Source organism: Schistocerca piceifrons, chromosome X (genome assembly GCF_021461385.2).
Source record: "Schistocerca piceifrons isolate TAMUIC-IGC-003096 chromosome X, iqSchPice1.1, whole genome shotgun sequence".
Lineage (NCBI taxonomy): Eukaryota > Metazoa > Arthropoda > Insecta > Orthoptera > Acrididae > Schistocerca > Schistocerca piceifrons.
In genome coordinates, this window is record NC_060149.1 from 971,261,478 (window position 1) to 971,333,566 (window position 72,089).

Here is a 72,089-nt window from a genome sequence, read left to right on the forward strand (position 1 = left end):
ACAGTAAACCTACACTGGTCCATCGGAATGTAATACTGGTCACCCAGGAGCCGATAAAACCACAAACAGTTAGAAGATTCACTCTTCTTGTATTTAAGTCGGCATTGTCCCTTTTGCATTCGACCCCGATGTAGTTTTTGGTTTAATGGTCAATGTGAAGGTCAAAGGCATACAGTAGACCTGCACTGGTGCATCGGAATCCAATACTTGTCTCCCAGGAGCTGCTCAAAGCACAGACTCTTAGACGATTCACTCTTCTTGTACTTAAGTCAGCAATGTCCCTTTTGTATTCAATCCCGTTGCGATTTTTGTGTTTCATAGTCAATGTGAAAGTCCAAGGGATACTGTAAACCTGCACTGGTCCATCGGAGTCTAATACTGGTTTTCCAGGAGCCGCTCAAAGCACAAACTCTTAGAAGAATCACTCTTCTTGTACTTATGTCGGCATTTTCACTTTTGTATTCCATCCCGATGCAATTTCTGTGTTTCAGGGTCAATGTGAAGGTCCAAGGGATACAGTAAACATGCACCGGAGAATCAGAATCTAATACTGTTCTCCCAGGAGCCGCTCAGACCACAAACTCTTAGAAGATTCGCTCTTTCTGTACTTAAGTCGTCGCTGTCCCTTTTGTATTCAATCCCCATGTAATTGCTGTGTTTTATGGTCAATGTGAAGGTCCAAGGGATACAGTAAACCTGCACTGGTGCATCGGAATCTAATACTAGTGTCCCAGGAGCCGCGTAAAGCAGATAATCTTAGAAGATTCACTCTTCTTGTACTTAAGTAGGCATTGTGCGTCTTGTACTCAAGCCTGATACGATTTCTGTGTTTCATAATCAATGTGAAAGTGCTAGGGATACAGTAAACATGCCCTGGTGCATCGGAATCTAGTACTGGTCTCCCAGGAGACGATCAAATCACAAACTCGTAGAAGATTCAATCTTCTTGTACTTAAATCGGCAGTGTCCCTTTTATATTCAATCCCGAAGCAATATCTCTAATTAATGGCCAATGTGAACGTCCAAGGGATACAGTAAACCTTCACTGGTGCATCGGAATCTAATACTGGTCTCCTAGGAGCCGCCCTAACCATTAACTCTTAGATGATACACTCTTCTTGTACTTATGTCGGATTTGTACCTTTTGTATTCAATCCCGATGCAATTTCTGTGTTTCATGGTCAATGTGAACGTGCAAGGGATACAGTGAACCTGCACTGGTGCATTTGAATCTAATACTAGTCTCCCAGGAGACGCTCAAAGCACAATCTCTTAGAAGATTCACTCTTCTCGTACTTAAGTCGGCATTGTTCCTCTTGTATTCAATCCCGATGCTATTTCTGTGTTTCATGGCCAATGCGAAGGTCCTAGGGTTACAGTAAACCTGCACTGGTGCACCGAAATCTAATACTAATCACCCAGGAGCCGATAAAAACACAAACTCTTAGAAGCTTCACTCTTCTTGTACTTAAGTCGGCAATGTACCTTTTGTATTCAATCCCGAAGCAATTTATATGTTTCATGGCCAATGTGATGGTCCAAGGGATACAGTAAATCTGCACTGGTGCATCGGTATCTAATACTGGTCTCCCAGGAGCCGCTCAAACCACAAACTCTTAGAAGATTCTATCTTCTAGTACTTATGTCGACATTGTGACTCTTGTCTTCAATTCCGATGCGATTTCTGTGTTTCATGGCCAATGCGAAGGTCCTAGGATTACAGTAAACCTGCACTGGTGCACCGGAATCTACTACTGGTCTCCCAGGAGCCGATTTAAGCAGATAATCTTTGAAGATTCACTTTCGTTGTACGTAAGTCGGCATTGTGCCTCTTGTATTCAATCCCAATGCGATTTCTGTGTTTCATGGTCAATGTGAAGGTCCTAGGGGTACAGTAAACCTGCCCTGGTGCATCGGAATCTAGTATTGGTCTGCCAGGAGACGATCAAAGCACAAACTCTTAGAAGATACACTCTTCTTGTACTTAACTCGGCATTGTGCATTTTGTTTTCTATCCCGCGTCGATTTGTGTGTTTCATGGTCAATGTGAAGGTCCAAGGGATACAGTAAACCCGCACTGGTGCATCGGAGTCTAATACTGGTGTCCCAGGGTGCGCTATAACCGCAAAATCTTAGAAGATACACTCTTCTTGTACTTAAGTCGGCATTGTCCATTTTGCATTCAATTCCGATGCAATTTTTGTGTTTCATGGTCAATGTGAAAGTCCAAGGGATACAGTAAACTTGCACTGGTGCATCGGAATCAAACACTAGTCTCCCAGGAGCCGATCAAAGAACAAACTCTTAGAAGATTCACTCCTCTTGTACGCAAGTTGGCATTGACGCTTTTGTATTCAATCCCGCAGCAATTTCTGTGTTTCATGGTCAATGCGAAATTCCAAGGGATACAGTAAATCTGCACTGGTGCATCGGAATCAAATACTGGTCTCCCAGGAGCCGCTCAAAACACAAACTCTTAGAAGATTCCCTCTTCTTGTACTTAAGTCGGCAATGTCCCTTTTGTATTCAATCCCAAAGCAATTTCTGTGTTTCATGGTCAATGTGAAGGTCCAAGGGATACAGTGAACCTGCACTGGTGCATCGCAATCTCATAATGGTCTCCCAGGAGCCGCTCAAACCACAAACTCTTAGAAGATTCACTCCTCTTGTACCTAAGTCGGCATTGTCCCTTTTGTATTCAACACCGAAGTAGTTTTTTGTTTAAAAGTCAATGTGAAGGTCAAAGGGATATAGTACACCTGCACTGGTGCATCGGAATCCAATACTGGTCTCCCAGGATCCGCTCAAAGCGCAAAAAATTAGACGATTCACTCTTCTTGTACTTAAGTCGGCATTGTCCCTTTTGTATTCAACCCAGATGCAAATTCTATGTTTCTTGATCAATGTGAAGGTCCAAGGGATACACTAAACCTGCACTGGTGCATCGGAATCATATACTGATATCCCAGGGGCCGCTCTAAGCACAAATTCTTAGAAAATTCACGCTTCTTGTACTTAAGTGGGCATTGTGCCTTTTGTAATCTATGCCGCTGCATTTTCTGTGTTTCATGGTCAATGTGAAGGTCCAAGAGGTACAGTAAAAAAGAACTGGTGCATCGGAATCTAATTCAGGTCTCCCAGTACCCGCTCAAAGCACAAACTCCTAGAGGATTCACTCTTCTTGCACTTAAGTCGGCATTGTCCCTTTTGTATTCAATGCCGATGCAATTTCTGTGTTTCATGGTCAATGTGAAGGACCAAGGGATACAGTTAATCTGCACTGGTGCATCGGAATCTAATTCAGGTCTCCCAGGAGCCGCTCAAAGCACTAACTCTTAGAAGATTCACTCTTCTTGTACTTAAGTCGGCATTGTCCCATTTGTATTCAATCCCGATGCAATTTCTGTGTTTCATGGTGAATGTGAAGGTCCAAGGGATACAGTGAACCTGCACTGGTGCATCGCAACCTAATAATGGTCTCCCAGGAGCCGCTCAAACCACAAACCCTTAGAAGATTCACTCCTCTTGTACCTAAGTCGGCATTGTCCCTTTTGTATTTAACCCCGAAGTAGTTTTTCGCTTAAAGGTCTATGTGAAGGTTTAAGGGCTATAGTACACCTGCACTGGTGCATCGGTATCCAATAATGGACTCCCAGGATCCGCTCAAAGCGCTAACCATTAGACGATTCACTCTTCTTGTACTTAAGTCGGCATTTTCCCTTTTGTATTCAACCCAGATGCATATTCTATGTTTCATGGTCAATGTGAAGGTCCAAGGGATACAGTAAACCTGCACTGGTGCATCGGAATCAAATACTGATATCCCAGGGGCCGCTGTAAGCACAAACTCTTAGAAAATTCACGCTTCTTGTACTTAAGTTGGCATTGTGTCTTTCGTATTCAATGCCAATGCAATTTCTGTCTTTCATGGTCTATGTGATGGTCCAAAGGATTCAGTAAACCTACACTGGTGCATCGGTGTCTAATACTGGTCACCCAGGAGCCGATAAAACCACAAACTCTTAGAAGCTTCACTGTTCTTGTACTTAAGTCGGCAATGTCCCTTTTGTATTCAATCCTGAAGCAATTTATGCGTTTCGTGGCCAATGTGATGGTCCAAGGGATACAGTAAACCTGCACTGGTGCATCGCAATCTATTAATGGTGTCCCAGGAGCCGATCAAACCACAAACTCTTTGAGGATTCACTCTTCTTGTACCTAAGTCGGCATTGACCCTTTTGTATTCAACCCCGATGTACTTTTTGGTTTAATGGTGAATGTGAAGGTCCTAGGGATACAGTATACCTGCACTGGTCCATCAGAATCAAATACTGGTCTCCCATGAGCCGCTCAAACCACAAACTCTTAGAAGATTCACTCTTCTTTTACATAAAACGGCAGTGTGCCTTTTGTATTCAATCCCGAAGCAATTTCTGTGTTTCATGGTCAGTGGGAAGGTCCAAGGGATACAGTATACCGGCACTGGTGCAACGGAATCCAATACAGCTCTCCCAGGAGCCGCTCATATCACAAACTCTTAGAAGATTCATTCTGCTTGTACTTAGGTTGGGATTGTTCCTTTTGTATTCGATCCCCATACAAATTCTGTGTTTCATGGTAAATGTGAAGGTCCAAGGTATTCTGTAAACCTGCAACTGTGCATCGGAATCGAATTTTGCTCTCTCAGAAGCCGCTCAAAGCACGATCTCTTAGAAGATTTACTCTTCTTCTACTTAAGTCGGCATTGTCCCTTTTGTATTCAATCCCGAAGCAATTTCTGTGTTTCGTGGTCAATGTGAAGGTCCAAGGTATACAGTAAACCTGCACTGGTGAATCGGAATCTAATACTGGTCTCCCAGGAGCCGCTCAGAATACATACTCTTAAAAGATTCTATCTTCTTGTACTTAAGTCGGCATTGTTCCTTTTGTATTCAATCCCAATGCGATTTCTGTGTTTCATGGTCAATGTGAAGGTCCAAGGGATACAGTAAACCTGCACTGGTGCATTTGTATCTAATACTGGATTCCCAGGAGACGCTCAAAACACAATCTCTTAGAAGATTCACTCTTCTTGTACTTAAGTCGGCATTGTACCTTTTGTATTCAATCACGATCCAATTTCTGTGTTTCATGGTCAATGTTAAGGTCCAAGGGATACAGTAAACCTCTACTGGTGCAACGGAATCTAATACTGGTCTCCCAGGAGCCGATTAAAGCACAAACTCTTAGAAGATTCACTCCTCTGCTATTTAAGTTGGAATTGACCATTTTGTATTCACTCCCGACGCAATTATCGTGTTTCATGGTCAAGTTGAAATTCCAAGGGATACCGTAAACCTGCACTGGTTCAACAGAATTTAATACTAGTCTCCCAGGAGCCGCTCAAACAGAAAATCTTAAAAGATTCTATCTTCTTGTACTTAAGTCGACTTTGTGCCTCTTCTATTCAATCCCGATGCGATTTCTGTATTTCATGGTCAATGTGAAGGTCCTAGGGACACAGTAAACCTGCACCGGTGCATCGGAATCTAATTCTGGTCTCCCCGGAGCCCCTCAAAGCAAGAACTCTTAGAAAATTCACTCTTCTTGTACTTAAGTCGGCATTGTCCCTTTTGTATTTAACCCTGATGTAATTTTTGTGTTTAATGGTCAATGTGAAGGTACAAGGGATACAGTAAACCCGCACTGGTGCATCGGAGTCTAATACTAGTGTCCCAGGGTCCGCTATAACCGCAAAATCTTAGAAGATACACTGTTCTTGTACTTAAGTCGGCATTGTCCATTTTGTATTCAATTCCGATGCAATTTCTGTGTTTCATGGTCAATTTGAAAGTCCAAGGGATACAGTAAACTTGCACTGGTGCATCGGAATCAAACACTAGTCTCCCAGGAGCAGATCAAAGAACAAACTCTTAGAAGATTCACTCCTCTTGTATTTAAGTTGGCAATGTCCCTTTTGTATTCAATCCCAAAGCAATTTCTGTGTTTCATGGGCAATGTGAAGGTCCAAGGGATACAGTGAACCTGCACTGGTGCATCGCAATCTCATAATGGTCTCCCAGGAGCCGCTCAAACCACAAACTCTTAGAAGATTCACTCCTCTTGAACGTAAGTCGGCATTGTCCCTTTTGTATTCAACACCGAAGTAGTTTTTTGTTTAAAGGTCAATGTGAAGGTCCAAGGGATATAGTACACCTGCACTGGTGCATCGGAATCCAATACTGGTCTCCTGGGATCCGCTCAACGCGCAAACAATTAGACGATTCACTCTTCTTGTACTTAAGTCGGCATTGTCCCTTTTGTATTCAACCCAGATGCAAATTTTATGTTTCTTGGTCAATGTGAAGGTCCAAGGGATACAGTAAACCTGCACTGGTGCATCGGAATCAATTACTGATATCCCAGGGGCCGCTCTAAGCACAAACTCTTAGAAAATTCACGCTTCTTGTACTTATGTAGGCATTGTGCCTTTTGTATTCAATGCCGCTGCATTTTCTGTGTTTCATGGTCTATGTGAAGGTCCAAGAGGTACAGTAAAGCACAAATTCCTAGAAGATTCACTCTTTTTGTACTTAAGTCGGCATTGTCCCTTTTGTATTCAATGCCGATGCAATTTCTGTGTTTCATGGTCAATGTGAAGGACCAAGGGATACAGTTAATCTGCACTGGTGCATCGGAATCTAATTCAGGTCTCCCAGGAGCCGCTCAAAGCACTAACTCTTGGAAGATTCACTCTTCTTGTACTTAAGTCGGCATTGTCCCTTTTGTTTTCAACCCCGATGCAATTTCTGTGTTTCATGGTGAATGTGAAGGTCCAAGGGATACTGTGAACCTGCACTGGTGCATCGCAATCTAATAATGGTCTCCCAGGAGCCGATCAAACCACAAACTCTTAGAAGATTCACTCCTCTTGTACCTAAGTCGGCATTGTCCGTTTTGCATTCAACCCCGATATAGTTTTTGGTTTAATGGTCAATGTGAAGGTCCACAGGATACAGTACACCTGCTCTGGTGCATCGGAATCCAATACTGGCCTCCCAGGAGCCGCTCTAAGCACAAACTCTTAGAAGATTCACGCTTCTTGTACTTAAGTCGGCATTGTACCTTTTGTATTCAATCCCGATGCAATTTCTGTGTTTCATGGTCAGTGTAAAGGTCCAAGGGATACTGTAAACCTGCACTGGTGCATCGCAATTTAATAATGGTCTCCCAGGACCCGCTCAAACCACAAACTGTTAGAAGATTCACGCTTCTTGTACTTCAGTCGGCATTTTCCCTCTTGTATTCAATGCCGATGCAATTTCTGTGTTTCATGGTCAATGTGAAGGTCCAAGGGATACAGTAAACTTGCACTGGTGCATCGGTATCTAATACTGGTCTCCCAGAAGCCGCTTAAACCACAAACTCTTAGAAGATTGACTCTTCTTGTACTTAAGTCAGCATTGTACTTTTTGTATTCAATGCCGACGCAATATCTGTGTTTCATGGTCAATGTGAAGTTCCAAGGGATACAGTAAACCTGCACTGGTGCATTGGTATTTATACTGGTTTCCCAGGAGCAGCTCAAACCACTAACTCTTAGAAGATTCCCTCCTCTTGTATTTAAGTCGGCATTGTCCCTTTTGTATTCAATGCCGATGCATTTTCTGTGTTTCATGGTCAATGTGAAGGTCCAAGGGACACAGTAAACCTGCACTGGTGCATCGGAATCTATTTCAGGTCTCCCAGGAGTTTCTCAAATCACAAACTCTTAGAAGATTCACTCTTCTTGTACTTCAGTCGGCATTTTCCCTCTTGTATTCAATGCCGATGCAATTTCTGTGTTTCATGGTCAATGTGAAGGTCCAAGGGATACAGTAAACCTGCACTGGAGCATCGATATCTAATACTGGTCACCCAGAAGCCGCTAAAACCACAAACTCTTAGAAGATTCACCCTTCTTGTAATTAAGTCGGCGTTGTACATTTTGTATTCAATGCCGATGCTTTTTTGTGTCTCATGGTCAATGTGAAGGTCCAAGGGATACAGTAAACCTGCACTGGTGCATCGGATTCAAATACTGGTACCCCTGGAGACGCTCAAAGCACGAACTCTTAGAAGATTCACTCTTCTTGTACTTCAGTCGGGATTGTCCCTTTTGTAATCAATCCCGATTCAAATTCTGTGTTTCACGGTCAATCTGGAGGTCCAAGGGATACAGTTAACCTGCACTCGTGCATCGGAATCTAATACTGGTCTCCCAGGAGCCGCTCAAAACACAAACTCTTAGAAGATTCTCTCTTCTTGTCCTTAAGTCGGCATCGTGCCTCTTGTATTCAATCTCGATGCGATTTCTGTGTTTCACAGTCAATGCGAAAGTCCTAGGGTTACAGTTAACCTGCACTGTTCCATCGGAATGTAATACTGGTCACCCAGGAGCCGATAAAACCACAAACAGTTAGACGATTCACTCTTCTTGTATTTAAGTCGGCATTGTCCCTTTTGCATTCGACCCCGATGTAGTTTTTGGTTTAATGGTCAAGGTGAAGGTCAAAGGGATACAGTAGACCTGCACTGGTGCATCGGAATCCAATACTTGTCTCCCAGGAGCTGCTCAAAGCACAGACTCATAGACGATTCACTCTTCTTGTACTTAAGTCGGCAATGTCCCTTTTGTATTCAATCCCGTTGCGATTTTTGTGTTTCATAGTCAATGTGAAAGTCCAAGGGATACTGTAAACTTGCACTGGTCCATCGGAGTCTAATACTAGTGTCCCAGGAGCCGCGTAAAGCAGATAATCTTAGAAGATTCATTCTTCTTGTACTTAAGTAGGCATTGTGCGTCTTGTATTCAAGCCTGATACGATTTCTGTGTTTCATGGTGAAGGTGCTAGGGATACAGTAAACCTGCCCTGGTGCATCGGAATCCAGTACTGGTCTCCCACGAGACGATCAAACCACAAACTCTTAGAAGATTCACTCTTCTTGTACTTAAATCGGCAGTGTCCCTTTTATATTCAATCCCGAAGCAATATCTCTAATTAATGGCCAATGTGAACGTCCAAGGGATACAGCAAACCTGCACTGGTGCATCGGAATCTAATACTGGTCTCCTAGGAGCCGCCCTAAGCATTAACTCTTAGATGATACACTCTTCTTGTACTTATGTCGGAATTGTACATTTTGTATTCAATCCCGATGCAATTTCTGTGTTTCATGGTCAATGTGAAGGTGCAAGGGATACAGTGAACCTGCACTGGAACATTTGAATCTAATACTAGTCTCCCAGGAGACGCTCAAAGCACCATCTCTTAGAAGATTCACTCTTCTTGTACTTAAGTCGGCATTGTGCCTCTTATATTCAATCCCGATGCTATTTCTGTGTTTCATGGCCAATGCGAAGGTCATAGGGTTACAGTAAACCTGCACTGGTGCATCGAAATCTAATACTGATCACCCAGGAGCCGATAAAACCACAAACTCTTAGAAGCTTCACTCTTCTTGTACTTAAGTCGGCAATGTCCCTTTTGTATTCAATCCCGTTGCGATTTTTGTGTTTCATAGTCAATGTGAAAGTCCAAGGGATACTGTAAACCTGCACTGGTCCATCGGAGTCTAGTACTAGTGTCCCAGGAGCCGCGTAAAGCAGATAATCTTAGAAGATTCATTCTTCTTGTACTTAAGTAGGCATTGTGCGTCTTGTATTCAAGCCTGATACGATTTCTGTGTTTCATGGTCAATGTGAAGGTGCTAGGGATACAGTAAACCTGCCCTGGTGCATCGGAATCCAGTACTGGTCTCCCAGGAGACGATCAAACCACAAACTCTTAGAAGATTCACTCTTCTTGTACTTAAATCGGCAGTGTCCCTTTTATATTCAATCCCGAAGCAATATCTCTAATTAATGGCCAATGTGAACGTCCAAGGGATACAGTAAACCTGCACTGGTGCATCGGAATCTAATACTGGTCTCCTAGGAGCCGCCCTAAGCATTAACTCTTAGATGATACACTCTTCGTGTACTTATGTCGGAATTGTACCTTTTGTATTCAATCCCGATGCAATTTCTGTGTTTCATGGTCAATGTGAAGGTGCAAGGGATACAGTGAACCTGCACTGGAACATTTGAATCTAATACTAGTCTCCCAGGAGACGCTCAAAGCACCATCTCTTAGAAGATTCACTCTTCTTGTACTTAAGTCGGCATTGTGCCTCTTATATTCAATCCCGATGCTATTTCTGTGTTTCATGGCCAATGCGAAGGTCATAGGGTTACAGTAAACCTGCACTGGTGCATCGAAATCTAATAGTGATCACCCAGGAGCCGATAAAACCACAAACTCTTAGAAGCTTCACTCTTCTTGTACTTAAGTCGGCAATGTCCCTTTTGTATTCAATCCCGAAGCAATTTATGTGTTTCGTGGCCAATGTGATGGTCCAAGGGATACAGTAAACCTGCACTGGTGCATCGCAATCTAATAATGGTGTCCCAGAAGTCGCTCAAACCACAAACTCTTTGAAGATTCACTCTTCTTGTACCTAAGTCGGCATTGTCCCTTTTGTATTCAACCCCGATGTACTTTTTGGTTTAATGGTGAATGTGAAGGTCCTAGGGATACAGTATACCTGCACTGGTCCATCAGAATCAAATACTGGTCTCCCATGAGCCGCTCAAACCACAAACTCTTAGAAGATTCACTCTTCTTTTACATAAATCGGCAGTGTGCCTTTGTATTCAATCCCGAAGCAATTTCCGTGTTTCATGGTCAATGGGAAGGTCCAAGGGATACAGTATACCGGCACTGGTGCAACGGAATCCAATACAGCTCTCCCAGGAGCCGCTCATATCACAAACTCTTAGAAGATTCACTCTTCTTGTACTTAGGTTGGGATTGTCCCTTTTGTATTCAATACCCATACAAATTCTGTGTTTCATGGTCAATCTGAAGGTCCAGGGGATACAGTAAACCTGCACTGGTGCTTCGGAATCTAATTCAGGTCTCCCAGGTGCCGCTCAAACGACAAACTCTTGGAAGATTCACTCTTCTTGTACTTATGCCGGCATAGTGCCTTCTGTAATCAATCCCGATGCGATTTCTGTGTTTCATGGTCAATGTGAAGGTCCAAGGTATTCTGTAAACCTGCAACTGTGCATCGGAATCGAATTTTGCTCTCTCAGAAGCCACTCAAAGCACGATCTCTTAGAAAATTCGCTCTTCTTGTACTTAAGTCGGCATTGTCCCTTTTGTATTCAATCCCGAAGCAATTTCTGTGTTTCATGGTCAATGTGAAGGTCCAAGGTATACAGTAAACCTGCACTGGTGAATCGGAATCTAATACTGGTCTCCCAGGAGCCGCTCAGAACACATACTCTTAAAAGATTCTATCTTCTTGTACTTAAGTCGGCATTGTCCCTTTTGTATTTAACCCTGATGTAATTTTTGTTTTTAATGGTCAATGTGAAGGTACAAGGGATACAGTACTCCTGCACTGATGCATTGGAATCTAATACTGGTCTCCCAAGAGCTGATCAAAGCACAAATTCTTAGAAGATTCACTCCTCTTGTACTTAAGTTGGAATTGACCCTTTTGTATTCAATCCCGATGCAATTTCTGTGTTTCATAGTCAATGTGAAGGTCCAAGGGATACAGTGAACCTGCACTGGTGCATCGGAATGTAATACTGGTCTCCCAGGAGCCGCTCAAACCACAAACTCTTAGAGGATTCACTCTTCTTGTACTTAAGTCGGCATTGTCCTTTTTGTATTCAGTCCCGATGCAATTTCTGTGTCTCATGGTGAATGTGAAGGTCCAACGGATACAGTAAACCTGCACTGGTGTATCGGAATCTAAAACTGGTCTCCCAGGAGTCGCTCAAAGCACAAATTCCTAGAAGATTCATTCTTGTTATATGTAAGTCGGGATTGTCCCTTTTGTATTCAATCCCGATGCAAATTCTGTGTTTCATGGTCATTGGTCATGGTCGTGGTCCAAGGGATACAGTGAACCTGCACTGGTGCATCGGAATCTAATACTGGTGTCCCAGGAGCCGCTCTAAGCACTAACTCTTAGAAGATACACACTTCTTGTACTTAAGTCGGCATTGTACCTTTTGTATTCAATCCCGAAGCAATTTCTGTGTTTCATGGTCAATGTGAAGGTCCGAGGGATACAGTAAACCAGCACTGGTGCATCGGAATCTAATACTGGTCGCCCTGGAGACGCTCTAAGTACAATCTCTTAGAAGATTCACTCTTGTTGGACTTAAGTCGGCATTGTCATGTTGTATTCAATCCCAATGCAATTGCCTTTTTGACTTAACAATCGGTGCCAAATCATTGTCCCTCAAACAATCCTGCAGGGGTTTGACAACGTGAGACCATGGCTTTATGGAGCATCACCTAGAATTAGCTGCCGTCTTCTCTGACATGATTTTAAATCAATGCTATCATCACTGTTTCTTTTGCTTAGGGTTTTGAGTCTAGGAATGATGCAAACAATCAGCAGTTTATTTCTTTCTTACGTGATCTTTATCTCCTCCCTAGCCCCCTTTCTTCTTTCATTTGGTAGCCTCGAGCAAATTGAATATTCCTGCTTTTGTTTGTATTTATTAATCTGTTTGTGCCCCTAATTCTTAAAAGACTTCATTATAACACTAATACTCTGAAGCAGCAAATTTGGGGAAAAAGAGCTGCATTCGTTTATGCTGTTGTAAAATGGAGGAATTGGTTGTAGTTGGAAAAAAAATCTGCCTTTTACAGCTGCTGATTTTTGTCATTTATTTTACGTAGCCCACCCATGATCTACAATCAGGTCTTCCTTTTTCTGTTGTATTTTTTATAAGAAAGTTGAAATATAGATGATTGTTATGCATCTTTGCAGCAGCTAAACTTGAATATTGTACATAAAAATGTTATTTGTTGTCTTTTTTAAATTAAATTGTTATGTTTAAGAAGGTAATTAAATAATTGTTACCTGTGACATAATTTTGTAGCAGCTAAAATTAAATGCTGGTCTTCAATACTTTAATTGTTATAGTTTGGGGTATGATTGTTGTAATTAGAAAATGAATGTGTGCCTTGTGCACTATGTTGTTACAGTAATTTGGAGTTTATTTTGTACATCATGTGGTGTAAATTATAAGAATTTAAGCAAAAACTTCTGTCTCTCAACACCTTTCTTAATAACACTATTCCAGTAACTGGATATGCATATTGAAATATCTGTGTTGCATATTAGATTCTATGACCTATACCGAGGCAATATTTTGCGATTGCAAATTTTCTTGACTATTATTAAGTGTGTGTGTGTGTGTGTGTGTGTGTGTGTGTGTTGCGGGTGTTGCTTATGCCCTACATACGAGTCCTCCAAGCTACTGATGATCTGACCAATGTACGACATGCCAAAATGCTACGGTGTGTGTGTGTGTGTGTGTGTGTGTGTGTGTGTGTGTGTGTGTGTGTGTTGCTTATGCCCTACATACGAGTCCTCCAAGCTACTGATGATCTGACCAATGTACGACATGCCCCCCCCCCCTCTCTCTCTCTCTCTCTCTCTCTCTCTCTCTCTCTCTCTCTCAAAGATCGGCAGGTTCAGGAATCTAACACAGAAAGAATTTAATCACAGTTTCTTTTTCATCTCTATCATACAATGTAGTCCAATTTTTTGCTAATACAGAAATAACATTTTGTGATTTATGTTGTGTACTCTTCAAAAGATCTAATGATGTCCTCATTCCTTTCTTATAAACAAAACAAGAAAAAACTGACAATAATTGTCATTAAAATAAAACACAGAACAGTGTCTCCATAGCATCAATGAGCACATCCTTTCAGCACCTCTGACCCAGGCAGTGAACACAGCAGCGATCAGTCTATGACTTGCAGTAGGTGAATCCCAGTCAGCTGCATTGCTCATGCACCCCACATAAATAATAATAAACAAAATCTAACAATACACATAACCAAGGCTTGATTTGTGACAGTATACCGCTGATGACGAAAAAAATTGGACCCAAAGATTTTGAGATGTGGTACAATAGAACTTTTGCTCTAGTTGAAGCGGTAAGATGCAAATGTTGTATTCACACTTTTAAAAAGCTCAGAAAAGTGTTATAACTTTTTCAGAAGTCTAAATCAAACTATGGAAACTCTCAGTAGGAACTTAGAAATATAGGAAATGATAGAGTGCTACTTACCATAAATACATGCTAAGAAGTCTATTTTTTTTTTCTTTTAACAAATCTAGCACTGCATATTACTGCCAAATTAGTCATTACCTATGATTGCTCCAATGGCAGAAGTATGTATAATAATGTCAAAACGTTTGTGCCACTACACACTAGGAGAAGCTCAAGTTTCAGATACACGTTGATTGCGTTCTTGATGATGCTATCTACATGTTCATCCACACTCTGCAAACCACTATGAAGAGTATGACAGAGGGTACATCTCACTGTACCAGATATTAAAGCTTGTTCATGTTTCAAGACCATTTAACTCTTTCTCTGCATGCTGTAATTAATCTAATATTGTCCTCACGGTTCCTATGGGAGCAATAGTTACAAGGTTGTAGCATATTCCTAGAGTCGTCTTTTGGTAAGCATACTTTCTTAGGATAGTGTACATCTTATCTTGAAGCGTCTGCCAATTCAGTTATTTCAGCATCTCTGTGACACTCTCCCTTGGGTCAAACAAACCTGTGACCATTTGATCTGCCCTTCTCTGCATACGTTCAAATCCCCCATTAATCCATTTTGATACAGGTCCCACACATTTGAGCAATATTCTAGGATGGATCATACAAACGATTTGTAGAATGACTGCATTTCTATGGTATTCTACCAAAAAAAAATCTAACTCTTTCGCCTGCCTTACCCCTGAGTGGGCCCATATGACTGTTCCATTTCATATCCCTACAAAGTGCTTCACCCGGGTAATTGTATGAATAGACTTAATCCAAGCAAGACACCCTGATACTGTAGTCATACCACACTGCGTTTTCTTCATTTTGCAAAATGCACGATTTCACATGTCTGAACATTTAAAAGAAAGTTTGAAATTATCAAGATCTGACGAATGTTTGTACAATTTCTTTCAGACTGTACTTTATTCTAGATAAATGCACTATCTGTGAAAAGAGTGCTTTACTATTAATATTGTCTGCAAAGTCATTAAATTACATGAACACGAACAGCAATGGTCACAACATACCTCTCTATGACACATCTGAGGTTACTTCTACATCAGATGATGACTCCCCAGCCAAGATAACATGTAAGTCATTCCTACCAAAGTATCCTCAATTCCAGTGACAAATTTCACTCGATACCCCTCACGGTAGCAATTTTGATAATAAGCATCGATCTGGCACTAAGTCAAAAGCTGTTCAGAAATCGAGAAATACTGCCTGCACCTGTCAAGTCAAGAAGACGAAAGTTTTAAGGTCAGGTTGACAAAACAGATTTTTAATACTCTTGGAAACAACCCTAAATTTTCTGACGTAGTTCAGGGGAATGACAAAGGGATCTTTGACAGGCTGGATTAAATCTAGGCGGCATCTCACACCAACCAGAGTTACAACTTTAAAGGCTTCTACGCTGAGCAAATACAACAGAGGAAGAATGCAAAGGCAGCTTCTAGTAATGTGCAATTGCTATTCTGCGTGGTCTTTAATGGCCATTATCAAATTTTAAAAAATTAAGAATAACAATAACACAGTACACAACAGGAAGGGTACAGCAGACTTTCCCTGATAGTTCCTTACATTACCTTTCCTTGATTTTTTTTTTTAAAAAAAATGATAATGTTTCTAAGTCTTTCCTGGTTTCCATCGAAAGGTTTGGATTGTTTCAAAGATTAATTTACACATTTTTTAATATTTTAATGTATTCTAGGACAGGAACTCAAAGAGCACAAGTATAAAAAAACTGCATGTAGGACATTCATGTAAAGCTTCCCATTTTTAACTGCAAGGTAATGCCAGTCTATTTTGTTACAAGAAAATGAATCGGGACTTAGTTCTCCAGAGCTGATACTATTATAAGGAGTTGTGATGGAAGAACATGAGTTCCAAACAATGGATGCCTTGGATCTGTTTGCTGCTGCTTCTTTTTAATCTCTGCTGCTAATCCCATGAGTGAAAGATCTCTACCAATGAAAAAGTAGATTTGAATGACATCAAGTTTCTTCTCTTGTCGATAGTTGTTTCTACTGAAGAGAAATGAGTCTGGTCATCTTTGTCCATTTGCAGTAATTCAAAGGTGTCGTGGCACCTGACATGTATGCTTGAAAATAACAAACGATCAATATTTTAATTAACAAAAGTACTGACAGCAGTAAGCTGTATTTATCACAATTCAAAAAGTTTGTAAAAGCTGTGGACTCTTGTTTTATCATGTCAATCCATTTGTGCCAATGGCTAACAGAGTACCATTCACGATCATGTCAAGTGGCAATAACAGTTTGCTTGCATCATAAATATTGAGTGTCAAAAGTTAATTCTAACAATATGAAATAGGACAGATTGCTACTCACCAGTTAGAGCAGGCAATGGGCAGCAGACAAGCATACTGAAAGAAAAAGAAACTGTCAGATACTATATACTCAAAAAAACACTTAGGTACTGAACGAATTATCCAAATACCAAATAGGGCTGAAATCAGTAAATGTGACATACATGTGAAGACAAAAAAATAATTACAGTTTCAGAAAAAACTGGACGATTTATTCAAGAGAAAGAGCATCACAAATTGGATGAGATGGTCCACCTCTGGCCCTTATACAAGCTTGGCTCTGGCTGATTGAGTTGTTGGATGTCCAACAGAGGGACATCATGCCAAATTCTATTCAAATGTCACGGTAGATAGTCAAAATCTCGAGGTGGTCTAACGGCCCTGCCCATAATGCTCCTTACATTCTCAATTGGGGAGAGATCCAGCAACTTTGCTGGCCAAGGTAGGGTTTGGCAAGCACAAGAACAAGCTGTGTGCGGACAGGCATTATCTTGCTGAAATGTAAGCAATGTATGGCTTGCCAAGAAGGGAAACAAAATAGGATCTACAGTATTGTCAACAGACAACTATGCTGTAGGGGTGACATCCATGTCACACCTACAGCATAGTCGTCTGTTGACCAAAAGGGATCTGTTACGAAAAGAAATCGCACCCCAGATCATCAGTCCTGGTAGTTGGACCGTATGGGATGTGACATTCACGGTGGTATCCCACCGTCTGGGGCGTCTTCAGACACATCTGTGCTGATCATTGGGGCTCAGTTCATACTGGGATTCATCACTGAAGCCAATTATATTCCAGTCAATGCAATTCCAGACCAGGGACGTGCCTGGGGACACACCAGATAGCAGTGCGATACCAACCCGGGTGCTGGCTGCCATACAGCCAAACGAGGACTGATGGTCTACTGTGCCATTTCTTTTCATAACAGGACCCCTTTGGTTGTCATCTGTGTCACCATTACAACACAGATATCTGTTGACGATATTATATACCCCATTTTGTTTCTCTTCATGACAAGCCATCATTTGCTTACATTTCAGCAAGATAATGCCTGCCCACACACAATTCGTCTTCATACTTTGCCAGCAAGGTCACGGGATCTCTCCCCAACTGAGTATGTCTGGGGCATTATGGGCAGGGCCACCCTACCAGCTCATGATTTAGACGATACAATGCGCCACTTGGATAGAATTTGGCTTGATGTCCCTCAGGAGGACATCCAACAAATCTATCAATACCAAGCTTGTTCAAGAGTCAGAGGTGGACCAACTTGCTCAATTTGTGAAGCTCTTTCTCTTGAATAAATGATTCAATTTTTCTGACATTGTAAATTTTTTTTTTTTTTTTTTTTTTTTTTTTGTCTGTGCACGTACATCACATCTACATATTTCCATCCCACACAGATAATTCTTTCATGCTGCATAATGTTTATTTTTATCTTACGAGTGTAATCTAATGGACAGAGCCCACCTCAGCATAGGGAGTCTCTGCTGGTTGGGAGTGTGGAGGTGGACAGACAGAGAGAGGTGTACTAGGGGGACAGTAACAGTGTGTGAGGTTGGAATGGGAGCAGGGGAGGGCATTGAGGTGTGGGGCCACAGGAACGAAGCCTAGAAACTCTAGCTGCGACATATTCTTCACTCCTGTAAACCCCCGTTACCTAAACCTTTGCTAGTCTCTCTGTCTCACATATCTAGGCCTTTACCTGCTCCCACCCCAGCCTCACACCACCACACCTGCTTGATGAGGACTGTCCCATACTTTCTAATATCTAAAAATCTTCCTTCAATGCGCCAGTCTGCCACTCAGTGTCTCCTCTAGGTGGGGAGCTGAAAGCTATCCTATTTCATATTATTGTTATTCCATCCCAGATTTCCCAATGCTTAAAAATTAATTTTAGGCTTGCCATAAAGTATTACACAAACACTAAGTGGTTATTTTTTCTGATATTCAAATTATATTTTACTCTCATTTTTGTCCCTTTATCTAATCAACTTTGCAGTGTGACATTTCTGACGAAAGTACGAGTTATTCAGAAAGTAGGTAAAAAGTAGTGAATTCTTCCTTTGAATCACTCTCACTTTGTCTCAGGCGCGAGCAAATGTGTGTACCCGTATATGCGTTTAGCTGTATCAAATTATCTTCCCCAACACACAAAATGGGGGTCATTATTCAATTTATCTTGAAAGTATGTGTGAAACGCACTTTCCACAAAAATGCTCAGATGCATAACTCTCAATATATGTGTTTGAACAATAGGTCTGGAATTTTTAAAGACAAGGTGAAGAAACCATTGGATTGTATAATTTTTTTATTAATCACAAAGAAACAACATGATTCAAAGACATCAACAACAGCATTGGAAGTTCAAGTGAATTGTCTGCCTCCAATTCTGATCACAGAGAAACACTCCAATAGGAAAGAGGGCACAACATCCTGCTCCATTTTCAAAAGCTGCAAACCTGTAACAAAAAAAGGTCATGTGATAAATATTGTTTACATATCGATTACAGTAACAGAGGCATATATGGTCTAATAGGAAGGGGGAACAGAAGGGCAGGACATGGGGAACAATGAACAGATGAGATGTGAAACCACGGTAAGTTAATAGTGGCGATAATGCCAGTTAATGACGTGTGGGAAAAGCAACCACTCTTGCAACTCAGAGCTACTCTTGTTTCTGCAACTGATCTTCCGTTCTTTCATTGTTCCTATTTTTCTCATATTAATAATTCTAGTTATAGAAGGTTTTCTAACTAAAAGCTTATTAGCATTTTGTAATGAAACCGATAAACAATACAGTCTCATTCTCTAATGGAAGAACACAGTACATCGCATTCGTAAATAACTTGATCCAACAAAACTTTTCATATGAGTATCTGGACATTCATTACATGACATTTAATTTTAAGTATCAATACAAACACTTACATAAAACATTATTTACACTCAAAACCCATTATTCAAAACTGATGTCCATATGTGTAACTGTTTACAGTAGCAATTATTAATATAGTTACTATTGCTAGCTTTAACATGGATTGTTAAAAAGTTTAGAATGTTAACTTAAAAATGAACTGTAAGCAAAATCTTTTCTGTTAAAAAGTTAATGTTGGAACCACTGGAGAAACATTATAATGTATTATTGTAGTCATCATGTACACTGAAAAAAAAAAAAAAAATTTGCAACACCAAAAAGTAATTAACGTAGAGTAATGAAATTTCAGGAACATATATGTCTAAGTAACTTATTTAAGTGATTAACGTTGCAAGATCACAGGATAATATAAGTGCGAGATACACCATTGCAAATGTGATACACTAATACATTGAAATCCAGTGTAACTGCCCGAATGTAAGCATGGAAACGTACATGCATTGTGCTGAATATGAGTTTGTGGGATGAAGTTCCATGCCTGTTTCACATTGTCATCAAAACAGGGATGGTTAATGCTGTTTTTGGGAGACACTGGAGTTGTTCGATGATGTCCCGTGTGCGCCGAATTGGAGCCAGACCTGGTGATCAAACAGGTCAAGGCAACATGTTGACATACTGTAGAGTATACACCCATGCCTCCATCTTTGCTACCCTCCCTGTTTACCTCTACCCTGTTGCTTCATAACCTGGGTTGTGAGTAACTGAATCCACTTTCTCTTCTTCCCCTTCTTTCCCCTCTCTCCTCCCTGATGAAGGAACAAAGTTCCAAAAGCTAGGATACGTAAATTTTCTGTTATGTTTTGTGTATCTATTGGATGTACTGGCCAGCCCCTCTATCTCTTTGTTAGTATTTGTTTCACGTCTTTATATGATATTTTCCATCATCACAATAATGTTAGTTTATAATTTATGGACAGCCTAATCCATTATTTCCTGTCAAGGTTTGAAACTTTAGTAAATCATAATTTTTGTCTTGGTAAAATAAATGTGATTAGATGTTTCCCTCATGCACATGTAAGAGACTGTCAGTTCACATCTACGTTTATAATCTGCAATCCACCAGGAGGTGCATGGTACAGGGTAAGTCCCATTGTACCAGTTATCAGGGTTTCTTGCTGTTTCATTCATGTATGGAGCGTGGAAGAATGATTGTCTGAATTTGTCTGAATGCCTCTGTGTGAGCAGTAATCTTTCTAATCTTATCTTCACGACCTCTGTGAGAGCAATATGTGGGGGGTTGTAGTATATCCCTAGAGTAATCATTTAAAGACAGTTCTTGAAACCTGCCGCCCTACCTAAAACCTCTTTCCTCATTACCTTAGCCAGCTTCAACCTGACACAACTTCTTCACTTTTGAAGGCCAGACACACCAACAATTAAAGGGAACAGCCATGGGTACCAGGATGGCCCCCTTGTACGCTAACCTATTCATGGGTCGCTTAGAGGAAGCCTTCTTGGTTACCCAGGCCTGCCAACCCAAAGTTTGGTACAGATTTATTGATGACATCTTCATGATCTGGACTCACAGTGAAGAACTACAGAATTTCCTCTCCAACCTCAACTCCTTTGGTTTCATCAGATTCACCTGGTCCTACTCCAAATCCCATGCCACTTTCCTTGACATTGACCTCCATCTGTCCAATGGCCAGCTTCACACGTCCGTCCACATCAAACCCACCAACAAGCAACAGTACCTCCATTATGACAGCTGCCACCCATTCCACATCGAACGGTCCCTTCCCTACAGCCTAGGTCTTCGTGGCAAATGAATCTGCTCCAGTCCTGAATCCCTGAACCATTACACCAACAACCTGAAAACAGCTTTCGCATCCCGCAACTACCCTCCCGACCTGGTACAGAAGCAAATAACCAGAGCCACTTCCTCATCCCCTCAAACCCAGAACCTCCCACAGAAGAACCACAAAAGTGCCCCACTTGTAACAGGATACTTTCTGGGACTGGATCAGACTCTGAATGTGGCTCTCCAGCAGGGATACGACTTCCTCAAATCCCGCCCTGAAATGAGATCCATCCTTCATGAAATCCTCCCCACTCCACCAAGCGTGTCTTTCCGCCGTCCACCTAACCTTCGTAACCTCTTAGTTCATCCCTATGAAATCCCCAAACCACCTTCCCTACCCTCTGGCTCCTACCCTTGTAACCGCCCCCGGTGTAAAACCTGTCCCATGCACCCTCCCACAACCACAACCACCTCCTCCAGTCCTGTACCCCGGAAGGTGTACACGATCAAAGGCAGAGCCACGTGTGAAAGCACCCACGTGATTTACGAACGAAACTGTCCATTCGCATGAATGGACACAGGTTGGTTGGTTTAAGGATGAAAGGGACCAAACTGCAGAGGTCATCGGTCCCTTTTTCCAAAATACTAAAAATACCCACAGAGATTAAAAAATGTTCAACAGAATAGGAGACAGACGACACAGAACAAAAGAAACGTAGACAAGGACCAGACAAAACAAAATAAAATCACACAGAGTGCGACGGTGGTCAGCCGACCATAGGAACAAAAAAAAGGAAAAGTCAACCACCGAAAACACATTAAAAACTGAGTTTAAAACTGTAGGCCAAAGGCCAAAATCAACAAATAAAACACACGCATTTATATTAAGCGATGAAATCCCCCTGCCTGAATAAAACGCAAAACTAAGTCCGCTATGGCAGAGTCGTCAGTTAAAAGCGCAGGGAGCCTATCAGGCAGCGCAAAAGTCTGCCTGAGCACAGTTAAAAGGGTGCACTCCAACAGAATATGGACCACCGTCAAGGACGCCCCACAACGACAAAGAGGTGGATCCTCACGACACAGTAAATAACTGTGCGTCAGTTGGGTGTGGCCAATGCGGAGCCGACAAACGACGACTGAGTCCCTGTGGGTGGCTCGCAGGGATGACCGCCAAACAGTCGTCGTCTCCTTGATACGACGGAGTTTGTTTGGCACAGGCAGGTTGCGCCATTCAGTGTCCCAGAAATCGAAAACTTTGCGGCGTAATAGTGCCCGCAAATCAGTCGCCGGGAGGCCAATCTCCAGAGGTGGTTTACTGGTGGCCTCTTTCGCCAGGCGGTCACCATTCTCATTGCCGGGGATCCCAACATGGCCTGGGGTCCACACAAAGACCACAGAGCGGCCGCTACATGCAAGAGTATGCAGGGACTCATGGACAGCCATCACCAGACGAAAACGAGGGAAATACTGGTCGAGAGCTCGTAAACTGCTCAGGGAATTGCTACAGATAACGAAGGACTCACCTGAGCAGGAGCGGATATACTCTAGGGCACAAAAGATGGCGACCAGCTCGGCTGTGTAAACGCTGCAGCCATCCAGCAAGGAACGTTGTTCAGAATGGTCCCCTAGAGTAAGCGCATATCCGACACGACCAGCAACCATCGAACCATCAGTGTATACAACGCCAGAGCCCTGATACGTGGCCAAGATGGAATAAAAACGGCGGCGGAAGGCCTCTGGAGGGACGGAGTCCTTTGGGCCCTGTGCCAAGTCGAGCCGAAGGCAAGGGCGAGGAACACACCATGGGGGTGTCCGCAAAGTGGCCCGGAAAGGAGGTGGAACTGTAAAAACCCTAAGCCCGGAGAGAAGCTCTTTGACGCGGACCGCGATCGTACAACCTGACCGGGGCCGATGTTCAGGAAGATTGACAACCGATTGCGGGAACAGGAGACGATAGTTTGGATGCCCGGGCAAGCTAAAAACATGGGCAGCATAAGAGACCAGTAAATGTTGGCGCCTCAATCGCAGTGGAGGGACACCTGCCTCCGCAAGTATGCTGTCCACAGGGCTGGTGCGGAATGCTCCTGTCGCCTGTCGAACCCCACAGTGGTGAACGGGGTCCAGCAGTTGCAACGCTGAGGGCGACGTTGAGCCATACGCCACACTCCCATAATCAAGCCGGGACAGCACAAGGGCTTTGTAGAGCTGCAGCAGCGTATTACGATCGGCACCCCAAGTTGTGTTGCTGAGGCAGCGAAGGGCATTCAGATGCTGCCAGCACTGACGCTTGAGCTGACGAATATGTGGAAGCCAAGTAAGCCGGGCATCAAACAGCAATCCCAGAAAATGGTAAGTGTCAACAACCCTGAGCATGGCATCCTGAAGATAGAGCTCAGGGTGGGGATGGACAGTTCGACACCAACAAAAGTGCATAAAACAAGTCTTCGCAGGAGAAAATTGAAACCCATGAGCTAGGGCCCATGCCTGCGCCTTGTGTATGGCTCCCTGCAACCTACGTTCTGCAACACTAATGGTGGAGGAGCTGAACAAGATGCAGAAATCATCAGCATATAACGTGGGTGAGACAGACGACCCTACTGCTGCTGCAAGGCCATTAATGGCCACAAGGAAAAGGGGCACGCTCAATACTGAGCCCTGTGGAACGCCGTTCTCCTGGATATGAAGTGAACTATGGGATGTGCTAATTAAAACGCGGAATGTCCGAACAGATAATAAATTCTGAATAAAAATGGGGAGAGAGCCCCGGAGACCCCACCCGTGCAACGTGGCAAGTATATGGTGCCGCCACGTCGTGTCATATGTTCTGGAAACAAGGTGTTGGCGCCTGGAAATAGCAGTGCGGATTGCAGACTCAAGAAAGACCAAAGTATTGGCGGTGGAACGGCTCTGACGGAAGCCGCTCTGGCACTGAGCCAGAAGACCCGAGACTCGAGCAGCCAACACAGCCGTCGACTCACCATACGTTCCAGTAGCTTGCACAGAGTATTTGTCAAGCTGATGGGCCGATAGCTATCCACAGTAAGCGGGTCCTTACCAGGCTTCAGCACCGGAATGATGGTACTTTCTCGCCACTGCGACGGAAAGACACCATCGCTCCATATGCGGTTGAAGATGACAAGAACACATCGCTGACAGTCCGGGGACAGGTGTTTGAGCATCTGATTGTTGACGCCATCTGGCCCAGAGGCTGTATCGGGGCACTGTGCCAGGGCACTTTGGAGTTCCCACAAACTAAATGGGGCGTTATACGTCTCAGGGTGGCGAGAAGCAAAAGAAAGCCGTTTGCCTTCCTCCCGGCGTTTAAGCGCGCGAAACGCAGGCGGGTAATTCCCCGACGCAGAGGCCCGAACATAGTGCTGTGCGAAATGCTCGGCGATTGCATCAGCATCGGTGGATACCGCCCCGTTGATGGTAAGCCCTGGGGCACCTGTACAGTGCTGCACTCCAAAGGTGCACCGAATATTCATCCACACCTGGGAGGGTGAAGTACGGGAACCAATGGTGGAAACGTACCTCTCCCAGCACTCCTGTTTCCGCCTCTTGATGAGCCGCCGTGCCTGAGCACGGAGACGTTTGAAGAAAATGAGGTTCTCCAAAGACGGGTGCCGCTTATGTCGCTGAAGAGCCCGCCGACGTTCTTTAATGGCTTCAGCGACCTCCGGAGAACACCAAGGCACTGCCTTTCGCCGGGGGCACCCTAACAAACGAGGAATGGTACGCTCCGCAGCGGAAACAATCGCTGCAGTCAGTGTCTCAACCGCCACATCGATGGTACCGTGGGGGAGAGATGCAACAGTGGCAGCAGAGAATGTTTCCCAGTTTGCCTTGCTAAATGCCCATCTAGGCAGGCGTTCATGGGATCGACACTGGGGTAGTGAAAGGAAGATGGGAAAATGGTCACTACCACAAAAAAGTCGTCATGGACTCTCCAGTGGACCGATGGTACAAGCCCTGGGCTGCCCAACGACAGATCTATGGCCTAGAACGTGCCATGCGCCACACTGAAATGCGTGGCAGCACCAGTGTTTAAGAGGCAGAGGTCGAGTTGGGAGATGAGATTCTCGACATCTCTGCCTCGGCCAGTAATCTTCGATCCACCCCACAGGGGATTGTGGGCGTTAAAATCCCCAAGGAGAAGAAAAGGCATGGGAAGTTGGGCGACAAGTGCAGCCAGTTCGGTCAGGGAGACTGTACCACCTGGAGGGAGATAGACACTGCAGATGGTTATGTCCTGGGTAGTCCTTATGCGGACAGCCACAGCTTCCAAAGATGTTTGAAGGGGCACAGGAGCACTATATACAGAGGTAAGGACATACACGCAGGCTCCACCTGACACACTATTGTAAGTGCTACGGTTGCAGTAATAACCCCTGTATCCACAGAGGACAGGGGTCCGCATTGCCGGGAACCAGGTTTCCTGGAGAGCAATGCATAAAGCAGGTGTCATGCTTACAAGCTGACGTAGCTCAGGTAGATGGCTAAAATAACCACCACAATTCCACTGGAGGATTGTACAAAGTGTGTCCTGTAGAGGCATTCAGGCACCGAAAATGCAAATTACTGGGCAGGGTCACATGCTGCCACCGACTGAGTGACGGACGTCGCTACGGCCATCGTTTCTGAGAAGACGGCGAGACCCATGGTCATCAGGGGACGCAAAGAGCTCGACCTCATCCTCAGAGGCTAAGCTGACAGGAAGCGTTGGTGCGGGAACCACTGGGTCCTTATCCTTCTTGGAGAGCTTCCTCTTCTCTCTCTTGTCTTTGGGAGGAGGGTTGGCATGCTGGGAGGGCTTTCCTGACGCATTATCAGGAACAGAGGAAGAGCATGAAGCCCTTCGACCAGCAGCTGGTGGCTTCTTCAGCCACTGGCTAGTGTCTTGTGAGACACTGGGGAAGTCCATGGAAGGGACTCCCCCAAGGGATCCCTCCCGAACAAGTGAGGCCGGAGGAGGCTGTTGCGTCTCCGGCTGAGCAGCCAGAGAGAGCTGTCGCTTCCCCGGCTGAGGAGCCGGAGAGGGCTGTCGCCACTCCGGCTGAGAGGTGGGGACCGAAGTCCCCGGTTGCTTGGGGTGCACTGCTCCCAAACTGGGTGTTTTGGGAGCAGTGGAAGAGAGAGTGGCCCCCACCGGTGGTGGGGCAGGCGAAACGTGACTGTTCGGTGGGCCAACTGTGAAAGGAGTCTTTGCAGGAACTGGTGGCTGCAGTGTTACAGCAGCATAACTCTTCAACATAGGTGTGGGGTTGAGCCATTCTAATTTCTTCCTCGCCTCTTGGTAAGTTAAACGGTCCAGGGTCTTAATTTCTTGTATCTTCCGCTCTCGTTGGTAGGCTGCACAGTCTGGCGAGCAGGGAGAATGATGCTCCCCACAGTTAACGCAGGTGGGAGGTGGAGCACACGGAGCATTTGGATGCGAAGGTCGTCCACAATCACGACACGTGGGGCTGGCAGTGCATCTGGAGGACACGTGTCCGAATTTCCAGCACTGGAAGCATCGCATAGGGGGCGGGACATAGGGCTTGAAATCGCACTGGTAGATCATGACCTTGACCTTCTCAGGCAAGCAGTCGCCCTCGAAGGCCAGGATGAAAGCACCGGTAGCGATCCTATTATCCTTGGGTCCCCTAAAGACACGACGAACGAAGTGTGCACCTCGTCGTGCCAGGTTCTCCCGTAGCTCGTCATCAGACGGTAGCAGAAGATCTTTATGAAAGATAATCCCCTGGACCAAATTTAGTGACTTATGGGGAGTGACGTTAACAGGTATGTCACCAAGCTTCTCACAAGCGAGCAACGCCCTTGACTGTGCAGAGGAAGGTGCTTGTATCAAAATGGCCCCGCTCTGCATTTTGGAAAGAGAGGCCACTTCCCCGAACTTATCTTCAAGATGGGTCACAAAGAACAGAGGCTTAGTCCCCAAAAATGAATCCCCATCAGTTCTGCTGCACACAAGATATCGCGGTGAATATGGCTCCTGTCTGTCCACAGCCCTGCGTCCCTCCCAGGGCGTGGCTAGGGAAGGGAACGATTTGGGGTTATATGCCACAGCATTAAAGTCTATTTTACCGCGCTTAGAGACGTTGGTGGTCGTGCGACCACCGGATTGAGATTGTACCCGCTTCATTGCGGGGTATCCGCCCCGATGCCACCCACTCCGACCAGGGGCTCTCCCCACGGGTGCCATCCAGCCACAGCAAAGGCCACCTAGCAGGATGGTCGTTGCCGGGAGTCCTGATGCCCCGGAGAGACGGGCATCTACTCCTTGGCTTACGTGGGGAGGCGGCAGCGCAGGCATCGGCAGTAAGATCCCTGTGTTGTCAGGGGGCTACAACCTAGAGGGTACATGACGACCCCACCACAACGGGCTGGCTACCGTGCTGGATTTTGGGTGCCATGGGTAGTCCATAGTGATCGTGGGTGCAGATTATGATGCACTAAGGGCGTAACTTACACAATCCATCAGGTGTGTATGCCCAAAATGAGGGATGGAGGGTGCAGTTACGACACCCAGACGATAAAGAGTGCCAAGGTCTTAGGGCACAGAGGACTGATGGTGCACCATGTAAGGGGTCCTTCCCCAAAAGGCCTTACATCTGTTGAATTTGGAAAAATGGAGGTCAAACCCTAATGGGGACCATCACATTAAAGGCCGAAACAGTTGAGACTCCTTTTAGTCGCCTCTTACGACAGGCAGGAATACCGCGGGCCTATTCTAACCCCCGAACCCGCATGGGGGAAATGGACACAGGCAGACAGTGATTGTTGGTAATGAGGATCACCCTGTGGCTAAACATGCCTTGGTGCACGGCCAGCACATCTTGGCACAGTGTTACACCGTCCGGGTTATCTGGATACTTCCCACTAACACCAACCTGTCAGAACTCCGGAGATGGGAACTTGCCCTTCAGTATATCCTCTCTTCTCGTTATCCGCCAGGCCTCAACCTCCGCTAATTTCAAGTTGCCGCCACTCGTACCTCACCTGTCTTTCAACATCATTTTTGCCTCTGTACTTCTGCCTCGACTGACATCTCTGCCGAATCTCTTTGCCTTTACAAATGTGCTTGTGTCTGTGTATGTGTGGTTGGATATGGGTGTGTGTGCAAGTGTATACCTGTTCTCTTTTCCCCCTACAGTAAGTCTTTCCGCTCCCGGGATTGGAATGACTCCTTACCCTCTCCCTTAAAACCCACATCCTTTCGTCTTTCCCTCTCCTTCCCTCTTTCCTGATGAGGCAACAGTTTGTTGCGAAAGCTTGAATTTCGTGTGTATGTTTGTGTGTCTGTTGACCTGCCAGCACTTTCATATATATATATATATATATATATATACACACACACACACACACACACACACACACACACACACACACACACACACACACACACACTCTCTCTCTCTCTCTCTCTCTCTCTCTCTCTCTCTCTGTTCGAATTTTACGATTCCAACAGGATAAAAACATGCCGTGTGAACTTATATTTGAAGAAATTCTAGCAGAACTAGAGAACCATCAAGAGAGTGACGATGAAGATGATATATAGAATTGGCGATTATTCCACCCGATGCAGATGTAATAACAGATGAAGAAGACACTGACGAAAATGTACTGTTGTACAAGATGACGCCGGTACTTTAGAGCTCACAACCAGCTGAGATGAAGTTAATGCTACAGTTGTACATCCAGAAGCCAAAAGAAGGAAAGCATTGGGAGGTGGAGGAGAAAGTGGTATGTTATCTACAAAAAAAATATATATGTAAGTGGTATAAATGTCAACCAATGTACACAAACAATAGTGAACCAGGGAAGAGCAACAAACATTATGATGCGGAATGTCTAGCAAGTAACACAGTGCCCCAGGTGTTCGAGGATTTTTTTTTTTTTTTCTGAGAAACTAATGGATACTATTATTGAACAAAGCGAAATTTATGCTTGCCAACATAACAGAATAAATTTTCTGCTAACCGAAGAAGAACTAAAATTATTTATTGGCGTACTACTTCTGAGTGGTTATCATAAGCTTCCCCACAAGAATAAGTACTGGGAACAGGTTCCTGATGTCGGTGTTCCTTTAGTCTTCAACTCCGGGTCAAGAAATAGGTTTTGGGAAATAAAGAGATTCATTCATCTCAATGACAACTCCAAAATAGACAGAAACGACAAGATGTACAAACTGAGGTTATAATTTGAAATGCTGAAATAGGAATTTGGTAAATTTGGCGTATTTCATTCAGAACTCTCAACTGATGAAATAATGGTATATTATTATGGCAAACATTCAGCTAAAATGTTTCTGAGGGGAAAGCCTATGAAATTTGGATATAAAATTTGGTGTCTTACAAGTTCCAATGGCTTTCTTTATAATTTTTCACCATACTGTGGCAAGATTGACAACAAACAGGAGCCTTTAGGTGCAAGGGTAATAAATGAACTAACCAGCATGATTCCAGAATCAGAGTATCCGAATTATAAGCTTTTCTTTGACGACTTTTTCACCAGTGTTGACACACTGATCACACTCGGAAAGAGTAAAATGAAAGCTGCAGGAACAATAACAGAGATCCGAACTAATGCATGTCCTTTGATTGACTCAAAAAGAATGGCAAAAGGAAGGAACGAGGATTCTATGACTACATATTTGACAAAGAGAATGAAGTTCGGGTTGTGAAATGGAGTGACAACAAACCAGTATGTGTAGTGACAAATAACAGTACTATTATTCCTCGAGTTCTACTAAAAGATACTCACGGGCAAAGAAAAAGGAAATATCTGTGACACTGCCACATATCATTGAAGAATACAATGCCCATATGGGTGGCATATATCTACTGGACAAGCAGATATCACTTTATAGGACGAGGATAAGGTCAAAGAAATGGTGGTGGCCATTATTCACACAGATGATATATATCTGCGTAGTAAACACATGGCGTGCATACCAAATTGCTAACTCTAATGAGAAGCTCTTACTTCTGGATGTCCGACAGAGAATAGTGATGTTTTTTCTATCAAAGAAAAAAGGATCAGTACCAAAACAAAGAGGACCACAAGGAAGCAAATTGATGGAAATGGAAATGTCGTGTGGCTAGGGCCTCCCGTCGGGTAGACCGTTCGCCTAGTGCAGGTCTTTCGATTTGACGCCACTTCGGCGACCTGCGCGTCGATGGGGATGAAATGATGATGATTAGGACAACACAACACCCAGTCCCTGAGCAGAGAAAATTTCCGACCCAGCCGGGAATCGAACCCGGGCCCTTAGGATTGACAGTCTGTCACGCTGACCACTCAGCTACCAGGGCGGACAGCAAATTGATGGGAGGACGGGTGAGCACAGATGTACGACTAGATCCAGGAAATCATTTCTTTGTGCCAAGTAAAACACAGAAGAGATGTGCTTACTGCAAGGAAAAAACAACAAAAATTTGTGATAGGTGCAATGTTGGTGTACATGACAAGTGTTTTGCTTCATTTCATACTGAATATACATTCCATAATATTAAAATATTCTTTATTTAATGTTTGTGTTGCTTCTTAAAATATTATGCATGGAGAATAAGACTGTGAATTTGGATAGCGCATTTGGCCAACGTCCCAAAAATGGGACGTCTGTAGTTTTTGTTCTAATAAACTGAAACTTTTCAAAACAACTTTTTATTCAATTTATCACTCAATGTAACATATTTATGTATAAAAGTTTGCAAAAAAAAGATCCAATAGAGTTCTGGCCGGTAGAGCGTTAAGGGAAAACCAGATGTAACACAAAATGTCTGGCAGAAAATCTGCTACAGGAACTACATCACAAACCCCGACTGCTCACAGATTATGCAAAGGACAATGGTAACTTCCGAAAATTCTCAAAAATACACATTTATTTGCATTGATATACAATGAAATTCAGGGGTGATGTATATTTTGGCTGAGCTGTGAACCACAAAGCATTGATTTGCTACGTAAATTACGTATACAAAACACTGGTAGCACTAACTTACAAAGTATAGTTTTGCAGGCATCTCAAAATTCTGAAACTAAACTATTTCTCACATAATTGGACAACAAAATAAGAGACAGACTATTTTGAATGAGGATGATAGGCATACTGTTCTAAAAAATTTTGAAAGAGCACAATTTAGTTTAAGCCTACAATTGACGCTAATAGTACTAGTTTATCACGGGATTCCCAAATGTTTGAAATTTCACAACATATCAGAATTCAAACAAGTATCGATACAATCAATGAAAAATTACGCAGAAGTGACATGAACAGCAAAATATACTAATATAGAACTCCAAATAGACACATTATCTAGTACAAACGGTCCCCACATAAGGGAAAATTCCTAAGTCAGCTTTATTTAAATGGGTAAATAAAATAAATAACAAAACTGGAAATTGTCCCTCCTCTTGCAATGGATTGCTACTGGACAACTGCTTTTGTACATTAAATGGAGAGTACAGTACACATCTAATTAACACCAATGGATTTCTTTTCACAGAATAACAATCTTTGGATACTGTACTGCATAGTGTGGGAATTCTGAGACATTCTGGGTTGCTGCAGAGTGATTCATTTTCTAAAATAGACAGTGTAGTGGTGTACACTGTTAACACACTAGGCATATTACACGGGCCACTTGTTCACTCCTTTTGTACACACATCAGTTAGACTGAGGTAGCAATGGAGTTTAAAAGAAGACATTCATACATGGCACTGAATTTAAGATAGAAGTGAATTTAAAGCAGTATTTGGAATCTCTTCATGCAATAAACCAACAGTCTGCTGCTGATTTAATGATTTCTGAGACACACTCTTGAAGACTGAAGTCAATAATGACAGCCACTACTGAAGGAAACTAGCTTCACCTCTGGATAATGATGACTGAAGAGGACAGCTCCCCACTGTCTCTACAAACAAAATGAATGCAATCTTTGAATCAGATCAGAACTAGTTTGTTGAGTTCCTGCATGGCAATCTTCAGATCAGAAAAATAGTTGTTAGATACAACACCTTTTAACACTTGAGTAAAAAAACTTGCTGCTAAATCCTGATATTAAACAGTTGAAAAATTTGATTCTCAGTGGTCAAAAGCAGCATACAATAACTAATGACAGAAAACAACTGTACCAATCTTAGAAACAAACATGTGATAGACCTTCTCAGAACACACCCACATGGCAAAAGTGAAAAAGAGGACACAAAAATTATTAATGTCATTGGATGAAAACGATACTTTTCAACTTAAGATAATATAGTTACTAAAAATATTTTTAGTTAAGCAACTAGTTTCAGCTCGAAAAGCCATTTTTCGGTTTACACACATAGCGAGGTCTCACAGAAATAAAAAGGCAGCAAACTCACACTATGTGCTACTGTTCATCATGGCTTACAAATTACAGTAGAAATGCTACTGTTTGTTGTACTTTAAAAACATTTAAAATGGCTTTTTGGGCCAGAACTAACTGTACAGGGTGATTCAAAAAGAATACCACAACTTTAAAAAATGTGTATTTAATGAAAGAAACATAATATAACCTTCTGTTATACATCATTACAAAGAGTATTTAAAAAGGTTTTTTTTCACTCAAAAACGAGTTCAGAGATGTTCAATATGGCCCCCTCCAGACACTCGAGCAATATCAACCCGATACTCCAACTCGTTCCACACTCTCTGTAGCATATCAGGCGTAACAGTTTGGATAGCTGCTGTTATTTCTCGTTTCAAATCATCAATGGTGGCTGGGAGAGGTGGCCGAAACACCATATCCTTAACATACCCCCCCCCCCAAAAAATCGCAGGGGGTAAGATCAGCGCTTCTTGGAGGCCAGTGATGAAGTGCTCCGTCACGGGCTGCCTGGCGGCCGATCCATCGTTGACGTTCAGGTAGTTACGGACAGATAAGTGCCAATGTGGTGGCGCTCCATCCTGCTGAAATACGAATTATTGTGCTTCTTGTTCGAGCTGAGGGAACAGCCAATTCTCTAACATCTCCAGATACTGTAGTCCAGTTACAGTAGCACCTTCGAAGAAAAAGGGACCAAAATCTTTATTGGCTGAAATGGCACAGAAAACGTTCACCTTAGGCGAGTCACGTTCATACTGAGTTGCTTCCCGCGGATTCTCAGTGCCCCATATACAGACATTGTGACGGTTGACTTTCCCGTTAGTGTGGAAAGTTGCTTCATCACTAAACACAATCTTTGAAACGAAAGATTCATCTGTTTCCATTTGAGCAAGGATAAAATCACAGAAATCGATTCTTTTAATCTTATCAGCTGCAGACAGTGCTTGAACCAATTTCAGACGATAAGGTTTCATAACTAACCTTTTTCGTAGGACTCTCCATACAGTTGAATGTGGAATTTGCAGCTCTCTGCTAGCTCTGTGAGTCTATTTTCCTGGGCTGCGAACAAATGCTTGCTGGATGCGTGCTACATTTTCATCACTCATTCTCGGCCGTCCAGAACTTTTCCCTTTGTACAAACACCCATTCTCTGTAAACTGTTTATACCAACGTTTAATACACCACCTATCAGGAGGTTTAACACCATACTTCATTCAAAATGCACGCTGAACAACTGTCGTCGATTCACTTCTGCCATACTCAATAACACAAAAAGCTTTCTGTTGAGCGGTCGCCATCTTAGCATCAACTGACGCTGACGCCTAGTCAACAGCGCCTCAAGCGAACAAATGTACAATTAAATGAAACTTTATAGCTCCCTTAATTCGCCGACAGATAGTGCTTAGCTCTGCCTTTTGTCGTTGCAGAGTTTTAAATTCCTAAAGTTGTGGTATTCTTTTTGAATCACCCTGTATAATTAAGGAGAGGTCTTATTAAAATACAACAGCTTAAATGGAAAAAATATCACCTTCATTCATTATGAAGGTTGTCGTAATGTCAGAGACATTTTGAATGTATCACACATATGTAAATTTAATTACCTGAGCAGATCAGTATCCTTCATCACTCCAAGTAATGTTGTAAACAGGATATGCAGTCTTCAGAATTTCTACAGTCTTGCTGTGGTCTGCCTTCCCAAACCCCTGAAATGAAGCAGTCCTTGGGTATTTTAAAACTAAAGTACAATTAAACAGTGTGCTACATATCACAATAATAATTAAACACTAAAACGAGAACTCTTAACTACAACTACATCATAGGTAAACAATGTGCTTGTACGTACACTAAAACTGCATCTAATACAGAGCACATGAAACCGTAAAGCAATCTGAAATTTTCTACACCACACATCACAACACAAAAGCAGCAGAAAAAGGGAGTGTGTAAAGACCTTCAGAACAGATGTGCAAGATGCAGCATCAGAATTAATTTTTCTATTGATGGGTCTGGCATTGTACACAACACTGAAACACAAGCAGCAGTAACCGTGCAAAAAAATTAAACACGTACCCACAATCTGCAACTGTATTAACTGTGTTAAATGAAACAGGTAGGTCACAAAATGTGTGAAACACAGTCTGAAAAGTATAAAATAGGTGCGAGGGGTACAGAGGAATCATTTGGTCTGCTCCAAGTGCAAGGAATTGTTGATTTGAGTAATTATGACAACTGTCCTGGCAACTGGAAAAAGTCTTGTAAAAACACCAGGCTCACCACAATTCATGTGCTGCCGTAACTATACTCAATCAAAAGATACAGAAGCTGATAATAATAATAATAATAATAATATTAATAATAATAATGTTATAAAATTATGGGACAGAAGATCCTCTCTCTCTCTCTCTCTCTCTCTCTCTCTCTCTCTCTCTCTCTCTCTCTCTCTCTCTCTCTCTCTCTCGCTACATATACAACTCTCTCTCACTAAATATACAAGTGGAAGCAAGGATTGTGGCCTCAAAAGTAATCTGAAAGGTGTAAGAAAAAATCCTGAATCAGATTGAACAGCACAGTTGGTATCAGCATTGTCCACGGAAGGCAAGGTTTCAGGATGTAGTCCTGGCCCGGCACATAGTTTTAATTTGTCAGGAAGTTTCATAATCATGGCTGCTACCCAGAACAACAGTAGCCATTTCAACCATAACACTTGTCCACAACACCACACCCAAATTATTGTACACGGTTGTAAGAAGCATGATGATGATTTACAGGTATTAACATCTGGTGACATTTACTTCTGACCATCTAACAAGGTATTCTATAATTTGTGCCATGTAACCAAAGCAGAAACTGCTTTCCCATGGAGGAGCTTGGCGTATAACATTCTTAAAAGCTTTAAAAATACTTGAATTATAGGGCACACAACATATGAACAGAAACTTCACTGTTCTTAAAATATCTTTTGTTAACTGTGGTCTGCAGCTTATACGAATTGTAGAAATGACATCATGTAACACTTTAAGCTGTTGATAATTTTTTTTTACGATGCAACCAGTTTTGGTCAAGACCATTTTCGAGCACCTGTTGTTCCCACAGCATAGAAACAGGAAAAATTCAGGCAAAAAGGATATTTCAAAATTGTAGTAACAATACATACAATGCTTGTGGATATTTAATTTATATTTCTGACATTGTATTCTTTTGATATATATAGTTTTTGCTGGTAATCAAATTCTGTAAGTGTTGCTTGTATTGTTACTATAATTTTCAAACATTCTTTTCATCCCAAATTTTCCCGTATCCGCGCTGTATATACAACAGGTGCCTGAAAATGGTCTTCAACTGAAACCATTATGGTCTTCAACTGAAACCAGTCACACAGTAAAAAATTAAGTTGAATAACAGCTCAAGATGACACATACTGTCATTTCTACAACTCACTGCTTTTGGTACTACCTGTGAGTAGCTGTACACTTTGATGACCTTGGCGCTGGGGTCGTGCTGTATTCTGCCACCACCAGTGCACTCTGTATCAACGCCGAGGCCATTCACCCTGTCCATCGTCTCATCATAGACGTCCGAATGGAAGCCAACTCACTTGTATCCTCGCACCTAGTAACAGGAACCATAGTCAAACTTTGAACAAAATGTATCAAGAGTACTAAGCAAGAAGAAAACACAAAAGTAGCAACGTGAGTGGAAATTGTGGCATCAAAAATAATCTGAAAACATAACTTAACGGAGCTGTTGTTATATCCACTATCTATAGGAAACACACACAGGAGCTTCTGCTGCAAATGCAAATGAAAGCTTTTGTATATTCAGACATGTGTTCTCTCGGAGAACACTGAACATAACGTAAATCATCTAGCTGACAAGGTAGTTGGCAACATCAGCACATGGCTTTTGGAGAACGGATTAATACTTCACTGCCAACAACTGAACTCTTGTAAAATAGAAATAGTCTTGTCCTGAGCTGGTCGAACAGACATTTTAAATTCTTAAGACTGAAGATAGATGAAAAGCTCTCTCAGAAGTATCATGTTCAACACCCTAAGCAGAAAATGAACACTTCTGTCTTCACTATACACTATGTCTTGGACACAAACACAAAAGCTTGTTTACTTTTGCTCTGTTATCTCATATGGTGTTATAGTTTGGGCCAATTCTGTGCACTTGGCAAGGATTTTCTCATCCCTGAAAAATGCAGTCAGTAAGCTCTGCAGTGCCAGCTTGTGAACATTCAGGGTTGCCGCAAGTTCCCCCAAGTGACGTTCCCCGATTTCCAGCAAGTTTTAGCATTTTTCCCTGACAAATTTCGAGGTCTCAAGGGCAAGTAAAGACAAGTTCACAAAAAAAAAAAAAAAAATAAATAAAAAAAAAAAATAAAAAAAAATTGTAAGGACTTCTGTATTTCTTCCCCTCATGAGCAAAAATCTTAAGTACTAATTTCAGCATCTTTTGTAATGAACAGTTTTTAGATGGAGAAAGAAAGACAATGGTATATAATATTCCATTAAGACCACTGATGTTATTTTATTTCAATAAAACTAAACATATTTGGTGACACAAATACGCATTTCCTTGGAGTCACAAGACAGATTTAAAATACCTACACTGATTTCAGAAATAACCTCAGAAAAAAGTAGGCCTACTGAAAGAAGTATATAAGGCAGGCCAAAATATACAGGTACATAGCATACAAACCACCTGTGACTGCCACAAGTTGTTCTTCCTATCGCTCATACTTTCTAATATACAGGGTGTACATTACATCTGGGAACACTTTCAATTATTTGTTGCACAAGAACCAAACATAGCACAGATATCACACATATGTCATTTTGAAGAGAAACCCTGAAAGTTCTTTTTCATGTATACCACCACAGCATACTTTGGTGATTTGCCAATAGCACCAGTCATAAATATGGCAAGTTCAGGTGCGGAGAGAACTTTCTGTGTGTTGGAGTTCAACAAAAAAAGTGTGTGCTACAGCTGTTCAATGGATGTTTAGAACAAAGTACGGTAAGAAACCACCAACAAGGAAGGCACAACAAATTTATTATGATGGGTTGCTTGTGCCCAGCACAGAGAAGCAGACATCCCAGTGTGAGTGAAGTGAATTTGGATTGCATACGAGAGACATTCATAAGGAGTCCAAAGAAATTGGTGCGTCGTGCATCCCATGAACTCGAAATGGCTCCACTGACTGTGGCAAGTCATGCGACAGAAGTTGTCTATGAAACCATTCAAATTGGAGCTAGGGTAGAAGGTCAATAACGACGACAAAGACAAGTGTTTTGAGTTTTGTTCACAGTTGCAACAATTGAATAAGGACGGGGATGGAATTTTGATCGCTTAAGTTTTAGCAATGAAGCCACTTTTGACACTAATGGGAAAGTGTACAGGCATAATTGTCGAATCTGGGGTACAAAGCATACACACGAATGCATTGAATTTGGGTGTGATTCGCTAAATGTAAATGTTTTTTTGTGCTTTGTCGTGTCGAAAACTGTACGGGCCATTCTTCTTCGCCAAGAGCATTGTCACTGGATATTCCTACTCGGATATGTTGCAGCAATGGCTGATGCCTCAGATGCAATTGGGCTCTCCGTTCATCTTTTAGCAGGATGGGGCTCCACCCCATTTTCATCGTGAAGTTTGTGGGTACCTGAATACGGAGCTGCCGCATCGATGAACTGGCCGTGCTACAGAAGGGAACAGCTGTTTCATGAAATGGCCTCCCTGATCACCAGATCTCACTCCGTGTGACTTTTTTTCTGTGGGGACACATTAAAGATCCGGTGTATGTATGGTCTCTACCACGTGATGTAGCAGAGCTCCGGGAGAGAATACGAGAAACAAATATCGCAATTGACGATGCCATGCTGGGACAGGTATGACACGAATTCGATTACTGTATTGATGTCTGCCGGGACACTCATGTTTCGCGTACTGAATGTTCGTAAAAAAAAAAAGATATGTACATCCTGTATAAATTATTTTCTAAGCCCCAAAATGTACTAGAATAAATAAAATGTTTATAAAACAATGTACCGCACAATGTACTTGCAGTGAGAAAGTCACAATTCCTGAACTCCATCGCCCGTGGCCTCTGGCCTGCCGAGGAGCACCACAGTCCTGAGTCCTCGGATAAATCACGAAAACCCACTGCATTATACCACACACAAACAGAGCCGGCCTGGGAGCAGATCGGCGAGACTAGATCCGATGGGCAGGGCTTGCACATTATTGGGAAACGATGGGCTTCAAATCGGCAGCCCCAATCCGTTAGAGAGACCCACAGAAACGGCCTGCGGTTTTGGCCCATCATGGAAGTCCATTCATGTGGCCAGCTTTACACAAGTCACTGACATTATGTTGACGAAATGAGATGGTGGTGATAAATCCATCAATTTGTGCAAATACTCTGAGAATTAATGCTAATGAAGATAGGTAGCAACTCACCGTAAAGATGATTGCTGAACCATGGACAGACACGTAGAAAAGACAATCACACTCTCATAACTAAATTTTCGGCCATAGCCTTTCTTAGAAAATAACACACACACACACACACACACACACACACACACACACACACAAAAAAATCACTCAGACACAACTCGTGCACATAAGACCGTTGTCTCCAGCCACTGGGTCAACAATCTCCAAGAATCATATCAAAACAAACCACCCCTCACGCCTCCCATCGGCAGCTACTAGGCTAGTGGCAAGAAGTGGTGGCAGCACTGACTGCAAGCTGAGGGGAGTGGTAGGAAGTGGAGAAGCAGTAAGAATGAGGGAGTAGGGAAGCGGTGCATGTATTAAGCTGCATCCAGCCAGCGACGATGCAGGAAATCCCAGTAAACAAACTGTTTCATCTACTGAGACAAAAAACAAGATTTCTCCAGGTTTTTTTTCCAAATTTCCCAGCAGGGCAGAAAAAAAGAGTGATACACGTAAGTATTCAAATCCACACACAAAGGTTACCTTGTGGTATGCTACAATTCTGCACAAGAGACCCTCACAATACATGAGAACTTCTCTATGCAACATGTAATTTATCCTAATTTCTCTTAATTTCATATTTTATTAATTCTGTAATTTTTTGTTTATAAATTTTATATTCAGCTTTCTGTAAACTAGGTACCACCTCATCCCACGAGCTTTGGCTCAAAGTCTCAAGATACGCGATAAAAAAAATAAATGTCAATCCCAAAACCTCACACGCCAATATAATGATCTGCATGCAATCATTCTGTTGATAATGGCACATTAAATTTGGAAAAAAAAACTGATGCCCTTGATAATTCAAAGCTGTCATTTAAAGTCACAATTGTGTGTATTATAGAACACTGTACAGGAAAGATGGAGTTGTAAATGTAGCTGTGTTTTAGTGAAAACGACGTTTTTTCAAATGATGGAGAACCAATGGAATACTTGTTGGTAACATCTGCTCTATACCATAAACCAGCACAGTACGGCACTTTATGAAGTTTAGTCAAAGGCCTGTTTTGTGAGATAATTTCTTTCTGGAAGTTGAATGCATTGCTTCCGTCACCAAAGCAGGCGTAAAAAAAAAAAAAAAAATTTGCATTCAGCCCCCTCACATCATTACATCATCAGTGCAAACCAGACGATATTTCTCGTGTAAATCTACACGGCTATCTGGCAGTTCACACTTAAGGATACAGGGCATTTTTCCAGCTCAATATTATATTTCTTTCAGGCACTGTTTATAATGTATATGTTTTAAGATTTTTTGTTGATATCAGGTAATAGAGCACACTTTCTAAACAAATTAGAAGTATTTTGAATATTTTTGAACCTGCTTAGAGTTATTTAAAAAAAGTAACAAGGAAATTCTTCCTCAAACTGAGGTACCATTTAATCCAATGTTATACATTTGAAGGAGACCAAATTTTTACCAGACATGCATGACATGGCTGAGATACTAGACCTATTTAATTCCACCTATTACGTATATTACAAGGATAAAAAAGTATCACATCTTACATTTTAATATTTATAATTTTTTCCAAATAAAAATGTTATTTTTTCTATGATTTAGCTGATTCTGCAATAAAGCTTAGGTCTACTACATAAGTATGGACTACCAAAAGTTACAGAAAAAATTAGAGCAATGCTTTATAAACTTTAGGAAATATTTGTACCTGAATTCTGAGGAAAACAACTAGCGGGAAATTGCGAATGAACATATGAGTCCAATTAAACTGTGCCTCAGAACATTCCTGAAGCATAGTCTACATCCTGCAGCCTTTCTTCATCTTCAAGCTTCCTCTTGGCATTCCTTTTAGCACTTCTTGCTTCTTTGGTAACTTGAAGAGCGAATCTTTCAGCTTCATGCACCCATTGTCTGTCACACAGAAGAAATTGATCTTTCATATTAGAGCCACATTTTATACCTAAATTTCTCAGGACTTCCTACCTTCCTATCACTCCGTCATTGAAACATAGCACACCATCTAGTACACCAACTTTTAATGTATTTAGTCCTACAAAAACATTCTTGAGTAATCTTTCCCGTATGGAATGGTTGAAACTTTCATTTGTTTTCTGAGTGCCCCCATGAAGACATTTACCGTATTTACTCGAATCTGAGCCGCACTTCTTTTCCGGTTTTTGTAATCCAAAATACAGCCTGCGGCTTAGAATCGAGTGCAAAGTAAGCGGAAGTTCTGGAAAATGTTGGTAGGTGCCGCCACAACTAACTTCTGCTGTCGAATATATGTAGCGCTACACAGGCATGCTTTGCAGGCACAAAGATAAATACTGGCGCCAAACCCTCTGCATGAGTGCATTAAAAAAAAAAAAAAAAAAAAAAAAAAAAAAAAAAAAAAGGGGGGGGGGGGTGGCAGACAAGTTTTTCCTCCGTCTTGAGTTTCGACCACTGCATTTTCATACATTATCCAACGAAGTAAATACAAATTCCGTATTGTGCACCTTTGAATGTAGCAGCATTTCAATGCACTACGAAAATCCGACTGGCAAGACTGTTTGGGATGTTTGTCAATATGGCCAACTTTACGTTCTGAATTTTTTCCTAACTGTGAGAAGAGATGGTTCCTTATAGGAACTTTTATGAATTGTGAATAGCATGCAGTATTCTCTTCACATAAGAATAATTAGAATATAAACATTTTGCCATGTATTCTTTCGTGTTTGCTGCTAACTCATTTAAATCCTGTCTGCCTAATAAACTACGAAACTAGAGTGAGACAACAGCAAACGCGGAAAAATATAGATATCATCCCATGTTTATATTTGTATTATTCTTATGCCTAATAGTGATACAGTCAGAAATGAAGCACGGCAATTGACTAGATTTTTAAATCTAAGATGACTAATTTCAGTGCAGAATGTAATGTACTAAAGAGGTGCCTGCAAAGATTTTCAAACGGAGAAAAATTTTCGCTAAACTCCCGTTCAGAATATCTTCTATCATACGCTGTCTATTATTTGGTTCTTGTTGATCATTCTCAAAGAAAGCAGGAGTGTAGGTAACAGCAAATAGCAGTCTCTTGCCATTGTTTCGCTAACGAAGTACGCGAAAGAGGAAGGGTACCCGTATAATACGGACGGAGCGCCTGACGCATAGCAATGGCTACCTGGTAAAGCTTAACTACTGAGCTTACGACTCGAACCAAACTACTGTAGCTGTATCGTCATTCATTTGACCTAAATTGTGTCTCATATTACAATGGACCAAGTTTGTTTCGATTTGGAGGTGCGGCCTAAAACTTTTCTCTCCCCTTGAATTTCAAGTCTCAAATTTCAGGTGCGGCTTAGATTCGGGAAAATTTTTTTTCCTGGATTTCGAGTCTCATTTTTCAGGTGCGTCTTAGATTCGAGTAAATGTGGTACTAAGCAAAACAGGGTCCACTCAGATCTCTAAAAATTGGTTTTATTTCATTCATAACAGGCTCAAGAAGATAATGCTTATGATATTTTGATAGTATATTTGACCACTTTCCTTTGCTTTTTGGTAACCACACCTAAGAATCTGCTCCTTTAGGGCAAAGTCCATGAACAGTGTGGTCATCTGTGGACAACTTATGAAAGTAGGTGGCCCATACAGCTTTCCTCATTGCTGTATCATCATTCAGAGGTGCATTTTGTCTAATGGCCAGTCCTTAATACCTCTGAAGGAGGTCTGTTTCAGTTTCTGTCAATCTGTCTCAGCAGACAGAGATTTTCAATCAGATAGCAATTTTCCTTTCATTTTTCTTCTTAGCTTCCTCAATCTAGCACCCATCCTCTTTTGCACATGTCCACAACACTCCAGTTTTGTTACGAAGCTATCACCATAAACATTGAACTCATTAATTTTATTGAAAGCTTTAGAGTACCCATCACCTAGGTACTTTGTATATCTAACGTTATAAACGGGCACTGACCTCTGAAATAATTTTAGAGCTCCATCACACTCCATACCTCTACTGTAACCATCATAATTATTATAACACTGATGTTCAATATGTCCTTCAGTGTTACTATGTCAGATGTGGCAATAATTAGATAAGCACTCAACATCAACAACTTTTCCATTCTCCACAGAAGTAGCACTTAAAACACCATTCAAGGAACGATGTCCTCGATGTTGCCATGTCCCATCAAGTGCAACAGCAATGTCCCTTGTTTCACTAATATTAACAGTTTTTTCTACTGCACATTTCATAGATGCTTTAGACACAACCGTCAAGGCACCTAAAAGTATTCTTATGTACTTGCTGAACCTACTGGGAGGAGGAAGGTCAATCAAATGACAAAACGTTTGTGCAGCCTTTTCTTCCTTTTTCTATTGCACGCATTGCGTACACTAACCTCAAATTCACATCATATGAATTATGCACAATGTTCAAAGTCATTTTCGAGGTAGATTTATTGCAGGATCTACACAGACCAACTAATTTTGACGCTAAATCCTTCCTGCTACTTTGTTGTTCAGTTATTTCCAGACAGCCTACACCATCACATTGTTTACATTTTTCCACTTCCTTTATCAAAGAAGATAAGATACCCACACCAACAACAACAAATCCACTACAAACAGCGTCATTTTTAACACAAAAATTTGAATCACCATGAGGCGTGCCATGTGCGAATTTCTTCACTGAAGAACTGACACATAGGTTACTTTCAACAGTGTGGCTTGTTTTGTTTGTGAACTGGTTACCACAGAATTTCCTTTTATTGAATTTCTTGATGTGTGGCACACTAAAAAATATGTATTTTCACAAATATATGTAGCGCTTGGGAAACAAACGTTTATTAACATGTGAACAAACTGCTTCAGAACACAAAAGTAAATACTTGCAAAGATAATCATTTACAGACGCTAGAAACCTGCGCTGTTACCAACATATACAATGTATCATACATATAATCGCTGGAAACAGAAAGAAAGTGCACAGTTCTTTTCAAAATAATACTGGTTTCTGTAACAGAAATAAAGGGGGCATGGCAGTATACAAGGTGCGAATGTAAAGTAATGACACTGATGTGAAAAAAAATGTTGCTTACAGTTTTAGTCAATTTTCGTGTTGTCTCCTTCAAAGTTCCCTTCTGATTGCACACACTTTTTTTAGCACTTCTGCCATTGATGGTAACATTTCTGGAACTCATCTTCTGTAATATCCTCCAAGACCTTCGTCACAGCTTTTGGGACATCTTGCGTTGTTTGAAAATGGTGTCCTTGACCGCCATTTTGATTCTTGGACAGAGAAAAAAGTTGCACGGAGCAATATTTGGTGAATAAGGTGGCTCTGGCAGTACCGAAATTTGTTTTGAGGTAAAAAATTACTGTACTGACAGAGCAGTATGGGATGGTGCATTATCGTGATGCAGAATCCAATTATCAGCAATGTTATTATTAGACAAACCGTTCCTCGATTGATGTGCAGTTCTCCTGTAATCATTTTCATGGATAACCTTCTATCAGATTTTATGAGTTCATGCACCCTGGCCAAGTTGACATCCGTCCGTGAGGTTGACAGTCGTCCACTGCAGTCTTCATCTTCAACATTTGTTCTGCCTTCACTAAACATTTTATGCCAATCAAAAACTTGAGCTTTTGACATAACCTCCTCTCCAAAAGCCTTCTTAAGCTTACCGTAAAAGTTGTCATCGCGTTTTCACTCAATTTAACGCAAAAAGAAATGGCATACTGTTGCGCAATATTATGCAGTTCCATTTCTGTGATGAGAGACACTAACACGTGTTAACTTATTACAGCACAACTAATGACTGAGCAGTTGCTTCAACATGCCGCTTGAACTAGAAGCGGCTTATAGACCAAGGTCACAGATATTGTGCCTACGCAAGCCTGCAGGGGTGCCACATCTTGCAAAGAAAATCAGTCTCATTACTTTATTGTCGCACCTCGTACATGACCGTAACTTTAAAATTTGGTATGTATAGGTCATTTTTCATTTCAAACCCTACAGTGTATATATCAATGTAATCAGGAAAGACTATAGAATTTAATAAAGTCATTTAAAAAATTTTGATTTTTCCACCATTTATAAGTATCCTGTATCCTTAAGTGTTCGGCAGAGGATGCATCGAAAAGCCTTCAGACTATTTCTGTAACATTCCACTCTTCAACAGCTTCTGTGGGAGCTCTGATTTCTCTTACTTTATCACGATAATAATTTCTCCTTATGTAGGTGGGTGCCAACAAAATATTTTGCCATTCAGAGGAAATTTCCTGAAAACATCTCATCATAACAAAAAACACCTTTGTTTTAATGACTGTCACCCCAACTTGTATATCATGTCAGGGTATATGCGGACAAGGAAAAAAAATTCCCGGATTTCTCAGTCAAAAATACACTTTCCCCCAAGTGAAAACATACTTTTTCCCTGTTAACTGACGGTATATTTTCTCTTGGAACTGTATAACTTATAAGTCCTTTGATTATGGTTTTATACACGGGCGTAGAATTTCCTGGCGCTTTAGGAAAAAAAAAACACGCATTTTGGAAAGATCTTTGATGTGCAGCAACATGTATGCTGCATATTTTTGTATTAGGAAAGTATAAACTCGAATTCCACCAAACACCGCATGTTACTTTCCAAAGCATTGAAATTGAGATTGGGATGCGCTTTTGTAAGTTAGTCATAGCTCATTTCATGCGATTTCGCCAGCCGATCACAGCAGGTATTCAGAGCTTAGGACACGTGATGTAGTCAACCAACAGCAACATCACTGTTAAGTAGCGCGAACACACAAACAGAAAAAGTTAATGGCTCAAATTAATGTAAATAGTGTTGCTAAACGAAACGCAAAGCCTTCACATATAATATTGGTCTATCAGATTAATACGCTGCAAGAGAAGCTAAGCTTTCTCATAAAATGTTGGTCTTTTATGCGCGTATTACAATTTAAGATGTATCACACAAAGGTGCCAGTAAAATTTTTAATAACGACATAAATGTCTGATCTTCCAGGCTCAAAATTCATCTAAATGGCTCATCATCAAAGAGTTGATTTTTAAATGAGAGTCAAACACTTTGTGATTTAAGAAATTCATCGTACATTATCTCACATAGTTCTGGTGTAACTGTTAGAATGGTACTTTGATGGTAACGATTTTCAACACACCATTCGAAATATTTTCCCACGACCTGTTAGAAATAGGTTCGTTTCTGCAGTTGCCAGAGAGCGCCAGATGACAGGCGTCACCGCGCAAGCGCAGCTACGATGTCGTAGGGAGCCCGCATGTTCGTACGTGTGAAACATTAAAAGATCTTACATTATGTAAGAAACAAGACATCAGAGGATACTCCAAGAGAATTGGAATTTCATGACCCATACTAAAATGTTCACATTTAAAGTGCAAATTTGTATGTCCAGAATCCCACGACCTGTTATTAAGCTTTTCTATGTGGTTTTTGGGATGTAAATTTTCTTGGAGTACCAGTACTGTCCTGTCTCATGTTTGGTTCTTTATTACGGCGTAATGCCAAATGTGCTAGAAGTTGAAAATGTGCACTTGAAATGCAGCAAACACAGTGTCTCAAATATATTGTCTGCCTTAGTGGAAAAGATTAATGAAAGAAAATTTCTTTGGCAAACCAACAAAAATAACTTCATTGTTCTAAAAGGCAATTAACGCTTGACTGTCAGAAAGATGGAAATAAAATAAAATCTGCAACTAATAACACAGTTTAGCCTTCCATTATTATGTGAATGTATTTTAATTCACTTGATAGCTCCCGGCCACAGAAATCTGTTTTGTCTTCATTTGATGTGGGAGCAGTAAATAAAGAGGAAACAGCAAAAACACTAAATGTAAAAATGGGTCACGTGTAGACTACCCACTTCCCAACTGTAATTCAGACTGTTCTGCGCAGCAGTCCCGGATCTAGGGGGAAAAAGGGATGGGTATACACTCACACACACACACACATATCCATCCACACATATACAGACACAAGCAGACATATTTAAAGACCTATTTTGTGGGGGTGTTGTGAGGGTGACATGGTATTAGAAGGTGGAAAGTGTAACATGAGGTTGAAATGAAAATGAAAGATAAAAATATATGGGGAGAGATAAAGGTGAACTAGAAAGCAACTGGAAATCTGGTATGAAAAAAGGCGAAAAAGTGTTGGTTAAGTTGATCCTGTGGTGAACTTGGGTTGGTAGACAGCGATGTGCATAAAGGTTACGTGGTTGTGTTGCCGCTAAAACACGTTAAAGGACGGAGAAATTCGGGAAAATTTCGAAAAAACGTGTAATATGTCTGCTTGTGTCTGTATATGTGTGGATGGATGTGTGTGTGTGTGCGCGCGCGAGTGTATACCCATCCTTTTTTCCCCCTAAGGTAAGTCTTGCCGCTCCCAGGATTGGAATGACTCCTTACCCTCTCCCTTAAAACCCACATCCTTTCGTCTTTCCCTCTTTCCTGATGAAGCAACAGTTTGTTGCGAAAGCTTGAATTTTGTGTGTATGTTTGTGTGTCTGTCGACCTGCCAGCACTTTCATTTAGTAAGTCACATCATCTTTGTTTTTTTTATATATATACACACACACAAAAATATGTTCATTTTGTAGTGCACATCTTTCTGAAGGGTCTGATGCATGCAACATGTGTGTTTGAGGAAATGTAAGACATGTCATAAGTGTGCCAAAGTGCAGTGTCTCGTCTCCTCACACAGCATTCTCCTATCGCACGTCACTGTACTTCGCTCTGTGGAATTGAAATGTGTATATTTTGATATTTTGTAATGGATGCCATCAAACCATATTCAGGACAGTGGAAATTAAAATGTCCTGTGGTGCCTCTCCTGTTTACAGTTGGCCGGTTTGACATTCTGTCCCTCTTTTTTTTAAAAAAAAGAACTCTTCAGAAAATGTGCACTCTTTGTTCCCTATCAGCTAACAACTTGCTGCTTTGTGTGACATAAAATTAAATATAGGATATATAAACCCAGTAAAGACATGAGACAAGCAAGACAATACATGTTTCTTCAATCCTTAGCTCCTAGAATTTTTTACCCTCTATAATCTTGGTACAGCTTTACATGGAGTGCTTTCCTTCTGTGAAAGAATCTATTACCTCATCAAAGTTCGTCAAACATTTTGCTACACGAAAAGTCGAAATGTCGTTGTCTAATACTGAAAAAGCTGCTAATACAAATAGGACCCAAGACTGGTGTTGTTTCCCGATCTGATTACACCTATTTTGTCACTGTCTGCTAGATAAAACAAAATAGGCCTTTCTAATACTACAACAATTGTAATACACACGAAATAAATGAGACTGTTTTGGCACAAACGGTCTGTTTTGTAAGGACAGAAAATAATTCACAAAGTACCAATATCAAATGCCTATTAGGCCAACTACAAGCAAAGAGCTTTACGTTAGGAAATAGTTTCACACTTCATTCATACACTCCAGTTCCTCAAGCACGAGATCGAAAAGTAGTAGTATGAAATTTTTATACGAACTTGGAATCGTCATATTGTTCCATAATTTGTGTGATGCCCCCATTTCTTCACCTTCATCATTCTAACAAACAGTCTTGTTATCGCTAATTCTGTAACTATTCCTGCCAATGCCAAAGCTTATTTGCAGGTTAACTTCATTAACTCTACCAGAATCACCGGTTTAGCTATCCCGTGATTATTCTCCGGTTAGGCGTTGTTACATGGTCGTACAACACATTTTCCGTGCTTCTTCCAGAACAGAACTTAAAGTAGCTGCTAGCTGGGGACTGTACAACTCGCCCTTACTAGTATAGCGATCTGCCCAAAAATTTTTTGTCAAAATTTCATTTTCTTGTATACACCGCAAAGGTAATACGTAATCATTCTTACGTGTTATTCGTTTATTTCCACTCCTGTAGTCTGAATCTATGGATTCCGCTAGTAATTACAACAACGCTCATCATTTGCAAACACAATCAACCACACAATCAGACAGCGGTTGGTATTCATCCGTTCAGCCTTACTTCGCTCAGCTCTGTCAGATTCCACTGACAGAGGAAACATGTACACTACGCACGCATTCACAAATCAACTTACGATTCATTCAAAATCAACTTAGAATGTGTTAAAAATGTTCAAAAACCGACAGGGATGAGTTTCAAAGTAATATGAATAATCGATAAACTAACGAACTAACGTGCGCTGGATGCGAGTCGCTTTGTGAAACAAGGTTTCCTCCCCCGCCCCCCCCCTGAAGAATATGAATTTCCACCCCCCCCCCCCCCCCCCAGATTTGGACCTCCTGCGCATGTATAAATCTGGCAGCTTGGGCGCTCCAGTAAAATTTTTCCCAGTAGCATCTAGCTGCTTGCTGCGACTGCTTACACAGCCAACAATTTCTGTAGCCAGAAGCGGGAGAAGGTACTACTCAACTGTGCATGCGCATGATCGAGCTCGTAACTGCTAAAATGAATTTAATGTAAACAGTTGTGACGTCACGCTCAGCGGAGGCAATTTGCTGTTACGAAGCATTGCACAGTCTTCCTAAAGCCTTTGACACATTTTACTGTTGGCGGACACTTGTATGAGCACTGTTTTGTTGCTGTATATGGTGCATTTCCCTTGAAATTTAAGTTTTATTTTCGTTTTTTCTCTTGTTCATGTTTTATTGCTGCAGTATTGAGACACAGTAATATCCTTTGTTAGAGTATCGGTTCTTACCAATCAAAATTACAAAAATTTAACTGAAAACAAAAACAATGAAAAATTTCCCGGGTTTTTCCCCGGATCTTCCGGGTCGTATACACCCTGCATGTCCATGGCGCACTCCCCCTTCTTAGCTATAAAACAACATAAGTTGCTCTTCTTTGAATGCTTTTTTATGTCCTCTGTCAACACTATCTGGCAAAGATACCATAGCACACAGGGCCATAACTGTAGTTCAACAGTGTTTCAGTGAAAATCTTTTGTGCGTTTTCAGTTGTATCGCCATCCACCATCTCACTTCCAATTTAACAGTAAACACTGAAACACTATGTTATGCAGATAACAACCAACCTTAGGCTACAATTCCCCATTGCAAGTCACCGACATCAGAAGAAAAATTCAACTGAGAAAATTGAAAAATGATGCTAACGACTGTCTCTCAAATAATAATGTATCACAAAGTTGACCAAATATTAGTTTACCAGTTACTGACCACTAATTTGCTCGGTTCTTTGCCATCAGGACCCTCTGGACCAAAGACACGTGTTAGAACATACTTAAATGTTCCTTCTGGGTCGATATCCACATCAGGAACAGCGGCAAGCTTCTCTGCTGCTGTCATTAGTGTCCTGTTAAACAGATGTTAAAATTATTCCAGAAATATTTATATACAACAGGTGAGAGAAGAATAGTGCTGCAGTCACAATGTAAACAATACAATTCTGCATCTAGGATTTATACTGGAAACAACGTTTCCTTCAGAGAAATAATGATCTAATATTTGGATTTTTAAACGTGTGCCTATTAAGTAAATACAAGCATTCCGTGGAAGATCGTACACCATCCAAACCATAAAACTATCAATTAATTGTATCCAAAGGGAAACATACTTGAGAAAGCCATAAAATTACAAAGAGAGACAACTGCATTCTCGTAGAAAGAATTCGCTGGGTGAATTCCTTCATGTTTGGTGGACTCAAAAATATTTTTTAAAAACATTTATTGGTTATCGTTTAGAAAGAGCAGCCATTTTTGTTTCAGGCTTTCTTACACTTTTATAAGCGTCTGTGGTTTTTTAAATTATTCAGTAATGGATTGCCCCAGACCTTTCATATAAGAGGTATTTATTTCAGCAGACACTGGACTATAAATTAAAACCATGATCACCCTGCTGAATGTATTAGGGAATACACTTTTAATGTCTCAAAGTTGTTGGTTGTAAATTTAAAAAACCCATTTTTAATACTATCTTTCCAAAGAGTAGTTTCTTAGCCTTAATACATTTTGTGGTATTACACTACTCAGTACAGACACCTTTTTTTTTTTTTAGAGAAACAATTATGACAAGCTTATACTTAGAAACACTTTAAAAACAAATCTTTTGAATTTTTTCATTCTTTGGTCTGCAAATCTTTGTTAATGGACCAGATATAAATCTGAAAATTACACATTTAATAGACCTTTATGATATCAAACTTCTGTATAAATTTCAACCTTGAGATTCCATGGACAAAAAAAATTTCAAATATGAGTCAAAAATATGTTTCTTACTGTTTGCAATATCTGGGCTGATGGAAACAGTGTATAAATTACATAATTTAAAAATATCTAGGATAACTCTTCAAAAAATGAGACAATTCATTACATTATCCCGTTCTCAACTTGTTTGTTTTTGCTACATTGTTTATTGAACAACAGAGATATTTCTTCACTCATGTTGGGCACAGAGTTAAATGTTCGCCTAGTCACAGTCATAAATTCCAGGGGAGAAGACAACTCCTTTAATGCATTTTTAACGGGCCTCTCGTGTTGATCCTTTTCAAATTTTTTAAATGGGGTTCTTGGTGCTGGTAAAATGTAACATCCACATCTTGGTTTTGACGAGCAATGTTACCAACTTTGGCAATCCACCACTGTTCGTCATAGACACAAGCCACTATGTCCTTACTTTGAAGTGTCAGTGGTACAAGTTTTCCACAGTGATGACATTCACTATCAGAGGATGTTGATGTGAACTTACAGTTGAGCAAGTTGTATGACTGAGGTATAAAACAATGAAAAGATCGGGTGCCTTTAATCTTCTGACAAGTTTTGAATCTTTCCTCCAAGACATTGGCATAGAGTTCTCATATTTCCTCACATTTAATGAAACATACGTAATCCCTTTTACCTATTCTTTAAAGAATTTGAACATTTCTTGACGTGTCCAGATTTGGTTCTCATAGGTCCGTTGCAGACTAGCTTTTGTGACAGCTCGCTTTGTTGTACCCTTTATGCCATCACACTCATTCTTCCCAGGACATGATGCAAAAAAGTGCTATTCTGCACCGAGCCAACAGTCTTTTTTTCTTTGAGAAAGGAGATATTAATATTTGTTTGCTTTTATATTGGCCTGCAGCACCATCAGAGAAGTTCATCAGTTTGTTTATGGAACTGTCGTGCTGTTTTACGTAGTTTGTTAACTGCAGGTGAAAAGCATGCACTGCTGTAGCTTTGTGCTCAAAGTAATCATTTGCAACACAAAAACTATGACTCTAGTCTATCTGGATCTTTATAACAGAACACAAATGGACAAACTGTGGCCTGTTTGTTTACCCAGTGGCGCCCTTGTATTTCACTTGAACACCAAAGGAATAGTTTTCAGAAAAGTCAGCAAGAACTATACATTCATCAACTGCCAAGGTTTGCTTTTGCCCTTCAGAAATTTATCCTGACTTTGGCAATTAAATGACACACTATTGAGTTTTCAAGGTTAGTAACCAACACTTAAAAAAACTATTCTCGTTATTTTGAGACTCCATTGTTCAACTGCACACTTCAAGGGCTCATTATTAACTAAGTGTGAGTGAACAGATGTTGGTGGAAGGGGGATGACAACACACAGATTTGTACAGGCTTGTCTACATCTACATGGATACTCTGCAAATCACATTTAAGTGCCTAGCAGAGGGTTCATCGAACCACCTTCGCAGTTCTCTATTATTCCAATCTCGTATAGAGCGCAGAAAGAAGGAACACCTATATCTTTCCATTCGAGCTCTGATTTCCCTTATTCTATTGTGGTGATCGTTTCTCCCTATGTAGGTCAGTGTCAACAAAATATTTTCACATTCAGAGGAGAAAGTTGGTGATTGGAATTTTATGAGAAGATTCTGTTGCAACAAAAAATGCCTTCCTTTTAATGATGTCCAGCCCAAATCCATTATCATTTCTGTGACACTCTCTCTCATATTTCGCAATAATACAAAATGTGCTGCCCTTCTTTGAACTTTTTCAATGTACTTCTGTCAGTCCTATGTGGCAAGGATCCCACACCGCGCAACAGAATTCTAAAAGAGGACGGACAAGCGTAGTGTAGGCAATCTCCTTAGTACTGCCAATAAATTGCAGTCTTTGGTTAGCCTTCCCCACAATATTTTCTGTTTGTTACTTCCAATTTAAGTTTGATATCATGAAGATCCATTAAGTGTGTAATTTTCAGACTTTTATCTGCTCTCCTTACAAAGATATTGTAGGTCAAAGAACGAAAAAATTCAAAAAATCAATTTTTTAAAATAGTGTACATTTTGTGTAAGCTTCTCACTATAAGAAGTAGTTATACTGTATAGTGTAATAGCACAATAAATATTAAGGCTGAGAAATTACTCTTACTTTGGAAAAATACAATTAGGATTGATAAAAAATCTACTCACCAAGTGGCAGCAGAACTCGCACATAAAAGACGGAAGAGGGGTGAAGGAAGAGAACTGGAGAGGTCTAGGAAAATTGGTAGATATCGGGAAAGTCACCCAGAACAGCGGGTCAGAGGAGACTTACCGTAAGTAATGTCTTTCCTTCTCATCCCGTACGGTAAGTCTCCTCTGACCCGCGGTTCTGGGTGACTTAACCAATATCTACCCCTTTTCCTAGACCTCTCCAGTCTTTCTCCTTCACTCGATTACTTCCCCTTCCACCCTTCTGCCTGAAGAAGGAGCCACTGGCTCCAAAAGCTTGCCAATTACAGCTGTCTTTTATGTATGTGTTCTGCCGCTGCTTGATGAGTAGAATTTTTATCTATCCAATTAAATAGTTTAAAGAATACGCTTTTTTAGCTTGCAATCAACAAGTTTGAGCCATTAAAAGTAGGGCCTATATTAAGGAATACATTCAGCATGGTTATCATGGTTTTTAATTTATAGTCCAGTTAATGATTCTTCAACTCAGTACTGAATAATTTAAAAAAAAAAAAAAAAAGAAAAGAAAAGAAAAGAAAAAAAAAAGAAAAACAGATGCCTGTAAAAGCAAAAAATAGCCACTGTTTCTAAATGTTGAGAATAAAATTTTTTAAAAAATGTCTTTAAACCCATTAAACATTCGGGAATTCATCCAGCAAATATCAATTTTTTTCTGAAATGACCGAGCGATTAGTTAGTTTTTTCCCTGGCCCACTAGTCCTAGCTTACATAACAGAAATTTTGATTTTTATCAATACCAACCGTCTGCTTTCACCTATCACATAATCAAAATGCTGGACATAAATCACTCATCAAAATCAGCCACACACTGCAACGACAATTTTATCTATTCTCATAACGAAACAATCATAGGCTCCCCCACTTGCATTTAAAAATAATGCAGAAGCAATATAAATATGGAAAAAAATGACATACTGTTTTAGAGATAAGGGATCTAAAATTCTTTTATATATTTTTTGACATAATCTCACAAGCATTTCACAACGCTGTATCCAATTTTGACAAGCCAGCTAGCGCCTTTAGGGTAAAGGCACATACTGGTTTCCATTCTGTTCTCAACAACATTGAACACAACAGAAACTAATCTCTGTCTACCGTCAGCTTCAGCATATGCCTTTCGTCTGAAGACTACCACTGACTGGTTGAAACTAATTACGGCATTGTGAAACGACCCATGTGTTTGTGTGGAAGTTTTGTGCATGGATATCACACACACCACATCATCAGTAGCATGCTACCAGTCAAAGGCAGTGTCAGTAGATCCAATCAAACCTTCGGAACTCGGCATTAGGGAAGCATCCGATTTAATCCATCTGCTTTGACCCATGACGTCATCCATATGACAGAAACGCCTACGTCCAGAGTATACAAAATGTCGTCAATATTGTCACTATGTACACATGCCAACAAACCTGCAGGAAAATAGAAACAGTGAAAGTAATCTTACTTCAATGATAAAATGAAACTACAGAACAACCGCGGGAAATAGGGGGTCTAGGGCAAGGACAACCTAATTTTAACAATACAAAACATCACATCACATCACATCACCCCTAAAAAAGTCTCAACCTACGACATAATGCTACAGCCACAAAGCCAGCAGGAATCATACAGTTCACTCGACCTATATAGCTCAAACCAAGCCCACAATACCAAAAAACCAACATCTGCAATAACAAAAATGGCACTTACGCAGTTTAGGGGGTACATGCGCTGATCATGAGAAAAATACCTATTTTTGAAGCAAATATATTTCTGAAGATATGAGCATATATATGCGCGGAATACCAAAAAAGTACTTATTTTCATATGGAGGTGGGGGAAAAAAAAGATTAACTGTCTGCTTTCACCAGCTTATTCATGTTGCTATGCCAATATGCTGCAGACACTTTAATATATTTCTTCACAGAGTTCTTTAGCCATAGGTAATGCTTACAGTTTCATACATCCTAACCATGATAGCTATTGTTGGCTTTGCATATTGTTGCATATGGTATATGTCCCTGTTGCTCACAGTTATGCGTCTTGATCAGTGCGCCCAACAACCTATATTTTTCTGTTGAGGCTGTCCGTTTTGAAGTATCGTATATTACTGCGTGTGCCAAAATGGCGAGAAATTTTCCAGATTTGAGCGACTTTGTAATGGAAGATTTATACCATGTTATGGAGAACACCCGAAGCTCAATACAATGGGCTAGGCAACAAGATCTTATGAAGAACGATATGGTGTGTGAAAATGGGTATTGTGTTGGATACAACGAGATGAAGCTGGAGAAAACTACAGGGAAAGATGGCGAAATTTGGAGCTGCTCCATTGGCAGGGACTGTAGAAAGAAATGTTCAATCAGGAAAATGTCATTTTTTGCTGGCAGTCATTTAGACATTTCTAAAATTTTGCAACTGTCTTACATGTGGGTTTTCGAACTCAATAGGCAAAAGTTTTTAATGAGGGAGCTCAAAATTGGCAGTGAGCACACTGTGGTCGATTGGTGCCAATTTTGTAGAGATATCTGCCATGAATATTTCTTAATTGAGCCAATAGTTTTGGGCGGCCCTAGCCATACTGTTGAAATAGACGAGAGCTGCTTCGTCAGCACCATCGAAGTCATAGGTGCGAGAGCAATGGGTCTTTGGTGGTTATGACGTTGAGACAAAGCAAAGCTTTATGGTTGCTGTGCCACAACGTGATGCTACCCATTTGCTGCCAATTTTGCAACAGTATGTTTTGCTACTGGAACCACAGCAGTTTCTGATTTGTGGCAACTTACAACACCATAGGTAACTTGGGCTACAATAATCTGGCTGTTAATCATTCGCTTTATTTTCTCGATCCCTTTACAAACGCAACCACAAATCACATGAAGTCAGTCTGGCAAAAAGCTAAAGAAAAAAATCCTATAAGGCCTTTCAGAACTCACCGTGCTATGCTGAATAACTACCTGGCGGAATTTCTCTGGCGTCAATGTTTTGGGAAAATCCATTCCACAATTTTGTTATTAATTCCACCTTTCTTGAAGAGAGAGAGAGAGAGGAAAAAAAAAAAAATTAAATTCCGTGCATACATATGCAATATGTCATTTTTGATACAAAAAAAATTTTGAGACAGTTAACTGATTTTTTTTTTGCATCCAAATGAAAAATAAGTACTTTTTTGGTGAAGAGCGCGTCAGATATGACTGTAACACTCAAGTTTTGAAATAAAAAAATTTTTGGTATTCAGCGCATATATATGCTTATATCTTCAGAAACACGTGTTTCCTTCAAAAATAGGTACTTTTCTCGTGATCAGCGCATGTACTCCCTAGACTGCATAAGTGCCACGAAAAGCAGAATCAGATGTTTCCCTCGACCTATACAGCTGAAAGGAAGCCCAGATAGCAAGGAACCAATACAGCTGAAAGGAAGCCCAGATACCAAGGAACCAATAGCTACAACCCGAAGAGTGGAATCAGACATTTCCCTTGACCTATGTAGCTCAAATGCAGCTCTCAATACCTACCAGCAATAATAATAATAATAATAATAATAATAATGAAAACAATGTAAACTTCACACACCAACATAACAAAAAACACCACAAAAACCAAAACCTTCAACAACTCGAAAACGCAAAAACTTGTATATACACCAGATCAATTAAAACCAACCAAAGTACGATAAATGTAAAACAGACAGAACATCAGAATTACTACAGATTAAAACAAAAATAAAAGTTTATTACCAACAAAAGCATGCAACAAAATCACCTAGGTTGACCGCCGCTACACACACACACACACACACACACACACACACACACACAAAACTAATCAAACCTAACAAAATGCCACACACATAAATAACCATCACTGAAAAATGAAGATTTCCAAATCCACATTGCAGCACTGGCTACCCAGACTCAAATAAACCAATGTTACCATAGTGATAATGAACCCAATATCACATGTTAAACTCAACAAACACAAACCAATTCAAAAACACACACACACAACACCATTATCTCATGGGTCAAAGGAGACAGGTGGAACAGAACACTTCCAATGGCCCCTTAACTTAGTTCCTACCTCACGCAGACAGACAGGATGTGAGGACAAGAATGAATAGTTCTGAAAAATAAGATTAGTGTTTCACTTTTAAAAGTGTTAATCAGCAGTAGGGCCTCCTGGGATCTTGCTTCCTTGACTATCAGTAGTGACCAGCCATACTGTTTCTTTATAAAACAATTCCTTAATAACTTCATTGTTTAATATTTGGATTCTTGCACTGATATCACCTCACGTGTAAGGTTGTTCCCCCTATTGTTATCTAGACAACGAACTTCAACTCTAAGACATGATATCACGGTACATAAAAAGATTTTTACATGTTAGTCTGAGAACGTGGACAGTGACTAAGAAGGCATACCCTAAAATTGCACTTACTTTAAGTTTTCAAAATGTCACAACCCCTTTCTTCTGTCATTTACCACTCTTTAACCTCTGGCAACAATCTGTTAATATAAAAACTGCACTGTTTTTAGAGTTCATGTTAAACCACAGACCTCTCTATAACTGACTGGTTGGAGAAAGGCAAGACAAAGAACTGGTTATGAACTGTTGTGTCCAAATCAATCTTTGAAATGCCAACAACAGGATTAGTTAAGAATGTGATACCAAGCTTATGAACGACAACACCCTTAACGTGGTGGAGATATAAGACACAGAACTGATCAACTGCTCACATAACTAATAACACGAAAACATTAGCGAAATAAAATGCTAGAGACTAACAGGATCTCTGTGAGAAAAGGTAGTTTTGGGCCCATGATGTTCTTTCTATTAGTCCTTCAAATATATTAAAAACTTGAAAATACCAGACCACAATTCGAAAATGGAGCCTCACATAGGTACTTAAATGTATCTATGGAATGACCTACCTTAAATGTATCTGTGGAATGACCTACCAACCCAACTTATCCTAGATATATGTTTACACTAGTCTACAGATCAGCCTGTCAATGTAAATGAACACATATATACATCTTGTATGCCACAAGCATTCCCCCAGTCGAACACCATCTCCAGTAGGCCTAGACTTAAAGTACACCTAGCAAACAATACAGTCTAAGCTACCAGCCACAAAAAATAAACTTCATATTATGATCAAAACACACACTCAAAGTATTTCACTGAAACAAACAAAATATCATAGATGCCATATGACATCACAGTTCATATAGACTACCTATGGCTCATGTTGTTCACTGGACTCCAAACACGTTTATTTTTTCACACACAAGCATTTATTGCTTAGTCCAGTTTCTTGAATAAGTATCATGAGGCTATCATGGTTAAGTTTGTCAAATTAACTCCCAAAAACATCTTTTTGATAGCAATATTCTTGAATACTGGTTGTTTCTCAGATTCCACACCCCCTTCAGAATACCAGCTTGGTGCTTTCTGGAGTTTAGATATTAGCTACACAGTCATAGTTACGCTACAATTAAAACAAAACTTATTCACAATTCCAATTACAATATCTACACATTTCATGTACCGGTATTCGTAAATACAGATCTTTACATACTTGGTTTAGGTGAAATAATGCCAATGCGTCACAATTATTTCGATGTGAGCAATGAAACTTCACGTAAAACATGACTGCGATACAATGCATAATAAAATAAATATACCGAGGTCTAGAAATAAGCATGATTACACATAAAAGGGATGATTAATACAGTTCAATATTAAAAAATCTGTATTCAACAAAACCGTAGTCCTACAGAACTGGAGGGGTGCGACGGTAATGGTTTTATTTTATCAGTGAAATTACATACCAGTACTGGATGTTACTAATGCTCCAAAACATCAGACAGTATATATAATAATGGTATGAGACAACGAAGGGAAGATTATTTTAGGGCGTATTTTCATCAATTTTGATATGTTATGACTCGTAATAGCCCTGGAGACGTCTTTTATAACAATCGAATAATTTGTAGCAGTACACCGATAAAAATAACTGCTTGCAACTAGCAAGTAATCGCGCAACGCGCAACCAAACTTCGAACACACAAATAACTTCTTAACCCGATACGATAACATGACAATGGACACCATACGCATACTCAAAATAACAAACCTAGATAAACACAGCACTGGATTTCGTACGCCTCCAAACAAACTACTTTTCAGAGATTGTATTTTAATAAATGAAGACATACCGGAGCAGTGGATTTTAATAATACCGACAACCAAAGACAACAAAGCAACAGAACTACGCACTAGAACAAGCCAGTTTATTTGATTAATTTAAAATGTGAAGGAAAAAGCAGAGTTGTTATTTGCTGACATGAATCCATGGCTTTTTAGATTAAAGTACTGACTTCGAAAGTGGGGGCATTTGATGACAGAATTAAAAATCATTATTGACAAAGCCAATCCAATCCAATAGAGACCGTAGATCTTACACTAATAACTAAATAAGAAATTTCCAGAAACTTACCTCCGCTTATAAAAATGTCCACAGTGTGCGTTAGAAAAATGTGTAGAAGAATGAAGCTCAAGGAGAAAATACGAATTGCTTTGGAAGTAAAGGATACTTATTATAAATGTCACTATCTTTATAGTAAATTTTGCATATGATTTTTACGGCTTAATGCTTTGGTTGCTATTATTGTCTCATTGTAACACGAGAGTTTCTTATTTAAATTTGAACAAAACCATTAAACAGAGGCACATTTTCGAAGTGTTGTTTAACTGTTTTAGTCACTCAGTACAAAACACCTTCCTATACTCTTTACTAGTTTCAAAAAATGGTTCAAAAGGCTCTGAGCACTATGGGACTTAACTTCTGAGGTCATCAGTCCCCTAGAACTACTTAAACCTAACTAACCTAAGGACATCACACACACCCGTGCTCGAGGCAGGATTCGAACTTGCGATAGTAGCGGTGGTCTGATCACTGAAAATATTACTGCAACTTTTCTGAAGTGTATAATCCTCGACTCATTTGCCAGATTTATGCATTCTGTAATCTCACTAAATAACTCAAGGAAAATAACAGAGACAGTTCTATCCTTCTCCAATCCGTGCATGTATCATGTCTTCAGTGAATTCGGCACCGACAGGACATTACGAATTTTACTTTTTTAAATGTCCAACCACACATGCATATTTCCTTGTCCAGCAGTTCATTCGGTTGGGCAGTCTCCAGTATACGTTTCCTTCTGTGTTTTGTTTGTACAGCACCAATCATTCACATAGATTTTAACTTATTTTTTTGCCAGTGCACTGTTAGTATCTGCGAAAACAAAAACTGCTGCACAAGCTCTGCAAACAACAAATGTGATCTTACAAAACATCAAACAATGGTTCTTCGACAATAAAATGAAAACGAATGAAGAAATAACACAACAAAATCTTACATGTAGCCTTACGAATGCTGCATACCCCGATAATATGGAGGCTATCAAACTGCTGGGATTCCTGGTTGACAGCAAATTAATAATGAATGAACAAACAGTGTATGTGTGCTCCCAGCTCTCCAATGTACTGTCTGCAGAAAGTAAGTTGACACTCGGCGCCGTGGCTTATGGGAATGACTGTAAATGGGAGATGCCTCCACTGTCACTCGCTTCAGCCACCGCGCCGAGTGTCAACTTAGTTTGTGTGTACAGTAATATACCTTCTGAGGAGAACAGAAGGTGTATTAGCTGACCCATACCTTATAACAGTGCATTATGCAATATTTAATAGCCGCATCAATCATGGCCTACTGTTATGGGGATATTCTGAAGGCTGCAAGAATGTGGCAGTGCTACATAAAAAAAGCAGTCAGAATCTTTGCATCAAGCTAAAGACTGCAGCACTGCAGGCCTATGTTCACCCAATTAGGAATAATGAAATCTACATCCATTACGTGTTTTTATACCACATCAGAGTAAAAGAAAACCAAGGTGTTATCTGCATGAGGCAGGACATGCATAATCATGAAAGGAACATTGATACAATGGTTGCTTTAAAAATATTCAACTCATTGCCCCAGAAGTGCAGTTCCTGTCACCAGGACCATTCAAAAGGACAACTGCACAAGATATGAAAGAGTAATCTTCTCTCTCTCTCTCTCTCTCACACACACACACACACACACACACACACACACACACACACAAAAACACCGAAGCGCCAAGGAAACTGGCATAGGCATGTGATTTCAAATACAGAGATATATAAACAGACAGAATATGTCAATGCCTATGTAAGACAAGAAGTGTCTGGAGCAGTTATCAGATCGGTACCTACTGCTACAATGGCAGCTTATCAAGAGTTAAGTGAGTTTGAACATGGTGTTATAGTCAGTGCAAGAGAGATGGAATACAGCAGATCTGAGGTAGCGATGAAGTGGTGATTTCCCCATATGACCATTTCTCGAGCATATGGTGAATATAAGAAATCCAGTAAAACATCAAATTTACGACATCGCTGTAGCTGGAAAAAATCTTACAAGAATGGGAGAAACGACGACTGAAGAGAAGCATTCAGTGTGACAGAAGTGTAACCCCTCTGCAAATTGCTGCAGATTTCAATGCTGGGCCATCAGTGTGCAAACCATTCAATGAAACAGCATCAATATGGGCTTTCGCAGTCGAAGGCCCACTTGTGTATCATTGACAACTGCACAACACAAAGATTTACACCTCGCCAGGGCCCGTCAACAATGACTGATACCATGTTGCCTCTTTTCAAATTGTATCGAACGGATGGACATGTATGAGTATGGAGACAACCTCATGAATTCATGGACCCTGCATGTCAGCAGGCGACTGTTCGACCTGGTGGAGGCTCTGTAATGGTGTGGGACGTGTGCAGTTGGAATTAAATGGGACCCCTTATACTTCTAGATACGATTCTGACAGGTGACATATATGTAAACATCATGTCTACCTGCCTCCATTCATGTCCATTGTGCATTCCGACGGACTTGGAAAAATCCAGCAGGTCAATCCGACACCCCACACGTCCAGCACTTCCACTGGCCTCCAAACTCTCCAGACATGAACATGTTTGGGCATACCTGGGATGCCTTGCAACAAGCTGTTCAGAACAGATTCGACCCCCTTCTACTCTAGCAGACTTATGGGCAGCACTGCAGGATTCATGGTGTCATTCCTTCCATGACTACTTTAGACATTAGTTGAGTCCATGCCACGTCATGCTGCAAAACTTCTGCATACTCGCGGGGGCCCTACCCGATATTAGGCAGGTGTACCAGTTTCTTTGGCTCTTCAGTGTGTGTATCATACATATTTCCTTATATATATATGAAAAATGATAAATAACTCTTGCATATTTAATCTTCACACAGTCTGTCCAATCATGACTGGTAAACGACGCAGATCCAGAAATTAAAAACATCAAGTTACTGGTATTTCTATAGATACGTTAACTTTGCACACCTTATGTTATGGAAGTAAGAGCTCTGGAAACCAAGGGGCTGTTAGTTCTGTTTTGCATATATATCTACTTGATTAGTTCTCATTAGTTGGAAAATAATATTGTGGAAATATGAAACCTACCACCCCAAGAAACGACAGTGAGAAGATGGATGTCATGTAAAAATAAGCAAACACTGCAGAAAGTGCTAGATTCCCAATTTCTGGAATAGACAGGAAGATTTATGGGTCTCTACGTCAGCCAAACATAACGAATAGAATAGTTTGGTAAATTCCATAAATGGATATAAGTCTGCCACAGCAGCCTGTATTCGAGATGACTGTAACTGCAAAATCATCTGAAAGGAAAAAAGATCAAGGTCAATTACAAATACACACTTTCTATCTAATCAAGTGCTTCAGATGAAGGATGTTTCATTTATTTATTTATTATACACCTTTAAAAATGCAACCAACATAATCTTTTGTGTACACAGACATAGCAATACAATTACATAAATAACAAGCACAGACTAAAAAATATTTTACGTAATTACTATTCGACATTAAATTGTCCATCATACTGCGTATGATGTATTCTGTAGAATCACATACATAAGTTTAATGTAATGAAACTATATTACTGTCTGAGATAATTTTTAAAGCCTATTTCGAACTCCTCTATTGTATAAAATGCTTTTTCTCTCAAAGCCACATCTGTGCGACGTCTTTAAACATATTGGTGACACATTGTGTACCTGTAGTGACAACATATTAAACTGTTTTACCCTCATGTATTTGTAACTGTTTCCTTAAGTCTAGCGACTGTGATGTCTGTCTTCTGTTTTAGGTGTGTATTATATTGACGGGCCACGTGGCTACACCACCGCGGGGTCGAGGCACCTTGCCACAGTTCCTGCAGCTCCCCCCCCCCCCCCCCATCAGAGGTTCGGATCCTCCCTCAGGCATGGATGGGTGTGTTATCCTTAGCGTGAGATAGTTTTAGATTAAGTAGTGTGTAAACCAATGACCTCATGACCTCAGCAGTTTGTCCCAGTAGGAACGTACCACAAATTTCCAAAATAACATCAATGGGTAGAGTGTTTTAGTTTGTAATAATGCTAGTTTTCTTTTGTATGTATTAGACAACTTAATATGAAGAGGAATGTAGCTGTTGGTATTTTTATTTTTTTTTTTTTAAATAGGGTTTCCAAGACTCATTATTTATAGCCCCACAGATGCATCTGAACTCCTTATTTTTGCCAAATGTGATCTTTTTTTGCTCCAGGGAAATTTCTCAATAACACAATGGCATGTCAATTGTGCTTGGAAAAAGGTATAGTATGCATTTAGCAATAGCTTATCATTAACACATGACCTTAGTTTACCTAACAAATATGTAACACATACTAAGTTAGTAGAGATATATTTGGTATAATTCTTCCATGTTAATTTCGTGTGAAGACAGAAGTCAAGAAGTTTAGCTGAAGCAGTTATTGTCATCCTCTTTAATTGATAAGGTAAAGAGAATATTTACAGTTTGTCAGTATTAATACAAAATTCAGTGAGATGGAACCACTTACTGGCTGCACTGAAATGATCCCTACTTTACTGCTTTAATGCTCCTCAATTTTTACCAGCTGGAACAAAAGTGGTACCATCATAACATAAATTTTCACATACTAATCACTGGTTATGACATAACGTATCGTTAGTCACTAAAATTAGGAAGTATTATGTTATGTGGCTGGCATTTGGCTGAAATCAGAAATTAGTGGCTAGTGTTTGGTTGAAATCAGAAATCGGTCATGTGACATTCCTCACTCACTAATTTTGAGACACAGTATTGTATCCATCATATTTCGTTGTTTCCATGTTATAACTTGGATTTTTTGACAGTATGCAATTTGAAGGCAACGTCAAATAGAAGATTTATCACAAACACATCACTCTATATACGATTTGTTATAATTAAATATCTCTTAGACACATCAGTCCTTAAGAGATTTCAAGATGAAATGCATTCACTGTGGTTAGAGACGTATTGTTACAGATCTGAAAGAAGTAGGATAATATCCTAGAACACACTAATACCTTTTCTCTCCAGCTTTGCTTTTGTAACACATTCTGGGTCTTCTTATTTATGTAATAGAAGCATGTCCCACAATATTCGATGTTATTTACATGAAATGAGTTTCTTCTCTTTCATGGCTTCAAGCTTAAAAAATGAACGATGAAACTGCTGCTAGTGAAACAAGCAGTAAAGACATTTACATCATATGAAATTTATATTTTTTCTTATCACAAATACTTGACTTTTTTTTAATATGTCATGATTCCTGAGGGTGTGGTTAGGTGGGAACCTACAAGTAAAGCTTAAGTTACTGCGAGTGAAACGAGCAGCAATCATATGTATAGTCTTGCTTGTTACCAATACTTTGTGGTTTCTTTGTAATAAGCCACGATTTTTGAGAGTGTGGTTATACACAAACCAAAGAGCACAGCTTAAATTGGTGCAAATGAAATGAGCAGCAACCATATTTATAGTTTTGCTTGTCATAAATGCTGCTTGGGATTAGCCGAGCGGTCTAAGGCGCTGCAGTCATGGACTGTGCGGCTGATCCCGGCGGAGGTTCGAGTCCTCCCTCGGGCATGGGTGTGTGTGTTTGTCCTTAGGATAATTTAAGTTAAGTAGTGTGTAAGCTTAGGGACTGATGACGTTAGCAGTTAAGTCCCATAAGATTTCACACATATTTGAACGTTTTGTCATAAATATTTAGTTATGATCGAATCTTTAGCAGCGCTTTCATAAATGTGGTAGTCAAGACAAAGAGCACATTACACTGTGGGAGAAAGACATCATGTCACAGTCTGATTTCATGCAAATGCCAGTCACACACTGTGGTACTTCCTGATTTCAGTCACTCATAGCATAAGAAACAGTCCCTAATACAACATAAAAATGCTATCAAGTTATTGTGTCTTTTCATATAAATCTTTTCACTTATATCTACTTTATCAGCTTTCACTTTGTAATTTAAGTTTTCTTATTTAGAAACTATCATCAGAATTTCTAACACTTAGTGGAAATCAGAACCACCCACAGTAACATTATGTGTGTGATGGATGGATTCTATGGACTAATCCCACTAACTCTGATACGAAAGTGTGTTTCACTTTGCTTTTTGGTACTTTTGTTAAATATAGTTTTTAAGCATATGAGATAGATTGATCAAACTGTGAGGTCAAAATGCCGTGATGGAAGTGATCTGATTAATCTAAAAGAAGATGTTTTAGTCATTATTAATTAACTAAAACAGAAATAAGGATGTAGCAGCAAATTTCGAGATAACTCAACCTTACAAAATCCGACGTCTAATACGTAATGTGCTAATCAGATACAGTCTTTTAATATACCAATTAAATTATGTACAATTTTGGTTTTGTAGTAATTATTGTTTTCGTAACTTTTAGCCCTTCTGTCCCCACACCAAACCAGTTTAGTCAATATATTACAAACACGATTTGCCTCCAAACAACAGAGACAGAGTGTAAGGATACCTGAACATCATTTTGGTTGTCTTTGAAATTGTTTAAACGATAATTTGATTGAAAAGTCATTGTGTAATTATAACCTGACGCCATAAGAACGACATTACACATCACCATTGTAAAATTAGCTGTTATAGGCAGTTATCTACTAACCAACTAATAAGGGACACATTTGTTTGGTTTGACAGCTTCAGATGACAGTGTGTATTTTCTTTTCTGAGCTATGATATGGTGTAAACATTGATGGCAGCCATATTTAAATGCAACAAACGTGGATGTTTGCAGAAATTTATTCAGGAGTGGTCAAGGTTTTAAAATTTTCGTATTTGATATGGCCCTCAGCAGACAATTATACCCTAAGAATAAATTGTAACATGGTATTATCAGTTTTATTGTATCTCAAAGCATTGGTAGTTGACTCTGTATATTTTGAAGAACACACTACTTTCATAACCCAAAAGGCAAGCATATTTCATAAATAAATGCAAAGTAAATCTTTTTGTACTAGTAATAATGAATATGGATACATTCTTTTCAATTAAACGATCGAAAATGACATCTGCATATGATTCAACAAATCGGGAAATTATGGCAGACAATACTCACTAAAGATATTTTCGTTCATATAGTTATAATGTTTAGATTGTCACTGAATACTGCAATAGAACGAAAAAGTCAGACAGGCTACATAAACCTTGTTGAATATCACAAAAATAACAATAAAAAGTGACTGATTAAAATAGTAAATTTGAAGTCATCTGGCTTACAAAAGGTAAAGTCTGATCATGTGAATGGATTTATTAGATTATTTTCACACCATCCAGTGTTTCGGGCTGACCTGCATAATTAAAGTAAAATGAAGCTTCTTTTTTGGTTTGTTTGGATAATGTGCAACCCACAGTCAGCATTCTAAGCTCCCAAAAAACTCAAGTTAACCAGTAGAACTGACTTAACAGCCTAGAACTGAAGAAACAAGATGATACTCTAACCCCAGGTTGTCACAATATTGTGCAACATGCCTACTGCACTTCAGGGTTCATAACTTTATAGCTACATGTAGGCAATGGTTTTGCCACAGTGGTAACACCGATCCCCATTGGATGACCCAAGTTAAGCACTGTAGAGCTTGGCTAGCACTCGGATATGTCACTGTCCCTGTCTGCCAAGTGCTGTTTGCAAGTGGGGTGCATCGAGCAGGTAGTTTGGAGAATTTAAAAAGGGAAACGAATAGCTTGAAGATTGATATATTTGAAATTAGTGAAGTGCAGTGGCAGAAAGAACAGGACTTCTGGTCAGGTCTGTACGGGGTTATAAATACGAAATCAATTGGGGATAATGCTGGGATATGTCTAATGATGAAGAAGAAAATAAGGGTGTAGGTTAAGTTTCTATGAACAGTATAGTGAACACATTATCGTAGTCAAGAAAAAAATGAAGCCAACATCCACTACAAAATTACATGTTTATATCCCAACTAGCTTTGCACATGACGTACAGATTGAAAGAATTTATGATGAGATAAAATAAATTATTCTGATAGTTGAGGGAGAGTAAAATTTAACTTTGATGAGGATTGGAATTAGGTAGCAGGAAAACGAAAAGAAGGGAAAAGAGTAGTAGGACAAGGACTGGGGGAAAGAATGAAAAATTCTGGTAGATTCTGCATGGATCATAATTTAATCATCACTAATAGATGGTTTAAAAATCATGAAATATGGCTGTACACATGGCAAAGACCTGCAGACACAAGAAAGATTTCAAATACATTACCGGATGGTAGGACAGAGATCTCGAAACCAGATATTAAACTCAAAAAATTTCCAGGTGCAGATATGGATTCTGCAAATATTTTTATTGGTTATGAATTGCACATTAAAACAGAGGAAACTGCAGAAAGGTAAGAAATTAACGTGATGGGACACAGATAAGTCGAAAAAAGCAGAGGTTGATGAGAATTTCAAGGAAGAAGTAGGCAACTATCGACTGAAAGAAGCTTAAGAAACCCAACAGAAGGCAAATGGGTAACACTGAGAAATAAAATGGTGAAGATAGTAGAGTATCAAACAAGTAAAAAGAAAAGGACCAGTAGAAATAGCTGGATAATGCACGAGATATTGAAATGATTGACGAAGAAGAAAATATAAAAATACGGCAACTGCAGCCGTGAAAAGGAAATACAGATGTCCAAAAAGAGAGATTGACAGCAAGTGCAAAATGGCTAAACAGGACCTGCTATATGAGAAATGCGAGGATTAAGAAGCATCTATAACTAGGCAAAGATAAATTCCGCCCACAGAAAGTTAAAGAGTCCTTTGGAGAAAGGGAAGCTGCTGTATAAATGTCAAGAACTTCAATGGCAAGCCAGTACTAATCAAAGAAGGCAAAGTTGAGAGGTGGAAGATATACACAGAAGAGCAATGCAGTGTAAATTATGTTGAAGGTAATGTTATGGAAAGGGAAAAGAAATTAGATGAAGATGAGCTGAAAATATAACACTGGAAGAAGAATTTTGGCAGAACACTGAGGACTTACGTGGAAACAAGGGCCTTGTAGTGGACAATATTCAGTGTGGATTATTAGACGCTGTAGAGAGCCAACCATGACAAACTATTTTACCTGATGTGCAAGATGTAAGAGACAGGCGAAATACCTTGAGAATTCAAGAAGAATGTATTAATTCCAGTTTCAAAAGAGGCGGCTGCAGATAAGTCCGAATATTACCGAACCATCAATTATTTAGTCATGGTTGCAAAATACAGACACTAATATTCACAGAAGAATGGAAAAAACCATTAAAGCTGATATTGGGGAATATGTGTTTGGGTTCTGGAGTATGAAGGTACACACAAAGCAATACTGAGACTACGAATTATCTTAGAAGACAGTTTAAATGAAGATAAACCTACATTTATAATTTTGTAGACCCACAGAAAGCTTTCAACAATGTTGATTGGAATACAGTCTTTTAAATTCTAAAGGTAGCTGGGATAAAATACAGAGAGCAGAAGGTTATGTACTTCTAGCGAACAGACCGTATTGCAGTTATGAAATCGAAGAGCATGAAACATAACTTTAAACGTAATTTTAAATCTTCGTTAAATTTTTTCTCCCTTACATGGTTAGTGTCGAATATTTAACACCTTACCTCATTCGCATATTAATCAGACGTTTGAAGGTGTTTCATACATATGAGTTTGAATCTTTAAAGAATCAGGTGATGGGTTTACTGATGAGGCACGTAAAAGTTTTAGTTGATTTTTGCTGTTTTGACAGCAAAGTAACTGAGGATGGCGGAAGCAGAGAGGATATAAAATGCAGACTGGTTGTAGCTAGAAACACATTTCTCAAGAAGCAGAATTTGTTAACATCTAATACAAATTTCAGTGTCAGGAAGTGTTCTCTGAAGCTATTTGTGTGGAGTGTAGCCTTCTACAGAAATGAAATGTGCATTACAAGCAGTTCAAATAAGAAGAGAATAGAAGTTTTCCAAATGTGGTACTACAGAATAATGCTGAAAATTAGATAGGTAGATCGAGTGTCTAATGAGGTGGTACTGAATCTAAATGGGGAGAAAAGAAATTTATAGAAGGATTTGACTAGAAGAAGGGACCATTTGGTACTACATGTCCTAAGGCATGAAGGTAGCGGTAATTTGATAGTAGAGGGAAGTGTGCTGAGTAAAAATTGTAGAGGGAGGCCAAGCAATGAATACAGTTAAGCAGTTTCAATTAGAGGTTGCTGTATTTAGCCAACATGAGGAGGCTTGCACAGGATACAGTAAGGTGGAGAGCTGCACAAACCAGTCTTTGATTCAAGACCACATCAACAACTACATCACGTTTTATTGGTAGCATTATTATTATTATATTTTCCTTATTGCTATGCTTGAGACGCTAGAAACAAAGGGAATGGATACCGCTACTAGCTTCACAGTTGTGTTAGGCTTTAACCATAAAGATTGCACTGTCTGAGAGGCTAATTTTACATTTTTGAATTGGTGTGTTAATCCGAGAATGTTATTAAAATTGTATTTAGAGAAATACAATATCACTCTTTCCAACGATCTGTGTGCTGAGATGACGTGGATGCGACCACACCCTGCTCTGTACTGCTATGAGAGTATCACGCCACTTCAAGGCAGCCAATCCCGTGTCAGCACGTCACCACGTGACCGACGGAATGACGGCAGCTTACAGGACTTTGTTCTTCCTGTTTCTTTTGTGCAGTACTCTTGCCATACGACTGGGCAAGCTGACGCATTGGTTAGCTCACTGTACTCGCATTTGGGAGGACGACGGTTTAAACCCGCGTTCGGCCTTCCTGATTGAAGTTTCTGTGATCTCCCTAAATCGTTTCAGGCAAATGCCGGGGTGACAGCTTTGAAAGGGCACGGCCGACTACCTCCCCCGTCCTTCCCTAATCCGATGCGACCACCGATGATCTCGCTATTTGGTCCCCTCACCCCAAATCAACTCAAACCCTCTTACCAAATGAGGCAACATAAAAGAAATCTATTGCTTCTATTAGTGAAAACACGATTTCTCGAAAGTTTTTAAAAAAATGTTAATCATGACAAATAACAACCATCCTGTGGTTTTCCACACTCATGCAGCATATTTGTTTGCAGAACCATTATAGCCGTAGTTACGGCATGAGTGAATAAACACCAAGTATGAAGAAAAATTTACGACTAATCGTGGTAATTTAGAAATCTGATAATATCCGGTATGACGAACTGTCATCATACCCACTCCTGTGTGTGAGTTTTGTGTGAGGCGAAATGACGGGAAACTCAAAGCGGTCACAAGTCAGTGTAGTGCGATTTAGGTTTAACAATAAGTTGTAAAACGAAGGTGGTCTTACATAGCAGCGGCGTGCGAGACGAAAGTGGAGGAGGCTGGCAAAGAAGGCGTGGCCAATATCTTATTCACAATCTCTCGACGTCAGCTATTATCGACTGATCGAGAAAAAGAAGTAGTCCATCTTTAGGCAAAGCCTTTACAAACTATTTCATTATGCCTAACTTTATATGTAGAGGTGGCAGGAGGACGTTATTTGGATCTACAAGGTTTTGTGTAGAATGTTCTTCTCACCAGGGTTTAAAGACTTCCTCACAGACGAGTTCTTTCTGTACCAGTGTTCATCCCTAGCCCTACTGTCCCATTCACACAAGAAACATGGAAATTTGGTAAAGCCACCTTGCTGACCAAGGAGCATGCATGTTACTTTTAGATCGCCACATATCATCCAACCATGAGCAGAATAGCCTATTTTATTTAACATTATTTCTAGATTTTCATAGCTTTTTTTCATGTGTACAGATTGTCCAACAGGTATAGATGCATACATGTTACAATTGTCTAATAAAACAGCCTTAAAACTAGTTTTGGATGAATCAATAAACATCCTCCAGTCTTCCTTGCTGTATTCAATACCAAACTCATTCATCAGACCTGGAATGTCTGAGCAGTGCACTAAATCACCTTCTTGTTGAAAAAAGTTGGAAAATTGCTGCTCACTCTTTCTATGCATGTATATGCTGGTTTCAACTGCCAATAAGTTCTTTTCTTTTAATCTAAAGCCAAGCAATTCAACTTTTTCTTTCATTAAGCCCAGATCCCTAACCAAATCGTTAAGCTCGGTCTCAGTAAACAATTTGGGCTCTAGACTTTCTGTATTACATTGGAATTCA

The 72,089-nt window shown here is 40.4% G+C and overlaps 1 protein-coding gene across 3 annotated transcripts; it reads right to left on the bottom strand.

Annotated features, from left to right (window-relative positions):
• Positions 1-18,896: 18,896 nt before the first annotated feature.
• On the bottom strand, positions 18,897-59,707 carry LOC124722106 (sex-regulated protein janus-A-like). Of its 3 annotated transcripts, none has more exons than XM_047247304.1 (3): positions 59,554-59,707; positions 50,190-50,325; positions 18,897-18,957 (listed from the first exon to the last, which is right to left on the bottom strand). In XM_047247304.1, exons 1-3 carry the CDS (start codon positions 59,631-59,633, stop codon positions 18,943-18,945), a joined length of 231 nt encoding a protein of 76 aa, XP_047103260.1. In that variant the 5' UTR covers positions 59,634-59,707; the 3' UTR covers positions 18,897-18,942. The 3 variants fall into 3 exon arrangements, with proteins under 3 accessions (XP_047103260.1, XP_047103259.1, XP_047103261.1); XM_047247303.1 differs by lacking the exon at positions 18,897-18,957 and adding an exon at positions 36,003-36,141; XM_047247305.1 differs by lacking the exon at positions 18,897-18,957 and adding an exon at positions 40,850-40,909.
• Positions 59,708-72,089: the final 12,382 nt, after the last annotated feature.

Excerpts from the sequence above, each read along its gene's own strand:
- LOC124722106 (XM_047247303.1), bottom strand. The coding sequence starts at position 59,633 with ATGTCTTCATTTATTAAAATACAATCTCTGAAAAGTAGTTTGTTTGGA. Across the intron at positions 50,326-59,553 it reads CCAGTGCTGTGTTTATCTAG|GACACTAATGACAGCAGCAG; the intron begins GTTTGTTATTTT and ends TCTGTTTAACAG.